The 72,089-nt window shown below is 32.8% G+C and overlaps 6 protein-coding genes across 8 annotated transcripts in view; 2 read left to right on the plus strand and 4 right to left on the minus strand.

Annotated features, from left to right (window-relative positions):
• Positions 1 to 707: 707 nt before the first annotated feature.
• Positions 708 to 3,931, minus strand: LOC137813297 (rust resistance kinase Lr10-like). 2 transcript variants are annotated; one of them, XM_068615423.1, is made up of 3 exons: positions 3,070 to 3,931; positions 2,795 to 2,827; positions 708 to 1,971 (listed from the first exon to the last, which is right to left on the minus strand). In XM_068615423.1, exons 1-3 carry the CDS (start codon positions 3,812 to 3,814, stop codon positions 884 to 886), a joined length of 1,866 nt encoding a protein of 621 aa, XP_068471524.1. In that variant the 5' UTR covers positions 3,815 to 3,931; the 3' UTR covers positions 708 to 883. The 2 variants fall into 2 exon arrangements, with proteins under 2 accessions (XP_068471524.1, XP_068471525.1); XM_068615424.1 differs by having other exon boundaries at positions 708 to 1,788; positions 3,070 to 3,927.
• Positions 3,932 to 5,890: 1,959 nt separating this feature from the next.
• LOC137815362 (uncharacterized) lies at positions 5,891 to 6,301 on the plus strand. Its single transcript, XM_068618506.1, has one exon. It carries the CDS (start codon positions 5,891 to 5,893, stop codon positions 6,299 to 6,301), a length of 411 nt encoding a protein of 136 aa, XP_068474607.1.
• A 7,448-nt stretch (positions 6,302 to 13,749) lies between these two features.
• On the minus strand, positions 13,750 to 14,484 carry LOC137815363 (uncharacterized). The gene has a single exon (XM_068618507.1). It carries the CDS (start codon positions 14,482 to 14,484, stop codon positions 13,750 to 13,752), a length of 735 nt encoding a protein of 244 aa, XP_068474608.1.
• A 34,019-nt stretch (positions 14,485 to 48,503) lies between these two features.
• LOC137813298 (LEAF RUST 10 DISEASE-RESISTANCE LOCUS RECEPTOR-LIKE PROTEIN KINASE-like 2.1) lies at positions 48,504 to 57,364 on the plus strand. 2 transcript variants are annotated; one of them, XM_068615426.1, is made up of 3 exons: positions 48,504 to 49,343; positions 51,869 to 51,872; positions 54,174 to 55,336. In XM_068615426.1, the coding sequence occupies exons 1-3, from the start codon at positions 48,611 to 48,613 to the stop codon at positions 55,273 to 55,275; spliced, it is 1,839 nt and encodes a 612-aa protein (XP_068471527.1). In that variant the 5' UTR covers positions 48,504 to 48,610; the 3' UTR covers positions 55,276 to 55,336. The 2 variants fall into 2 exon arrangements, with proteins under 2 accessions (XP_068471527.1, XP_068471526.1); XM_068615425.1 differs by lacking the exons at positions 51,869 to 51,872; positions 54,174 to 55,336 and adding exons at positions 49,820 to 49,867; positions 57,142 to 57,364 and having other exon boundaries at positions 48,520 to 49,346.
• Positions 57,365 to 58,723: 1,359 nt separating this feature from the next.
• On the minus strand, positions 58,724 to 62,078 carry LOC137815364 (uncharacterized mitochondrial protein AtMg00810-like). The gene is made up of 3 exons (XM_068618508.1): positions 61,827 to 62,078; positions 59,437 to 59,512; positions 58,724 to 59,361 (listed from the first exon to the last, which is right to left on the minus strand). The coding sequence occupies exons 1-3, from the start codon at positions 62,076 to 62,078 to the stop codon at positions 58,724 to 58,726; spliced, it is 966 nt and encodes a 321-aa protein (XP_068474609.1).
• Positions 62,079 to 71,686: 9,608 nt separating this feature from the next.
• The window catches only part of LOC137815365 (uncharacterized), a 1,134-nt gene continuing 731 nt past the window's right edge, over positions 71,687 to 72,089 (minus strand). The window contains exon 3 of the mRNA XM_068618509.1: positions 71,687 to 72,089. This exon is cut by the window's right edge and continues 90 nt beyond it. Coding sequence (XP_068474610.1) covers positions 71,687 to 72,089 — 403 coding nt within the window.

A 72,089-nucleotide genomic window follows, 5' to 3' on the forward strand; every position in this document is an offset into this window, starting at 1 on the left:
TTTTGTATTTAATCAATTGTTAATCATATAAATTATCAACTATTAATGAAATATTTAGAAGTGATAAATAATAATTTTGTAAACATATTTATATATTTGTTTAAAATATAAATTGTTTGAGTGTGAATGATGATGTTTGCAAGTATTATATATATTTTAAGAAATATTTAGAAATGTGACAATATAAAATTAAAAATTAATAACAAAATATATTAAAAATTACAATGTAAAAAATTTAAGTTAAAACTTAATATCCGCGAAAAGAGTTTTTTTTAAAAAAAAAAATTAAATATAATCATCGCGTGTTTTATCGACAACGCGTGTAATCATTACTTTTGTTTAATTACATGCACGGAGGTTTTCTTTTTGCTGCAGCAGTATTGTGGATCTGTAAATGAAGAAACAATCGTATTTTTTATGATGAAGTATGGAAGATCCGTGAAGTTTTGTGAAAAAAATCCATTTACTACAAGATGATTTTGTTATGGCACTAAAGGATATAAAGGACTTTGCATGGATACCTAGATGGAAACCACCAGTTCTGGGAAAATGAAAATAAAGGTAGATGGAAGCTGAGTAACTAAATATTGTGACAAGGAAGTCTATAGGGATCAAATATCTACGTAGGTCTTTGGCTTTTCTTCTTATAATACATCGAAAGCAAATTTTTTGGCCATTTTGCATACAATTTATGCAACTATTTTAGAATATAATAACATGTCCTTATATCCATAGTTCATTACAAAATACAAAATAATATAAACAAGTGAAACATCATGGACAACCAAGTCTTTAGAATAAGAAGATGGATGGCAAATAACTAGGCTTGTGCATCGTGGAATAATATATATTTACAAGTAAATAATTTCAACATTAAATATATCTAGTAAGAGTTGATTGTTTGATACTCTGACACTATTTCATCTTCTGGAAATAAAATAGGTTTTGGAGGTATTTCCAACTCTTCAATATCTCCTTCAAGCATTTTCACTACTTTATTCATTGAGGGTCGATCATTTGGTTTTAGTTGTATACACCAGAGTGCAACTATGATCATCTTCTTTGCTATTTTATTTTCTTCTTCTGTCACATTTTCGACATCTACATCTTCCCCTTCCCTAATATGATCATAGATCCAAAGGGGAAAGTAAATTTGACTTGAGTGGTCTGCATGAGGATTTAGATTCTTCCTCTTACTTGCCATTTCCATCAACAACATTCCAAAGCTATAAACATCAGCCTTATGGGATATTCCTCCAATATTTTTATAAAACAATTCTGGAGCCATATATCCAATAGTTCCTCTTGTTGCAGTCATTGTGACGATGTTATTATCTATTGGATATAACTTCGCCAATCCAAAGTCAGAAACCTTAGGGATGAAGTTTTCATCTAGTAAGATGTTATGGGGTTTGATGTCAAAATGCAAAATCTGCATCTCACACCCATGGTGGAGATAAGCAATCCCACAAGCCACTCCAATTGATATATTATATATCCTTTCATAGCTTAAATGTATATTTATTTCTTTTGAGAAAATAAATTTATCAAGAGAACCATTGGGCATGAATTCATAGACAAGAGCACGTTTTGAGCCACTAACACAAAATCCAATTAATCGTACCACGTTTTGATGATGTATTCTTCCAATGGTTGCAACTTCACTGATAAAATCTTGTCCATTTCCTTTGAATTTGCCTAACATTTTGATAGCCACTGAAGGCCCACTGCGCAACTTTGCTTTAAAGACTGAGCCAAATCCTCCTTCACCTAACTTCTCTTTGAAACCTGCAGCCATGTTCTTGATTTCCTTGTATGAATATCTAATAGGTGCCAAACTATTTTGTTGAAGATAATTTTCAATATTTTCATATATTGACATATGTCTTTTTCTCCATTTACATATAAAAATAACAATTAAGAATGGTAATCCAAACACAACTTTGTAAATCCATATATATGCGACATCTCCTGCAATAAAATTTTACTTTAATGATAACCCTTATAGTATAAAATGCAAAAAGGTATTTGTTAAAGTAAATTCCCGTTCATAAAATCCTAAGTTTACATATCCATTTACTTAGTAACATTACAAAAAAAGTAAATTTAATATTTAGCAATAAACGATTATCAATAAACTTCATTTTTTATGTTACTCTCTATAAATAAATTTTTCTGTAACATTAATGTGTCCTAAGACCTAATTCAGTAAAGATTGTAAAAAATAAAAAAAAAACAGATTTTTAAATAATTTATTAGTTTCTATAAACTTTTAAAATTCAATCCGTGTCCCTCTTAACATTTTTAACGTATTGAAAATCACAATATTTTATCTTTAATGTAATTAACATTTATTATCGGTTATTAACCTTTATTTATACCACTTTAATTAAAATTTTGATTTTTTAAATTAGATGAAGAAAATATAAGAAAATTTTTAGATAAATTAAAACTGAATTTTAAAAGAAGTGGAGTACATAATTAGAGTAGAGATAAATTAAGATAATAAAATATCAATTTCAGAGTGTGTTGACAAAAAAGACTGTGAGATAATAAAGGTTGTGTTGGATTAGTATAAATGACGTGGAAGATGATAATGTGACTGTAAGAAGAAATGGACTAATGGTTGTCCAAATTAAAAACTAAATTTATTATAATTTTGTTTCATGTGGATTGTCTAGTTTATGGTTGCGTTCTCTAATGATGAAATAGAGACAACAAAACATCTGTTTTGTAGAATGTAAAATTATTACTTTATTAATGCAAAAGTAAATTAAGAGGCAAAAGTTCTTACTTGTTACAACCACTATTAGTTGAGCCAGTATTCCTGTATCACCCAAACACGAAGGAAAATATAAATTTCAGAACTGTTAATCTCAACAACTATACCAACAAGGCTATTATATGCATGACGTTTTTTTACAAGCAGCTTATATGCATCAGTTATAACTAATACAGGTAAAATATACAAAGAAATGAATTATTACTCATCTAAATATTGATTGAATATAGAAGGGTGAATCATAAATATAAAAATATTTGTTTGACATTTGGATTAGGATTACTCACCATTTCCGCATTTAAGCTTCTGATTATAAGAGTCGAAATAGCAAACAGTATAGAGAAATGAACAATGTTTCCAACAGACTAGTTGTATCCATGAAATCTCAAATCCATAGGCGAGTGCGGTGTGAATGGAAGAGTAGGAATGGTAATCGAAAGTGGAGAGAGAAGTGGGAGCAACAAGCTTTACCTCACACCCAACTTCTAAGTCCTCTGCTTTTAGGTCTCCACCAATTGCATATGCATACCCCTTCCCCTCCCACTTCACCCACTCTCCACTCTCCACATACTTCCCTTTCTCTCTCACCCAATCCTTACAATTCACAAACACTATATGCGAGAAACTCAGAGATTCAAAATTCTCAAAGGCTTTTAGACCGGCTTGGTATGGATCCGACTGGTAAAAGTATTTGTGAGTGTAAGTGTCAGAGAAATTGGAGCGAGAGAGGAAACGGAGAGGAAGGGAGGAGAGATTATGGTGTTGAAGAGCAGGATCAACCACTCTCACTGTGTACTTCTTGTAGTTTATTGACTGCACATGATATTGTGCAGAGTACAGATACAACACCGTAACATTATTCTCACAACCAAGCTCATACCTTTTCTCACCACACTTTTCTGGGTCGCCTTTTAATCGAAAAGGGTGATTGATGTTGGTGATTTTACCACAGGAAGAAGGGGGGCAGCCACCATGGATTTTGTGGACTAGAAGTAGCAGTACCACCATGAATGCTCTCTCTCTCCACATCATGTCCAAACTGTTTCTCAATAAATTCAAGTGAAAACAAATCCAAGTTAGATATTTATATTTAACACAACACACACTGAACTATATTTATAATATGAAGGACCACGTTACTTAAAACGTGGTCTTTGACTCGGAAATCACGTTTCTACATGGTTATAAATATTCGTGAAATGCATGAATTCTGATTTAGATATTCTTGTAGTAGTTTTGTTAACGAGGTTCTTTGAATTTCTAAGACCACCCTAAATTGTTCTTTTTGGAAGCTTATATAATATGCTTTCGAAAAATAATTTTAATGATATTCATTGTTTATTTATATGTTTATCTGTTGTAATCTTGAGTGTGTGCATCTCATATTCTGTTTTCCAGAAATTCTTGTTTTCTTCTTTTGTTTTTTGCTCTTACAAGTTGTGCTTTTGTTTCATTAATCCGTGTGACTATGCGTGTGTCATGAATTACCATTTTTAATATGCTAGCAGAGTAGGTTGAATGACCTGCTTTGCCTCCAGTGTTGTTTCTGTTCTTTTTCTTTCTTGCTGAATAATTGTTTTCTCTTGTGGGCTATTTTCTTCTTGTTGTCTTTTTCATGTATTTTTCTGAAACATAATACAGAAAGCAAGGTTTTGTTACGAATCTTTGCAATAATCCCGCAAGCTCATAACACTTGCATCTTGGAGAAAATTCTAGAACTGCGTTTATCTCTCCTCAACTCAATAGAGAAAATTCCTTCGCATAAAGGGAAATTTGTGGTATTAAGGTTACACCTCTCCTAGTTAAGTTAGATCTTGTTGGTAGTTATCCCACCAAAACCCTCCAAGAAAAGGTTTGAGCATTCTGGAGTGCTCTGACATGCTAAAAAAAATTGAATAAAGTATTGTTAGCACTCCCATAGGTATTTTTTTAACATAGCACATGACTTGAAATAGAGAATAACCTAGGGAATGTTTGTTTAAGAGTCCCCTCTCTTAACCATCCGTTCAATAAGTGATTGATAGATGTTATTTATTGACTTATTTTTCTAAATATCCTTTGTGGTGTTACAGGTAAGTTCCGATATTAAGCCTTTAAGGCTCGGTCTGAGGATTAGTGAATTGTGTGGCGTTATAGGTAAGTTTCGATATTAAGCCTCTAAGACTCGGTCTGAGACTAGTGGGATGTATGGCATTATAGGTAGGTTATGACCTATATAACGATAATTTGGATTGGATGAGAGTGAATCCTAGAAAAATTCATACGATGATATATTTAATAGAAGAATCCCATTAATGTCTCCTAAACGTTTAAGACAGTTTAAGGCAAGAATAAAGTGTTATAAAGGTAATTTTGTCATTTAATAGTGAATAAAAACTTAAAGTAGGAACAAATACGAGGATCAATATAGCATAAAAAATGATATACAAGGTGAGAAAAAGGCGGAACAAAAATTAGGGTGAATTGTTTTCACAATATTTTCGCAATAGTGGAGTCAACTTGAAATTTGAATAAAATCAACTAATTGATTTATCTGTTTAACTAATTATAAAAAGCACAACAAGTATATATTAAAAAATTAAACTACTTGTTATGAGAATTCAACCAATTGATTTAAATGCAAAAAGTAGAAAGTTATTGATAAAATAGATATCAGAGTAAGAGAGAGATTGCACTTGAGATTTACATTGGTTCACTCTTGTTTATTAATTCAGATTTTATTATCGTTAAATTATTTACTGTTATTATTGCATTAATTATTCCTATTTTATAGTTTCTAGTATTTGTAATTTTATTATATATATTATTGAAGTAAATCAAAATACAGATATCAATTACAACAACAGTTTTGCAATTTCTAACATTTTATTTTCTATTATTTCCTTTAATTACTTTCTACAACTGGTATCAGAGCCATTTTGTTACCATGAACTCTACCCAATTATATGTCCCTATCCTTGATGGAAAAAATTTCAATCGGTGGTGTGTGCAGATGAGAGTTTTGTTTGATTATCATGAGATGAGTTATGAGATTCAACTGAGGCACAACGAGTAGCGCATCGTGACCAGAAGAAGGATAAGAAGGTTTTGTATCTCATCCATCAAGGGATGAATGACGAGACGTTTGAGCATATAGAAGGAGCAACAACTGCAAGTGGAGTTTGGATCATTTTGTCAACCAATTATAAAAGTGATGACAAAAACAATAGGGTGCGTCTTCAAACCTTAAGACGACGCCAATATGAACTGCTGCAGATGGAAACCACAAAGACTATTGATGTCTATATAAATAAAGTTCTTGCATTGACAAATAAGATGAAGACCAATGGTGAAACACATTCGGAGCAGGCAAAGGTGAAGAAGATTTTGAGGTTTTTAACTCCCAGATTTGAACATGTTGTTGCCGCAATTGAAGAGGCCAATGACATTTCAACAATGACAGTAAAGTTATTGTCTAGTTCCCTACGAGTGCATGAGCAGCGGATGAATGACAATAAGATTGAAAAACCAATTGAATAAGCAATTGGTAGCTCCTATCATAAACACAGTAGTTCACGAGGCAGAGAACAGAGACGTGGTGGTAGGTATTCCAGCAAAGGTCGTGGTGGCCAGAATCATGAAGGCGCTGAGCAAAACAACACCAGTTCCAATCACAATCCAAGTTCAAATAACTCTTGGCGCGGAGGACGTGGTCGTGGAGGACGAGGAGGCATGTATAATAGATCAAATGTGGAGTGTTATAACTGCCATAAACGTGTCCATTATGCAAATGAGTGCAGATCAAAAGGTGATAATCATGCTGCCAATTGTGCTCAAGAAAATAGTAATCATGAACAAGATGAAGAGGATCATGCAGTACTAATGAAATCTCAAATCCATAGGCGAGTGCAGTGTGCAAGGAAGTGTAGGAATGGTAATCGAAAGTGGAGAGAGAAGTGAGAGCAACAAGCTTTACCTCACACCCAACTTCCAAGTCCTCAACTTTAAGGTCTCCACTAATTGCATATGCATAACCCTTCCCCTCCCACTTCACCTATCTCCACTCTCCACTATCCACACACTTCTCTTTCTCTCCCACTGATTGGTTATAGTTCACAAACGCTATATGCTCAACATTAAACTCAAAAATAACATCAATTTTATTTAGAAATTTGAATGTTCAATAATTATTAGCTTTAATCATAGTTTTAAATATAATTAATTTTGTGACTTTAAATGTAATTTATAGTATAGCTTTGATGAGAGAGAATCTAGAATTTGAAAAGTCTATTGCAAGACTATTTACAGAGACGGTATTCTTATCTGAAAAGTAGCATTGAAATAAAAGTTTTATTCTTGGTTAACAAATTGGTATGAGAGTTATGGCCAGTATAACCAATAATATGTCCCTTCCTCAATTAACAAAGATGGTCAATTATGACAATTGGAGCATCCAAATGAAAGCCCTTATGGGATCTCAAGATTTTTTGGAGGTAGTTCAACAAGGTTTTGAAGAACCAGAAAATACCACTGGTTACTCGGCGACCCAAAACAAAGTATTGAAAGAGACATAATCGGAAGATAAGGCAGCTTTGTACATGTTGTATAGAGTCGTTGATGAGGCAATCTTTGAGAAGATTGTTGGTGCATCCACTTCAAATGAAACATGGAACATCTTGGAAAAGGTGTTCAAGGGTGCAATCTGAGTTAAACAAATGCGTTTTCAAACTTTACGAGGTGAGTTGGAGGCCATAAAGATGAAGGATTCGGAAGATGTATCTAGTTACATCACTTGTGTGCAAATAGTAGCCAATCAACTAAAACACAATGGAGAGACTCTCTCGGATACAAGAGTTGTGGAGAAAATTCTTCGGTCATTGACCAATGACTTTGAAATCGTTGTATGTGCAATTGAAGGAGTCAAGAAATTTGGAAGAGATGACCATTGATGATCTCACGGGTTCTCTTGAGGCACATGAACAACGAAAGAAGAAAAATAAGCAAGAAGTCTTGGAGGAAGCCTTACAAACAAAGATGACCATAAAAGAAAACAAGACGATGTACGCACAACATAACCGAGGAAGAGGACATGGACGCGGACGTCGTGGTCATGGAAACAACAATGAAGAAAGGGGACAAATGAACCAACAAAATTGGCGTGGACGAGGTCGTGATCGTGGTGGTCATTCATATCGTTCAAATGTTGAATGTTACATGCAAGAAATATGGACACTATGCAAATGAGTGTTATGCCAAGAAAAAAGTGGAAGAAAGTGCAAATTTAGTGGAGGAAGATGAGACAAAAGAGGAAGGAATTCTCATGATGGCCAATGAAGGCGTCATTCTGGATAGTGACATGGTATGGTATCTACACATTGGTGTTAGTAATCATATGTGTGGGCACAAATATCTCTTTCTTGATATACAATAGATAGAAGATGGACATGTGTCTTTTGGAGACTCAACAAAAGTTTCAATCAAAGATCGGGGGAAAATATGTTCTTCCTTAAAGGATGGAAAAGAATGCACTATGGAGGATGTTCATTATGTACTTGATTTGAAGAACAATATTCTTAGTATGGGACAATAGTTGGAGAAAGGTTATTCGGTTTCCATGAAATACCGGATTTTGCACTTGAAGGACAAAAATGGATGATTGCTTGCAAATGTGGAGATGGCGAAGAATCGAATGTTCAAACTCAACTTAAAGAATACATTGTCAGAGAAGTCCTTTTGTGATGAAAAAATTGAGATTGAAGATTTAAGGGAAAAATCAAGTAGTTTGGAAGAATTTTGCAATTTACTGAATAATGAAAAAACAAAACCTTCTAAATGAAAGGAGTGTCCTACTATCTCAATTGGAGAGTGTTGAAGCAAAATTTGGTAACCTGAAAAGAAGGTTTAGAAAATTGGAAGAAAAATATATTGATATGGAGAAAGACAAAGAAAGTAGATTCAATCAAGTTGAAGAACTCCATTTGTTACTTTTGGCACAAAAAGAAAAGGTGAATGAATTACAATCCAAATTAGAAACCCATTATAATTTTACAAATTCCCTTGAAGCTATCAAGAAGCTAAGGGTAGAATCAAAGGTGAATGACAAGTATCTTCCATCTTTTGTTATTGTTGATGAGAGTGTAAGAAATAATACTTCAGATAGTATGACTGCAGGGTGTAGTAAAGTTCTTTGTGACAATAATGGTTTTGATTTGGGAAAAGACAATAAATGGAATGTTGTCAAGGCATCATTTGAAAGGGATATATGGTTTAATCATTATGTTCCAAGCTCATTGAAGCCACAGTCTTTCTTCAATCCTTTTAATTCAGAGGGTGAAAGTGCAAAAGATTTTATTTGGGAGACTAAAAGTATTTCAATCCAGAACTCTGCATGGGTTGGTGCGTGAAGAAGACTGAAGTTGCTTTTAATTCATAACAGTGTGTTGATTGTTGGGAAAATATTGGAAATGTGGGTGATGACGTTCAGAAAAAAACAATCTGAATGAAAAATATGAAAGGTATAAGAGAGGAATTAGTTAGCATTAAACTCAAAGTCGTCATTAGTTTTATTTAGAAATTTAAATGGTAAATAATTATTAGCTTTAATCATAGTTTTGAATGTTATTTATATTATGATTTTAAATGTAATTTATAGTATAACTTTGATGAAAGAAAATGTAGAATTTCAAAAGTATATTGTAAGACTATTTTCAGAAATTGTATTTTCTTATCTGAAAAGTAGTACCGAAATAAAAGTTTTATTCTCAGTTGAGACTCGAAACTCAGGTTATGGTGCTGAAGAGCAGGATCAACTACTCTCACTCTATAGTTGTTGTAGTTGATTGACTGCACATGATATTTTGCAAAGTACAGATACAACACCGTAACATTATTCTCACAACCAAGCTCATACCTTTTCTCACCACACTTTTCTGGGTCGCCTTTGAATCGAAAAGGGTAATTTTTTTTTTTTGATCAGCAACGAATTAATAAAAATTAAAAGAGACACTTTAGGGGTGTCCCAACCCGTATACATCAGACCTTAAAGTCTAGACTGTACGCATAAGCTAAACCGATTCTGCTAGACATAAAAGAGCCAACCTCAAATATGGTTTACCCATTTATCCCAACAGACAAAAACACCACAAAGACCCTCACTCACCACCTAAGACAGAACCAAACTTAACCCTTATAGTAGACCACGAAAACCTCCACAGCACACCATATCAGCACTCTATAAAACCACCAGCTCCCTCCACGCCAGAAAAGATACGCTAAGTTAACGGTGTTGAGTAACACCCGTTCTCCACCGCAGGCTCAATACTCAACAGTCCCCTGTAACTACCGCACACCAACCACACAGCTGCTCATCCAGGAACAGTGGATACGTATAGGGAACCTGCTTAACTTCTTGTGCTTTGAATAAGACACAGCTCGAGACGCCCTCAACCGATGCCCTCTACATTCACCTCGCCACGCAACGGGTTACCCATTCACATTGCCTTCGGCAACCACCGACTACGTCCATAAAGAGCACGCCACTTCCTCGACCAGCGATTATCTTTGGATAACTTCGACCACCACCGACCGGCGATCATATGGAGCACGCCGTTTCAAGTAGCTACGACGACTACCGACTACTCACATATGAGGAACGCCGCTTCCTCGATCGGTGATCACATTGACCATCGCCGTTTTTTATAACGGGCGATCATGTTGAGCGCTGCCATCTACGATCGCCGTCTGCACAGAAGTGGAAAGCGCTGCTTCATCAACCGGCGATCATGTTGAAATCGCCATTTCAATTACCGGCGATCATGTTGAGCTTTGCACAATCGGCGATCACCGACTACATACAAATGGGTCATGCCGCTTCACCGATCGGCAATCAAGGTAACCTATGTAAAGCACCACTTCACCGACCGGCGATCATGTTGACTTGCATACCTTCGACGATCACCGACTGTAGTATCATCCTTCCACATAACAGTCCTTCAGATGCTCCAGAGCCAGAACCCTTGCCTTCCGCTACTTACACCAACAATTGACCTCACCCTTCCAAGGAGAACCCTAAGGTACTCCTTTGCTCAGGTTCGCCCACTGTAGCCAGCTGCATTGCAACCTTCCATAGGTGAATTAAAAGCACCATCCCGCAAGTATGGCTTTAGTCAGCAGCCTCTAAACCCTGCAACCAGCACACTGCCAATGCCTTATTCCCACGCTAGCAACATCTCCTCCTTCCCTCCACTGAGCATGTCACCAAGCTCTGGTTATCTGTAGCTTTTTATGCAGCACATTGGATTCAGGACCCAATCCACTAAGGAGTAGTTAAAGGAACTTGTCTTATGTTTCAGCCATTGCCAAGATTTAATTTGTGCTTGCTGAAAAATTTCTTCTGCATCTACAACGCCTTGTTTGAACACTACCAAGTTCCTCTGATCCCAAATACACCTGACTACCACTGCCCAAACCCCTTTCCAAACCAGGTTTTGATTATGACTAACCTGAAACAGGTTAAAGCTCTCGAAGTGCGTCATTATATCATTGTGTTGAACAAACAACATTCCAATCCACTTGAAGCACATGGACCACACTTGATTAGCATATTTACAATCCAAAAATAGATGTTGAAACGATTCATCCTTCGTCTGGCAAAAAGCACATAAGGTTGTTTCCATCAACACCCCTCTCCTTCTCAAACATATTCTAGTAGGAAGTCTATCCATCATAATTCTCCACGCTACAGTCACCGCACTTGGGAACGCCTTAGCTTCCCACAGCGACTTAAAGACATCATGTTGAGGCCCTCTTCCTTGTTTTGATAGACACACGTAAGCATTATTGACTGAGAAGCACCCTTTCTCCTCATTCCCCCATACCTGGACGTCCTTCTCTTCTTTAAGAATGGTTGTCGTTGTTATGAGCACTTCAAGTTCTTGTACTAGAGCGGATTCCCACACAAATCTTTCCCGTCTCCATCTTAACCGCCAGCACCAACCCGACTCTTCCCACACACCTACCTCTCCCACCTTGTGCCCCTGGTTTAAAGACAACGAGTATAATCTGGGGAACAAAGTTTTGAGATTACAGTTACCAATCCACACATCCTCCCAGAACCTAATTTTATCTCCACATCCTAATTTTCATCCAATTTCTTTATAAAACCACCCTTCACCTTCACCCTCCCTACATACTTTGTGTAAGTCTCTCCACCACCATGATTGAAGTTTGACCGGAATCTGCACTTCCGAGCCATACTTCGAATCTAGCAGTTCCTTCCATCTCCCTTTCTCCTCCGAAATGTATCTCCACCTCCATTTAGCCAGAAGAGCTGCATTGAACTTCTGGATCTCTCTCACACCCAGACTACCCTCCTCTCTATTTTTGCACACAACTTCCCAGCTTACCCAAGAGATAGACGTCTTCTCCTTCCCCCAACCCCAAAGAAACCTCCTTTGGATTCTGGTGATACTCTTGCAGATCGACGCCGGTGCTTTATACATAGATAGGTAGTAAAGTGGGACAGAGGTGAGAACCGATTTGATTAAGCACACCCTCCCTGCCATGGATAGGAATCTACCCTTCCACACATTGAGTCGGTCTTTTAACTTGTTTAGCACAGGCTCCCAAAACTTGCTTGTCCTAGGATTCCCTCCTACTTCAAGGCCCAAATATTTGAAAGGTATCCCCATTTGAGCATAGTTGAGGGTCTTGGCATAGCAATCTAAGTTGTTTCTTTGGACATTGATGCCTGCTAGTTTTGACTAGTGAAAGTTTATCTTCAGACCTGAAGCTAACTCAAACCCCCTGAGTATTGCCTTCAACGTCACCACATTGGTGTAGGAATCCTCACAGAAGAACATGGTGTCATCTGCGAACTACAGGATACTCAACTCAACCTTCTTCCTCCCAATCTTAAGGCCAGAGAGTAGATTCGCCTTAGTAGCTTGTCTTACTAGACCTGCCAAGCCTTCTACTACCAATATGAACAGGAAGGGGGCAAGAGGATCGCCCTGCCTCAGCCCTCTGGAAGGTTTAAATTCCTCCGTCAGGCTCCCGTTTACAAGCACTGAAACGGGGGAACTTTCCATGCATCCTCTGATCCAGCTAATCCACTTATTTTGAAACCCCAACCTTTGGAGCATGTCATAGAGAAATTCCCATCTTACCGAATCATAAGCTTTCTCAAAATCCACCTTCAGACACAAGCTACTCCCCCCACCCCTCCTTATATCCTTTACTACTTCATTGGCCATTAGCACACTGTCAAGTATCCCTCTGTTCTTTACAAAAGCTGATTGGCTATCATCAACTATTGAGGAGATGACGTTCCTGATTCTGCCAGCCAACACCTTAGAGATGATTTTGTACATAGCCCCTACTAACGAAATAGGTCGATATTGCTCCAATTTGATAGGGTCCCTAATCTTCGGGACCAAAGCAATGAAGGATGCGTTGCATCCCTTCGGTAAAGCACCTGTAGCATGGAAGAGATTCATAATTGCCATAACCTCCTCTTTTACAAAGTCCCAGCTTTTCTTAATGAAATTGAAGTTAAAACCGTCAGGTCCTGGGCTCTTAGAACCTTCACATTGCCACACGGCATCCCTTACTTCTTCCTCAGAGAACACTTTTAGAAGGCTCATGTTGTCTTCCCAGGTTAGGGATTCAAACTCAACCGCATCTAGTCTTACACCAAAGTCTTTCGTTGCTGTAAATCTAGATTCAAAGAGCTTCTTCGCTTCCAACCGAACTGTACAGGGTTCTTCACACCATTGACCTCCCACCTCCACACCTTTAACTTCATTTCTAAGGCGTCTCCACCTTAGAGAGGAATGATAGAAACTAGTGCAAGAGTCCCCATACTTAAGCCAATTGGTTCTAGCTTTTTGGCTCAATAAGGATTCTATCCTCCTATCGGTTTCCTTTAGACGACTCAACAAGCCCAACCTCTGCACATTCTCGCTAACATCTAAAACTCCACTACATGGCTAGCAATCAAGAGCCTCAAGCTCCTCCAAAATCTTCTTCTTAGAAGACTCCATGTTACCGAAACTATCCCTATTCCAAACCTTCAAGTCTCTCTTTAAACATTTCAGTTTCTCCTTAAACACTACAAAAGCATTCCCCTGAACGGGGTAAGAGGTCCACCAATCCTTCACCATCGTTAAGAATCCCTTCTCCATAAACCACGCATCAATGGTCCGAAAGGGTTTAGGTCCCCAATCCTTAACCAAAGACTTCACCACTATCGCACAGTGATAAAAAACCTCTCTACGTTGCACATACTGCTTACCCATTGGCCATTCCTGCAACCATTCTTCAGAGACTAACACTCTGTCTAACCTGCTCATTGCCTTCCCATTTGAACTAAACCAAGTGTATTTTTTGCCTACAATTGGTAGTTCAATCAACATATTAGATTCAATGAAGTTATTAAAACTTCCCATCTCGCTTGTATGGTTGTCCCGTACACTTGTTCCTTTCCTTTCTCCTCGTTTTCTAATAGCGTTAAAATCACCACAGAAGCACCAAATTGGGTCCAAAGAAGCCCCTTTAATAGCAGATAAATTCCCCCATAGATCAATCTTCTCTCTCAACAAGCATGCGGAATAAACATTTACAACCACACACCTACAGTTAGATTTAGTGTGCTGTCCAACCACCGCAATGAACCTCTTCCCCATTTCATGACTTTCATAGGTGAAAGCATCCTTATGCCACATAGTCAGCAAGCTTCCACTCCCATTTTCTCCACCATAGTGAACCCAGCCCACGTTGTTGTCCCCCCAAAGGGAGAAACATTTTACGTCTGTACAAGTTCTCAATTTCGTTTCTTGAATACACGCGAATTCTGCACCTTCCTTTGCTATAATATGCCTCAAGTATCCAGTCTTTGTGCTTCCCCCCACCCCTCTTATATTCAAGTTTACAATTAACATGATTGATCCTTCTTCTTACCCTCCTCATAACTCTGCAAAAACTCCAAGTCTCTCTCCTCTAGGCACATATATTCCTTAACCACCTCATCCTCATCCTTTGTACAGTACAACCCCGCTTTTTTACCGATCTCCCAAAGCTTTGGTGGGTCCACCATATTACCGGGATCACAATTTCGAGTATTACAACTGACGAAATCCCCATCAGAGATGGACACTGAAGACATACCATGTCTATGATTAGAGGAAGCCTCAGCCTTAGTAACGCGTGCATTAATTCTCACTGATCTTCTCGGATTTGAAGTAGAGGCCCCCACTTCAGAGAGCCCTTCAATCATGCGCCAACGTGGTGAGAGCATAAGGTTACTTCCTGCAGCCGCGCCTTCCTCTCCAAACGCGATAGGCTTCGACCCTCCAACCATAACACCCTTTAAGGCTTCATCAAATTCTTCCGTGCCATGGCATTCGTCCACCCTTTCCTTCAAAGGAGATTCAATCTCCATCCCTTGATTACCTAGTCCACTAACCTCTCTTTCACCGGTTTGAACCTCCTCACGTTCCTCCTCCTGTTTACCTCCACGGCAGCTCATAGATTTGATATTTTCATTTGCATTTTCTCTTCAAGGAGCCTCCTGCATCGTGCGCGGTCCAACATCTTTTTTCCCAAATTGGGTTTCACAAGGAATATGGCCCACAAGGCGTTGGGCCTCCACCTTCCTTCCTTGGCCCACAGAGAGAGCGGGGGTCCCTTGTGAGTGAAAACTTTCAAGTTCTACCACTACTTTGGCCAGCTCAGCATGGGTAGAGTAACTACTGCAGATAGGGGAACGGCCTTGGTCAGGGTTGACATCTAGGTCAGCACCTCGACACGCAACCTGGCCTATTCTATCTTCTTTCATGCAAGATGTGCAGTCTATACTCTGGTCAGGGCTGTCTTTGTCAGCAATTAACTTAAAAAACAAATTTGTCTTATGTGCACCTTCGTCACCTTCTTCCACCGCCTTGCCACCGTCCTCCTCCCCTTCTGACCGATGTTCTTCCTTGGACCCAGACCTCACCTCCTCCTCACAGCTTTTAGAAGAGAAAATCGTTTCTTCAATAAAAGTCTCTGATGACGACACACTATCCGACGAGTCACCATACCAGGATTGCGTGTGCCTTCCTTCGTGACAAGCAGGGGGTTCTTCTTCAATGAGGATATTCCAAAACTGTTCATTAATCCGCAATTTCTTCTTCAGCCTGATGTAGCTTTGGTTCTTCACCAGGACTTGCAACCTTGCGTATTCCAGGTTCTCCCATAGCAACGTGGAAGTGTCTATGGATACCAGCGTAGCCATATCTCCTAGAACCTTTGTAAAGCAATCCTCATTCCAGAGAGGTAACGGTAATCCATAGCATCGTACCCAAGCAATTTTATGGTCCGCCATGTGCGACGCCGACCACGGTTTCAGACTCACAAAGAGATTGTTGTTGGGTTTAATAGTGTCAAAGTTCAAGAGGGGGGTGAATTGACCTTTTAAAACTGTCTCGCAGAAACAGTGTTTAACACAGTTTACAGAAAATAAATCGATTTATGTGAAAATGAACAGATTTATTTCAGCACTGTTTTTGTTTGAAAAGCGTTTATACATCAAGGTTAATCACAAGATTATGCAGATGCACACACACTGATATTAGAACGAAAACCAGTGAAACACCAAAACAGCAAACTTCAGTTTCAAGCAAGTGATTAAGGTTCAATTGATAGCATGCCAATTAATTGAGTAACCTTTACAATCAACCTGTTCCAGTGGCCTTTAACAAACTATGAGTGTTCTTCTTGATATCAAACAATTTTCCAGAAATTAAGAACAATGAATCACAGAACAGCAAGCTTCAATTTTAAGCAATTGTTTAAGGTTCAATTAATAGCTTTGACAATTTCTTGAGCAACCTATCACAGTCAATCTGTTGCAGTGGCTTTTAACAAATTTTATATGTTCTTATCAGAATCAAACAACTTTTTCAGAAGTTAAGAACAGTATGAACTGAGCCCAGAAAGAACAGATTTATTTTCACTTGAACATATTTATTTCTTTGCTGTTTTATCAATTATGCAGAAACGAAATTGCAGAGAGTGAAAGAGAATGAACACAAGCAGTTATACTGGTTCACTCAACTGAGCTACATCCAGTCTTCACCAAAACCAGGTGGAAATCACTAAAACACAGTACAACCAAGTACAATTCCCACTGTTCTTGAAACCTACAAGAACTTAGGTACTCTTGCTGAAAAAACCTATTTCAGCTCACACACACACTCTCCAAGAAAACCTATCAAGAAGAGTGTTCAACCAAACTATTACAAGCAATGAGAAGTGAAACGACTACACTTGATTGAGGATACAAAGATCTGCCTTAAACCAGTAGGCAAGATTGCTAGAACAGTAGCAGCACCTCACACCAAGCTTTTGGAACCAAACCAAGAACAAGCACTTTGTGATTTTCGAAATCTTTGAAGAACAAATGCTAATCCTTTGTAAACTTTTGATTCTCTGCTGTAAAACTTGTTTTTGCAAATGTATGAACGATTGTTTAAACTCAGAAACAAGTTTTCATTTTATAGAAAACCAACTTATAACAGATTTTTGAAAAACAGTTAAAGCTGTTATAAAATGAACAGATTTATTTTCAAAAAGCAGTTAGAGAATTTGTTAAGTGAGGAGACTTAGTCAACCATTCTGGTGCAGAGATAAAACTGAAAACGTTTAAGCTTGACATGGCACCAGAGACAAAAAGAATCTATTCATTTACAGATGAACAGATTTATTTTTCAAAACGAAAACAGAGAAAGTTTAACTATTTAAAACTCAGTCGTTTTGAAAAGAAGAAGACTTAGTCAAAATACCTGATGCACAAAATCTAATTTCCACAAGACTTAGCCAAGGCATCAGTTTAAAAATGAATCTGTTTATTTAGAAAAGAACAGATTTATTTTTATGCAGTAAACGTGATTTTTGTAAAACATGTGAAAAACAGTTGAAGAAAACTTATGCTTGTTCTTATCACATGGCCAGTGGTTATGAGGTGAGTTACTCAGCAAAAAGCCCTCTTAAACAACCTCTAAGCACTACCTAAGACACACTTAAAGCAAAGCAAAAATACACATGAAATGTACATAAAAGTCTTCATCAAACACAATCTTGAAGGGGCAGCAACCATCTTCAACCATTGTCAAACCATACTTTATTACAGTTGATAATATCCTCCATTTTCTCTCCTTCCTTTGGGGTCAACATCACTAATCTGTCCCCCATGTATCTTATACTGACTCTGTTCAAACCTACTTTCACAAACTCCTCTCCTAGCTGATCAACATCCCAAGCCTTCTCAAACTGCCCAACAACACTATTCACCATCCAAGGCATAGTGTGGGAAAGCGACTTAAGCGATGGTCCTTTCCACTTCCCTTGGTTTACATCTCCTTTCACAACGTCTACAAAAGATCTATTCGTTTTCTTCTCTACCCATATCTCCTTTTGTTTCCCTACGTCCCTCTGTTTTTCCAGGTGGTTCACCTTCGTCTCCCTCCTCTCCTCCTTAACAGAGTCCTTCTGGTGCCTTCGATATCGTGGAATGTTTACATGGAGTTTCATGTTTCCGACGAAGAGACTGTCCAACTCCCTCTCAAGACGTTCCACATTTCTTACGTCAAAGAACCTAACGAACCCAAATCTTCTACTCCATTTGTTCAACCTCCGTGATATGAAAACTTCTTTTACCCTTGCTCTCCTTTGAAAGACCTTGACCATGTCCAACTCTCCATAACCATGGGGGAAGTTCGAGAAGAAGAAGGTAGTGTAGTCATTTAACCTCCCTTGATCGCCTCCCCTGTTGGTTCGAACTCTGCTTCCCATTAGTCGGCTAATTCTGTTCTATTTTTGTTTTCTCGTGAATATAATATTTCAAATCGAAAAGGGTAATTGATGTTGCTGATTTGACCACAGGAAGAAGAGGGACAACCACCGTGAATTTTCCCGACTAGAAGTAGCAGTAGCACCATGAATGCTCTCTCTCTCCACATAATGTCCAAACTGTTTCTCATTCAATTCAAGTGCAAACAAATCCAAGTTAGATATTTATATCTAAAACAACACACACTGAATTCAAGGACCACATTTTTCCTTTTACAAAATTGTTTGAAGACGTATGATACTTAAAACGTAGACTTTGACTCGGAAACCACGTTTCTATCTGGTTTCCACAACTCATTTTAATCAATACCAAATTTTAAATATTCGTGAAGTGCATGAATTCTAATTTATATATTTAATCATCTAATTTTGTTGATGGTGTTCTTTGAGTTCTAAAACCATCCTAAATTGTTCTTTTTGAAAACTTATATTTCGAAATATAATTTTAATGACTATAGAATTTCTGAGTCCCAAATAATGTTTGTTTGGTTAAGAAACTTTGACATGTGATTGGTACATATTGTTTTGGTGACTTTTTGCCCCAAAAAGGGCCTCATCTGTTTCGTCGTGTTAATTTCATGAACATATTCTTGTTGGACATGGGAGAAGAAAAGAGTGACGGTGGGCACCAAGTGTGGTAGCAGAAAAAAGAACTAACAATGCCTGACGTTTTCTGTATGTGTAAAAGGTCAAGGACAGAGAAAATCATATGGAAGCAATTCCACACACGTAACCCAAAATTCCACCATGTTTTTTAGCTTGTGCCTTGAAAAACTCAATAATTAAAAGTGCGTTTCCAAGAATTTGACGAAGTTACTCACCATTAACTAGTTGGTATTGGTAGATCATACTCTGTAAACTCACCAGATCTCTCATCATCAAGGTTCATTGATAAAGGTGTATCCGAGCCATCACAACGTGCATAGATTTTACAAGTCTAACTAAAACATGTCCAAAAGATTCACACTTATTGTGAATCATTGACAACCTAATAGAGGGTGTATTGGGGTACTAGATGTTGAGTTTCATGGACAACATAATATGCAGCAACATGCAGCTATCTTCTTTCATATGGTTTGTGTGCTGTTATGGGTAGGGGCTCCTGTCATATGTATTTTTTCTGGTTTTCTGTAATCTGCAGCAATCTTTATGTTGGATTTTTTTGGTTTTTAAGTTTTTTTCTTTAGTTCTTTGTATAAGGATTGAAACACCACTTAAATGACCACTTAAATGAAGTAAGAAGACAAAAACACCATTGTGAATTGGGGGTCTAGATGTTGAGTTTCATGCACACCTATTTAATTTAGAACTAAACTAGAATGTATCTGAATATGAAGACAAAACAACATTATGGTAGAAATATTTATTTTTTCCTTATTTTCTTTTCTAAAACATCATTCAAAATTTTCGGTGGTTATTGCATAATTAATTTCAGATGTATATTCTTACGTAAAAATTAAAAATAGAAAGTTAGAATTATATTTTCCAAAAATCAATGACCCATCAAACAACTTTGTTCCGTTCTTGTTTATTATAAAAAAGTACTTTCAAAATTCGATTATATAAAAACCTTGAAAATTTTTGTTTTCTGAAATAAGAAATAAAGGTGAGAATTGGATTTTCTGTGAACCAAATTCTCACGTTAACATAAATGGTGCTATAAAAAAAATTAAATCTCAAATAGTATTTTCTAAGAAATTAAATATGAAATGGTACTTGGGTGATGGAGGAGGTAGAGCCAGATTTCCAACCATTTTCAGAAGATATCGTGAATGAACCAATTCTGGCAGATTATGTTTTCCCCAAAATTGGTTCATTTACAAGAATGCAGGATCTGAATGCTCATATAAAAACGTTCAGGGCACATATGTTAATTCATGGAGGTTCGGATGCTCTTCGATGAAAGGAAGGTATAGCGGATATAAATCTTTGAGCCATGTCTTACATTAAAGTGAAAGAATTTACTAAAAGGAAGAGGAAAAGAGAGGTGAAGATGGGATGCGGTCAAAAGGTGAAAAGGCAGTAGTAAATTTTAGATCAAGCAATAACAATGGAGGTCCGATCAAAGTAAGGAGAGAGGATCAGTTGGATGGAGGACCATATGGAGGAAGGAGACATACGAATGAAAGAAGGGAGGAGATGCATGCATGGTACCCGCCAAAGTTGGCAACATCTCATAAGGATGTTGTTAAGGATGTCAATACAACAAGGTTGTTGCAGTTTCCTGAAAAGATGGATAAGAATATGGGAAGAAATGCCAATGCTTGGTATCATTTCCATAAGACATATGGTTATGATACTGAACTATGTTACACGTTAATGAAGCAAATCGAGGAGCTTGTGAAGAGAGGTTTATTACAGATTGTGAAAGGTAGGGTTTAGGAGAGGAAGGAAGCATCAGAGGTGTCAAAAGAATATCATGCTGAGGAGGAGGATAGCCGAAATGAAGGGGAACACGAAAAGACGGTGATGGGAGATTTAAATATGATTGCAGGAGGATTTTCGGGAGGTGGAGTTTCAAGTGCGAGGAGGAAGCGGTACGGTTATGCATTTGGATAAATGATTTTTATTATAATTTAATTTATATACATGTGTGGATACATTTAGGGCACCATTATAAACTCTTTAATATAAAAACAAAGTTGTTGTCACAAAAAGAATTTAGAATATCTATTTTCTTGAAAAAACCATTTAATGTAAAATATTTGGATTAAAGCTTACTAAATATTACTCTAATAATGAAAAAGTTATGCAATGCAACACATGAAAAATAGAAAAGACAAGTATTGTCTATGCAAACAAAAACTGTAGAATGTCACCATGCATATTCAAGTAGAATGAGTTCATGATTGCGCATTTGGAAACTTGAAAAAAAAAATAGTAACCCAATTGTTTTAACTTTATAGATGTAAAGTATTTAATAGAGAAAAACAAGAGAAAAATATTGTAGATGTACTTCTACTTAAAAGAAGAAGGTGAATGATAAACAAAACTTTATTATGCATCGTTAAATAGTATGCTTCACTAAAGGATCAATTACATATATTCTTATACTTTACATGAAATAATATTATAAAATAGAATAGAGATAAACAAAAGAGAACAGAGGTGAACAAAAGAAGAGTAAAAGAAAGACAAAGGATATGAGAATGAATATCTCTTCAATTATTCATATAATCAAAACAAATATATACAAGCAGTACACTCATTCTAGGTCTAGCTAAAAAGAGAAAAAATCAATCAATAAATAATAAAATCATAACAGAGAAAGACATAATAAAGATTATTCACCTCTATAAAGAGAAACAACTAAGAATTAGAAAATACACTCAAATATTGATGAGACCCAGCTTGGAACAAATACTCTTGAAAGATTGATAACTTAAAGCTTTGGTATAAATGTCAACCAGTTGCTTTGTGGTGAAAATGGGAAGCAAATGGATGAGACCCTTCTTTAATTTTTCTCTAAAAACGTGACAATTTATTTCTATATGTTTCGTACGCTCGTGAAACACTGGATTTGTTGCAATGTATCTTGTTTAGTCATTGTCACAGTATAAAAGAGATGGTTGCTCAAAAGGAACTTTGAAATCTTGAAGAAGATAAGTTAGCCATTGAATTTCACATGTAATAGTGGTCATTGCCCTGTATTCAGCTTCACAGGAACTCTTTGATATTTTTCCTTGCTTCTTTGCTTTTCAGGATATGAGAGAATTTCCAAGTTACACACTAAAACTAGTCACTGATTGACTTGAATCACTGTTGATACCCCAATCACTATCACAAAAGGCTTTGTGATGAGCAGAAGTGTTGAAAGAGAAAAATAAACCAAGACTTGGAGCTCCTTTAAGATACATGATAATTCTAATCGCTACAGTATAATGAGAAGCTGTAGGCTTAACAAGAGACTGAGAAAGTTGTTGCACAAAAATGTTATGTCAGGTCGGGTATTAGTGTGATATATAAGTCTTCCAATCAATCTTCTGTAGGCTTGAATATCTATGAAAGGAACACTTCCAGTAGAAGAGAATTTTTCATGATTATCAATAGTGAATGCAGGTTTGTAGGCTAAAAGACTTGCATCTGTTAACAATTCCATGCATATTTCCTTTGATTCACCATTATTCCTTTCTTACTTCTTGCTACTTCTAGACCAAAAAAATATCTTAAAGATCCTTATTCTTGAATGTCTGATTCAAGGCTTGTTTAATTCGAGCAATCTCTTCTTTATCATTTCCTGCCAATATTATATCATCCACATACACCAATAATGCTGTAAAAGATCCTTCGGAAGAATTAATGAACAAGGAATGATCATTTATAGATTGAGTATATCCCATAGAAAGCAAAAAGGATGACAGTTTGGAAAACCACTCTCTGCTAACTTGCTTAAGGCTATATAAAGCCTTTTTTAGTTTACAAACTTTTCCTGGTGGAATAGAAGTCAATCTAGGAGGAGCAACCATGTATACATCTTCTTTCAAATCTCAATGTAAAAAGGCATTGTTTATGTCTAATTGTTTCAATTCCCAATTATAGATAAAAGTTAGAGAAAGAAGCAACCTTATGGTGGTCATCTTTGCTACTGGAGAGAAAGTATCAAGGTAGTCAATGCCTTCTGTTTGTGTGTATCCCTTTTCCATTAACCTTGCTTTATACCTTTCAATTGTCCCATCAACCTTATATTTTATTTTGAATACCCACTTGATACCTATGGCAACTTTGTCCTTAGGCAGAAGAGCAGTCTCCCAAGTTTGATTTGACTCTAAAGCAGATATCTCACATTGTATAGCTTTTCTCCAATAGTCATGTTTCACAGCTTCAGAATAAGTGTTTGGCTCAACATGCTAAGAAAAAGACATAACAAAATATGTGTAAGAAGGTGATAGATTGTTACAAGACAAAACAAAATTCAAAGGATATTTAACTCTTGAAGATGTAGGGGAAACATTAAGATTACAATGATAATCCTTGAAATACTCAGGTGATCTTTTTATTCTTGTACTAATTCGGACGGATTGATGTGATTTAGAATTTTGTTCTATGTCATGATCTTCTTTGAGGCTTTGGTCTATATGGGAAGAAACTTCTTTTGGAACCTCAATGTGTGACTCATAATTATTATTACTATTATTTTCACCATTATCACAAGGTGCAATAATGGCTTGTGATGACTGACTCAATACAGGTTGAGTTTCAGTAAAAATAATTTGATCATGAATGTTAGGACTGTTAGTTTCATTACTAGTATCTTGAACCCTTTGATATGGAAAAACATGTTCATAAAAGACAACATCCCTAGACACAAAAAATTCTCTTGATTGAATATTCAACAAAATATATCTTTTTGTCCCTCTAAAACCAATAAAAACATATTTTGATGCCCTTGGATCAAATTTTGTTCTATTTGTTGACAAAGTGCTAGCATAACATAAAAAATCAAACACCTTTAATCCATTAAAATCTGCTTCAGTTTTGTAAAGCGTTTCACGAGGAGAAGAATAATTTAAAACAGGTATGCGAAGCATGTTTATAATATGCGCAACTGATAAGTGTCTAATTTCAGTAATATTTCATATTAAAATATAGGCACTTATGAGGATTTATTGCTAATTTACATATAAAATAATCCCTAATTTATGAATTTATACCTTTTTACATTTTTTATGATCTTTATTTGAATAAGAGTATTTTATTCCCAAATTTGGTGTTAATTGCAGATTTCTGAGGAAGATTGGAGATTTGGATTAAAGATGAATGATTTGAGCCAAAAAGATAAAGATAGAAGGTCCCAGAATGAAAGAAAAAAAGAAAGAAAGAAAGATTGGGCCTTTTTATGTTTTATCATTTAGCCCATTAGCGCGACACAATAAACAACCTAACCCTAGAAAACTAGGATAAATAGAGGGCTAGAGGCTCAACCTCGGTGTGCCAGATTGAGAGGAAAACACCATAGAGTGAATTGTAACCCAATTGGGAGAATGGAAGGTGATAGAAGTATGCGTGGCTAATTCTACCCTTTGGGATTGGGAGTAATCTGCTCAAACTCTTATGTATTGAGGTGATATTTTATATATTAATATTCAGTTCTTGATTGATTATTGGTATTGTTGTTTTACTTTTAATTCTCCGTGACAAATTGAGAATCTTAAATCTGACCGGGAGGTATTTTTAGGGTTTGGACCTAAACAACAATACTTAACATATTTGAGTGCTAGGAATAGACTTGAAATGTTAATTGCTATTAAACGTCTGAGCTTCGTTCTAAGTTGTTCTTATAAGTATGCGAGGGATCGATAGTTAGGGAACATTCTTAAGGATTTTATATGCGAGGAATCGATATAAATGATTTTTATACGGGCATCAATTTCAATTAAAGAACTTAATATTAACATGCTAATCAAAATACATGAGAGTGAGAGAGATGAAACTTAATCCCAATTTTTCCAATTGAAGCAACTAATTCTTTGTTTGTTTTCTTATTAATCAGTGCCAACATAATCACTTCAAACTCTTTTTTATTGTTCTGTTGTTATATTTAGCGAATATTTTACTCGATAATTCACTGTTCTTTGTGGGATCGATATCCGTCCTTAGGGACAATTATTACTTCTGACAAACGCGGTGCACTTGCCGTAAAAAGTCATCAGCAACATTTATCACCAAATATGACCAATAAATTTTAGGTAAATGAGGTTGTATCATGAGAGCTCTTGCTACATTTAATAAATGACCATGTTTCTTTTCAACTATATTATTTTGTTGTATTGACACATGATGTTTGATGTACTATTCCTTTATTGACAAGGAAATTAGTCATGAAAAATTCAGTCCCATTATCACTTATTATTTTTATTGCTGTCTCAAATTGTGTTTGAAAAAAAAACAACAAAATTTTCCAAAACCTTGACAACTTCAGATTTTTGTTTTAAAGGAAAAATCCATGTGTACCTCGAATAGTCATAAACTATGATGAATAAATATTTATAACCATGAATTGATAGTATTGAATACGGTCCCCAAATATCTACATGAATCAAATCAAAACATTTATTTATTTATTTAGATGTACTAATAGTAAATGGAACTCTTTTTTGCTTTGCAAAATGACAAACATCACAAACAAAAGATTTGTTATATTTAACAAAGGGAAATTTATTCTTGATAACATCAATACATTTAATTGAAATATGACCTAATCGAAAATGTCAAAGAGTTTCTAGATCACTAGCACTGACATTAACAATATTGATGGTGTGTATAGATTTGATGTGTTTGATTTGAAGTTTCTAGTAAGATGGGATCCTGAGTATATAAAGTCTATCTTGTATCTTAGCAGAGCCAATCATTTTCAAGGAGTTTTTTTCCTGAATGTGACAACCCTTAGAGTCAAAGGTAAGAACAAAAGATAGTTTATCAATCAATTTTGCTACTAAAGAAGATTAAAAGTGAAGCAAGGAATATACAAAACATTGTCTATGACATGATTTTGATTGAGAAAAACACATCCAAAAAAATTAGCAATGACTTTATTTGCATTTGGTAATTTGACAGAAATAGGATTAATTTGATGATATGAAGTGAAATAAGTTAAGGATGAACAAATGTGATCAGTAGCATCACTATCAATAATCTAAGAACTGAAGGAAGAAATAAAGTTATTACCAGTTTGTGTTGTCATGTTGTAAGGAATAACATCGACTTGATTAGAAATATTGTCATTGAATTTGGCCTATTGTAAAAGACTTAACAATGTTTGATACTGCTCATAAGTAAAAAACCAATTTGTTGAGACTCCACTTTTGACTTTGACTTTGAAATTTCATGATTCTGCTCATTATTGTCAAAATTTGTATTATGAAAAACTGCATTAGTATGACTTGATCATGGTTCTGATTTTTAAACTTGAAATGAGGTGGAAAGTCATGCTTTTTATGGCATGTATCAATGATAACAACAATAAAAAAGAATTAAATTAATGAATTAATTGAAGTGATCTAACCCATATACATAACTTTACGTGTAACATTGTATTTGTACTAAAAACTAACTCCAACAAAATGCATATGACTCAAATAAGAACCCAAAAAGAACCTTAGGACAACCCACAACCATTAATGGAGCCCTGCCTATATGGTACATATTCATTCACATACCACAATGGTAAACAAGAGTAGAAAAAATAAGACTAGAAGGTGTTAGTCATAAGGCATAAATGTGACTCTGTAGCAACAACAGAAGCACAGTAACAAAACCATATGCAGAAGTATATCAGTGCATGAACTAATAACATATGTAGGATGCAGAAGTATATCAGTGCATGAACTAATAACATATGTAGGATTACATGCAAACTTTAGTGCTCCAAGTTTCTCCAACTCCCTCCCACAACAATAACACCCCTTGCTCTGTTAGAATAATGCACCTTTTGTACCAAAATTAGCATATTCCTTACTTACAGTGGCCTTAGGCATTTTTATGAGATAAAATTGTAATTGGTTAAGGATTAATGTGATGGCTGGAGTTCGGCTTCTTTCTACACCATTTTCACCATAATGTGGAACTTAAAATGCTTTTCTTTACAATTATATGTTATTGTACGAGAGATCTTATGAAACAAAGCAAATAAGGAATTATTAGCTGATATAAGAGAAGCTGCATTTAAAAAATATGGCTGACTTATTGTACTGATAGGGATTTCTTTAGTTTAAATTATAATTTTGATAATATTCGTCTTTTCCCCCTAAATAATCTCTTACTTCTTTCAACACGACCATCACTTTATTTACCCATCACACACTTCCATTTCATGTTTATATTTCAAAGTTAAACATATTAAAAGAAATGAGTACAACAATTTTTGTTGTTTTTATCTAACGAAATAATATATTGTATAATAAGACCAACAAGCACAAACTAATGAGTTTACGAAGAAACCCTCTCTTTAGACAAGCATGGTCTTAATCTGAAAGTTTATATGCCTTATGATAACTTGTTGGGCCTGTTGCATGAGTTTTGTGAGCGGGTATTGATTTTTTTTAAATGATTAGAACATTCATAAAGTGTCTCAATTAATTTATTTTTTATTTTTTTTTATAAAAAAAACTTAGTAGCCTCGTATTTGTATAAGCCTTTGCGAATTTGAAATTTTTCTTCAATTGGTGATTTGAGATTTGACTTCACGTAAATAATTAAATAAACTAGTAGAATCCAAAATTCACTTTTTAACAAAAATAAAGAACAAAATAAAATATTTGCATCCGTTTAAAAGATGTCACTCTTTTAATCAATAAATTTTTTAATATGCATTTTTTATTTATAAATATAGATTTTACATAAGATTTCAAATAGATTTACAAGCTTTAATTTATTAAAATATATAAATCGTTTTAATCAAATTAAAGTTGACTAAATCTATAACAATAATTTAGGTCGATCTAAATTTTGAAAACTAAATATATGTTTACAATACTTGATATTAGAAAACTATAAATCATGATGCCTTAAAAGCATTTATTTTATATTTAATCAATTTTCTTAACCAATAATAATAAAATAAATTACCAAATATTAATGAAATATATATTTAGGACAGATAAATAAAATTTTTGAATTGTCACCCTAGTTAAGATGTCAAGTTGCATATTGATGCTTAACATACAAACTTTTATATATAAAAAAATTGTAAACATATTTATATAAACAAAATTAACATAACATATATTTAAAATATAAATTGTTTGAATGTACATAACAATGTTTTTAATTATTATATATATTTTGACAAATATTTAGAAATGTGACAAATCATATTTATTTATTTTAAATTAAAAAATAATAACAAATTGATGTTTTATTATATAATTAATTAATTTAAAACTACATACATTTACAGGTATAAAAAAATTATTTATATGCAACATTTTGATGATTTGTCTAACATTTTGATGGCCACAGAAGGTCCACTATGCAACTTTGCCTTAAAAACTAAGTCAAATCCTCCTTCGCCTAACTTCTCTTTAAAATCTGCAGCCATCTTCTTGATTTCCTTGTATGAATATCTAATAGGTGCCAAACTATTTTGTTGAAGGTAATTTTCAATATTTTCATACATTGAGGTATATCTTTTTCTCCATTTACATATAAAATAAAAATAATAATTAAGAACGGCAATCCAAACAAAACTTTGTAAGTCCATAATATAGAGATATACCTGAGTATATACCTGAGAATCTCTGCAATAAATTTTTACTTTAGTTACACACTACAAAATGCAACAAGGTATTTATTAAATTAAATTTTCGTTCATAAAATCTAAATGTTACATATCCATTTACTTAGTAACATTACATAAAAAAAAGTAAATTTAATGTTTAGCATAAACAATTATCAATAAATTTAATTTTTGATATTACTCTAAATAAATTTGCCTGTAACATTAATGTGTCTTAAGACCTAATCCAGTGATGGTTGTAAAATATAAAAAAAAAAAACAGATTTTTTAAATAATTTATTTGTTTTTATAAACTTTTTAAATTTAACTGGTGTTTCTCTAACTTTTTTAATTTATTGAAAATCACAATACTTTATCTTTAATGTAATTAATATTTATTATTGGTTATTAATCTTTATTTATATCACTTTAATTAAAATTTTGATTTTTTATATTAGATGAAGAAAATTGAAGATAATATTTAGACAAACTCAAACTGATTTTTAAAAAAATGTGAAGTACATAAGTTTTTAATTTTTTTTATAAAAGTTTTCATATTAGGCATCTTGGCTCAAGCAACAACAATCATCTGTCATCATATGAAAAAATATTACAAAAAAAAATTAAAAAAATATATGAAAAACTAGACCAAAACTCATATATGTTAACAAAACTTATAAGTAGACTATACCTATTTATAAAAAATGTTAAGATCAGACTAGATGGAAGTCTATCATCCCAATAAAATGATTATTTATGAATAAATTTTAAATTAGTGAACTTATCAACACAATCATTCTCTTCGTAAAAGATATATGAATAATCTTAAATAAGAAGTAAATTAAGATGATAAAATGTCAATTTAAGGATGTGTTGAAAAAAAAAAAAGACGGTGAGATAATAAAGGTTGTGTTCGATTAGTATAAATCACATGAAAGATTATAATGTAATTGTAACAACAAATTGAGTCAATTCGATTGAGTTGAGTTAATCGTGGATTAGATATCAGGTATATGAAAAATTTGTAAAAAGAAACTAGTATGACAACTAATTCTGGTAGGGTGCTGATATATTAATATTTTGAACAGTAAAAACATACATTTTATATCTTAATATATTTTTATTTTATTTTTTAATTTTAATTTAAAAATATTATTATATTATTATATTATTATTAACCATATCAAATATGCATATTAACAGTAAAAACATTACTGTTGACGGTGTTAACAAATTTTGTTGGATCATCTTTAAAATATTTTATGTAACTTTTTATTAATTATTTGCTAATAAAAAAAAGCATAAATAAATTAAGATGCAAAAGTTCTTACCTGTTACTTTCATTCTTAGTCGTACCAGTCTTCCTGTATCACCGAAAAACGAAAGAAAATATAAATTTCAGAACTGTTAATCTCAACAACTATACCAACAAAGCTAGTATATGCATGACGTTTTTTTTACAAGCAGCTTGTGTGCATTAGTTCTAACAAATACATGTAAAATATAAAAATTACAAATTAAGAATGGGAATCCAAACAAAATTTTGTAAGTCCATACCATAAAGATAATAAAAATGACAATTCCTGCAAAAAAAATTTACTTGAGTGATTATACTGATACTGTAAAATGCAACACAGTATTTATTAATGTAAATTTTCGTTCAAGAATGCAAACTTTACACATCCATTTACTTTGTAAAATTTCAATAAATAAATAAATTTAATGTCTAGCATAAAAAATTATTAATAGATTTCATTTTGTACGTTGCTACTATGTAGCACAGACACTGACACAGACATTGATACGACACGGACACAAAGATACGTATAATATCTAAAATGTAGAACACGGGGACACGAATCTATAGATTATATAATTATGAATTATATAAATTAACAATAAAGATTTATGTGCACAAGTATGTTCTAAATTATTTTTTGGAGCAGAAAAATGTTTTTCATGACTGGTTCAAAAGAATTTGTTTCTTATTTTTATAATCATAATAAAAATTTATACAATAAGTTTGAGATTTTAAAAAATTAATGTATTTTTTCTTTTTAAAATTGTGTTAGAACCGTACTAGAACTGTTAGAAATCCAATAAATACTTTTTGAATTAGACACTTCACGGTACGTGTCATATGAGTGTCAATGTCCGATATGAGTATTCGACACCAACACGTCACTTAAGAGAAATGTTTGAGTTTCACAGCGTTTGCTAAAGTAAACTGTGTGGAACATTAATGTGTCCTAAGACCTAATTCAGTGATGCTTGTATAATACAAACATATTTTTAAAATAAATTTCTTTATAAACTTTTAAATTCATTGTGTTCCTCTATAACCTCTTTAATGTATTAAAATCACAAATTTTTAAGTTATTAACATTTTATATCGGTTATAAATTATCTCAATAACCAGACAAAAAAGACTTTGCATTTTGAAGTTTTGATAAAGGTTGTGTTGGAGTAATATAAGTCACAGTGTACTCTCTTTTATCCCTATATTCATTGTTTAATGAGGAAATTGTGATAATATTTACAACAAAGTTTTACTTGAGAGAGTAAACATCACTGTAAATAGTCATTCTATTACACCGTTAATGTAAAATGCAATAAGCTATATACTATTTGGTTAAAGAAAAAATTAGTTTCTGAAATAAATATCATTCGATTTGGTCTTGGAAGATGATATCTATAAGAAAATTTTCTTTTATGAGAACAAATTGACTAATGGTTGTCAAAGTTAAGAACTAAATTTATTAATAATTTTGTTTCATGTGGATTAAAATCAACAATTATGCAAACTTTACAGGGACTACTTTTAATTGTTTTATATTATTTAAATTGGCTATATTATGCTACATATGTTACGAAATCATTTGTTAAAGTTATACACCTAAATATAATTAATCTACATTGATTATTTTACGTAGCGTATTTTCGTTAATAAATTAATATTAACAATCGGACCTATGTAATGATGTTTTATTATATAATTAATTAATTTAAAACTACATACATTTACAGGTATAAAAAAATTATGTACAACCAAGTATGCTACTAAATAAGGACGTCATATAGTATCAAAACTAATTCTTATTACTATTATGCTAAATCAAGTCATTTACTATTATTGAAAAAATGTGCTGACTCTTTTATAAATAAGCGTAACTTTATAACGATGAATGGTTGTATAAAAACTGTAATCAAATATCTAAAACAATGAGAGTTTGTATTAAGACAATTATGTTTTAAATTTAACTTAAATTGATTTATTAATATGAGATTTGTCTTATTTATATATTATAATTTAGTTAATGATATGATATCTCCAACACGTCTCTTTCACGCTCACAACATTGTGCATTCGTATAAAAGACATCAAACACGGGAATTGAAGGTAGTCCAATAACGGTTAGCACGGAAATGAGCTTTGATACCATATTATGATAGTTTGCTCCACTTATATACTATAATTTGATCTTATTTCTAGTTGATGTGAAATCTCCAACAATTTGGTTAAAATTTATTTTATTGTCATCTTCAAAACAATGGTTAAAATATAAACTACAAGAAAATCATTAAATAGAAACTAATTTTAGAGACAAAAAATAATTAGTTATTATATTAAATACAATTTTAGAGACTGGAAAAATTATTGTATCTAAAGTAGTTTCTATTATTGATAAATAGTTTCTAAATGAGTATCTAATTAGTTACCAAGATTTAAGTTAGCAACTTTAGAATCTATAAATAATTGGTAGCTTAAACCTTATTAGATACCAATTTAGAAACTATTTATCAATAATAACAATTACTCACCAATAAACTTTTTATTCTCTAAAATAATATTTAATTTAATTAATATAATAACTAATTATTTTTTGTCTACAAAATTAATTTTTATTTAATAATTTTTTAGTAATGAGAATCATCGTCGAAAATATTAAATAACAATGGTTACAACATATAGTTATCATCATATGTCTATTAATATACTCAAATCATACCAATGCAAATCGTTCCATTTTGCAATGTGCTTCTAATGTTTTCTTCTTTTTCATTGTGTTGCTTTCATCATCGATACTCCTTCGTATTTGTGCTAGTAAAGAAAATTTACTTTTATATCTAGTACATTGACCTTATATATGTTAAGTTTTTCTCATGTAGGAATGATAGACATGAATGACGCCTAGGGAACAAAAGGAAAACGAGACATCTCATATTTCTCCACACATTTTTCAGTAAACTTTAGCAACACTAGCACAAAATGTATAAACAACGACTATTTATTTAATGCGGTTTTAGGGTTAGCGCTGTCATTCAAAACGTGGTGTCATTTTTTAAATTAATTTCATTTACGAATGCGGCTATTTGTAATAGTCGCATTCTTAAATCAAAGCGCATGATTTAAATAGCCACATTCGTAAATCAAATTGCATGATTTAAGAATGCGGCTATTACTAATAGCCGCATTCTTAAATAATTTTTTACCCTAATTTTGAAGCGCGTCACTTACGCTTTCATACTTTCTTCCTTTTTGGCGTTTCGCGTTTTCTCTTTGTTTCTGCTCTGGTGTTCCTCTCTTCTGCGAGTTTCATTGAGTTCTCGTACCAATGTAAGTTCGTTTCGATTCGCTCTCTTTCTTCTTCACCAATGGTTTATAAATTTTCTTCGTTTCATTTATTTGTTTGTTTTCTTGCATTGGCGAATGGTTCTCTGACGCTTCATTTTCTCTTTTGTTTATGCTCTCGTGCTTCCTCTCGTTTTCTACGAGCCTTCATTGTCTTCTTTGTGCCATTGTAAGTTCTTTTCGAGTTCTCTTTCTTCTTCACAATTGATTTATATATATTTTTTCGTTTCTCTCATCTATTTGTTTTCTTGTATTGACGAAGGTCACCAACTTCATTGCCTGCTGCTTGGATTTTTGTTATGTCGTATTTGCTCCGTAGTTGCTGCTGCCACCGCTATTGCTGCCTTAGGGTTTTAATTTTTTTTTTTAAATGAAATAAGAATGCGACTATTTACCATAGCCGCACTTGTAAATCTTCGATTTAAGAATGCGTGTTGATCAAGTGCGACTATATAACCGCCCTTGTACATGTAAAATAGCCGCACTAGTGCAAGTATGATATGTGGAAAATCATCCAAAGTTGGAAAAGAGTTAGTGAAGTGTTCATAGTTAGGAAACTAAATGATAGAGGACAAATATTTGACTTTGTGAGATTTAAAGAGGTTGTGAATGAAGTAGAATTGGAAAAATGACTAGGTGAAGTCTCGATAGGAAATATGGAAAGTCACATAGACCAAAATTTGACCGAGAATTAATTTTAGGGTTTAGACCTAAACATCAATACTTAACATATTTGAGTGCTAGAGATAGACTTGAAATGTTAATTGCCATTAACATCTGAGTGTGATTTCTAAGTTGTTTTTATAAGTATGCGAGAGATCGATATTTAGAAAACATTCTTAAGAAATTTATATGCGAGAGATCGATATAAATGAATTTTCTACGGGCATCAATTTCAATCAAAGAACTTAATATTAACATGTTAATCAAAATACATGAGAGTGAAAGAAATGAAACTTAATCCCTATTTTTCCAATTGAAGCAACTAATTTTTTGTTTGTTTTCTTATTGATCAGTGCGAACATCATCACTTCAAACTCTTTTTATTGTTCTGTTGTTATATTTAGCGAATATTCTACTCGATAATTCACTTTTCCTAGTGGGATCGATATCCGTCCTTAGAGATAATTATTATTTCTGACAAACACGGGGCCCTTGCCGTAAAAAGTCATCAGATATTTGTGTAGTAGTTTTGTTAATGAGGTTCTTTGAATTTCTAAGACCACCCTAAATTGTTCTTTTTGGAAGCTTATATTAATATGCTTTCGAAAAATAATTTTAATGATATTCATTGTTTAGTGGTAATGTAACACCATCTAATGCTTTTGGCCATTTAAGAGGTATTGTAGATCATCTAGGTTCTAGTGAGATTGTCTAGTTAGTCCTGTAACAAGGCTATCTAGCCGTTTTGCTATATTTTTTTTATTTTTTTTATATGTTTATCTGTTGTAATCTTAAGAATGTGTGCATCTCATACTTTGTTTTCCAAAATATTTTGTTTTCTTCTTTTGTTTTTTTCTCTTACTTGTGCTTTTGTTTTATTAATCCGTGTGACCACTATAAGAAAATCATCAAATAGAAACCAATTTTTAGAAACCAAAATAATTAGTTGCAATAGTAACTAAATTAGAGACCATTTTAGAAACTAAAACAAAAATTGGTTTCTAAATTAGTTTCTATTATTGTTAAATAGTTTCTAAATTGGTATCTAATTAGCAACCAATGTTTTATCTACCAATTATTTAGTTTCTAAATTTAGTCTCTAAAACCTTGGTTGCTAATTAGAGACCAATTTAGAAACTATTTAACAATAATAGAAAATAATAGAAACTAATTTAGAAACCAATTTTTGTTTTAGTTTCCAAAATGGTCTCTAATTTAGTTACTATTGCAACTAATTATTTTGGTCTCTAAAAATTGGTTTCTATTTCATGATTTTCTTGTAGTGGACTATGCGTGTGTCATGAATTACGATTTTTAATATGCTAGCAGAGTAGGTTGAATAATTATTTTCTATTCTTTTTCTTTTTTGTTGAATAATTATTTTCTCTTGTGGGCTATTTTCTTCTTGTTGCCTTTCTTGTTGTCTTCTTCATGTATTTTTAACATAATACAGAAAACAAGGTTTTGTGATACAACACTAAGAACTGCAGCTACCTATTCTATCATTAATTATGGTTATGGCTACTAAATACTAAGATTACTAAACTAGGATTAATTATAAACTTTTTTTTTCTATTTTCAGAATAGGTCACTTATATATGTGATATTTAGGTTAACATAGTTTGTTGGACAGTATGTTATTGGACCTATCCTAACATTGTGTTACGAATCTTTGCAATAATCTCGCAAGCTCATATTACTTGCATCTTGGAAAAATTTTTGGAACTGCATTTATCTCTTCTCAACTCAATGGAAAAAATCCCTTCGCATAAAGGGCAAATTGTGGTAATAAAGTTGACACTTCTCCTAGTTAAGTTTGATCTTGTTGTACTTATCCCACCAGAACCCTCTAAGAGAAGGTATGAGCATTCTGGAGTGCTCTAACATTCTAAAAAAATTGAATAAAGTATTGTCAACACTCACATAGGTATTCTTTTAATATAGCATATGATGACTTGAAATAGAGAATAACCTAAGGGATTTTTGTTTAAGGGTCACCTCTCCTAACCATCCTTTAAATAAGTGATTGATAGATGTTATTTATTGACTTATTTTTCTAAATGCCTTTTGTGATGTTATAGGTAAGTTCAGATATTAAGCCTTTAAGGCTCGATCCGAGGCTTAGTGGGTTGTGTGGCGTTATGGTAAGTTTCGATATTAAGCCTTTAAGGGTCGACCTAAGGCTAGTGGGATATATGGCATTATAGGTAGATTTTGATATATATAACGATAATTTGTTTTGAATGAAGCAAATCCTAGAAAAAGTCCTACGATTATATATTTAATAGATGAATATCATTAATGTCTCCTAAACATTTAAGACAGTTTAAGTCAAGAATAAAGTGTTATAAAGGTACTTTTGACATTTAATAGTGAATAAAAAGACTTAAAGTAGGACAAAATACAAGGAATTTGGAGGATCAATATAGCATAAAAAGGATATATAAGGTCAGAAAAAGGCAGAAAAAAAACTGAGGGTGAATTATTTTCGCAATACTGAGTCATATTGAAATTTGAATAAAATCAACTAATTGATTTATCTGTTTAACTAATTATAAAAAGCACAATAAGTATATATTCAAAAATTAAACTTGTTGTTACGAGAACTCAACCAATTGATTTAAACGCAAAAAGTAGAAAGTTATTGATAAAACAGATACTAGAGAGTAAGAGAGAGAGAGCGATTGCACATGAGATTTATATCACTACAAAAAAAAATATTATCTATGAAGTTTTACCCACGGATCTGAATCCATAGGTAATTTCAACATTACCTATGGATATTACCATGGATAATATTACTTACGGACATTACCCACAGATTTTGAATCCGTAGATAAATTCAGAGTTACCTACCAACTATTATTCATGGATCTTATTACCTATCAACTTTTATCTACGGATCTCTATTACCTACCAACTATTATCCACAAATCTCTATTACCTACTAACTATCACTCACAAATCTCTATTACCTACCAACTATTATCATAATAATTATATAAATAATATTAAAAATATTATTATAATATGAATAATTATAAAATCATAATTAATATTCATAAATAATAATAATCATAACTAATAAGTACACATATTATTAATATTATAAAATTAATAATATTTATATAAATAATATAATTAGTATTATATTAATAATACGAATAATATTATTAATAATAATAATATTAGTAATATTAATAGTATTCATAATATAACAAAATTAATAATATTAGTAATAATAACATTAATAATATAACTACTATTAATAAAATTGATATTATTTATAATATTAATAATATTTAATAATATTAATAATATTTAATAATATTAATAATATTTAATAATATTTAATAATACTTGTAATATTTAATAATATTAATAATATTAAATATATGAATAATTTTATTAATTTTTATTTTATTAATTATATTAATATTGATAATCATACTAATAAGTATAATAATAATCATAATATGACAACAAAATTTGATTGGTGTAATGGTTAAAGTTTTTTTGGACATTCCGATATAATAATTGGCAAACAATAATATTTGTAAATAATAATTGAAAAAAAAAAGAAAAAAGATTTAAATAATAATTAAAAATTTAAAAATAAAGATATTGAATTACCTATGGACACATTACCTACGGACTGGAGTTGTTGGATAAGTGCAAGAATGATCCAAGAAGCAAACTCGTTGTTTCTTGGACACATTATGGACACATTATGAAAATCGTTGTTTGAAATAACCAGATTACATCTTTATATTAGGTAATAATGATTGTAAAATTGTAAAAGCAGTTTGATCATTTAATGAAAATATTTGTTTCAATTAAAAATGGATTGGTTAATATAACAGAATTTTGTTTAAAACATTTAATTTTTTTTTTTTGAAATATCTCATTATTTTCTTTAAGTTCAACTGATTAATACATGAATCAACTCATTAAAATAGAGAGATTTAGAAAATAAAACTTTGCAAAGAGATTACTATTGAAGTAAATTGGATCATAATGTAATGCGAAGTTATACATAAAAAGCCATGTTTACTGAACTTCAACCTCTAGAAAGCAATAACACATGGTAGATGGTTTCTCTTTTACCGGAGCACAAACCAATCGACTGTCGCTGGATACATAAAATCAAGTATAATTTTGATAGGACCATTGAACGATATAAAACTCGTTTGGTCGCCAAGGGCTTCACCGAGGTTGAAGTTGTAGACTATAAGGAAACTTTTTCTCCTACTGCCAAGCTCACCACTCTTCGTTGTTTATTAACTGTTGCTTCCCGCAACTGGTATACTCATCAACTTGATGTGCAAAATGCATTCCTTCATGGGAAATTACAAGAAGAGGTGTATATGACTCCACCTCCTGGTCTTCGCCGACAGGGGTAGAATCTGGTATGTCAGCTTCACAAATATATTTATGGTTTAAAACAAGCATCACAAAATTGGTTTTCAACTTTTGCAACTATGGTTAAATCTACTGGTTACATATAATCAAAGGCAGATTATTCCCTTTTTACTAAATCTCAAGGTAAAAAGTTTATTGTTATTCTCATTTATGTTGATGACATCTTGTTGACGGGTAATGATTTACATACATGAAATCAAGCTGCTCAAAAAGTCATATGCACAAACGTTTTCTTATTAAAGACCTCGGTGAATTGAAATATTTTTTGGGGATATAATTCTCTTGTAACAAAAGATGGATTTTTATGTCTCAAAGAAAATATGCATTGGATATTTTACAAGACACAGGATTATGAGGTGTGAAGCCGGAAAAATTTCCAAGTAAAACTTGAAATTGAAAAATGAAGATGGCAAAATACTTGATGATTTGAGCAAGTATCAGAGACCGGTTGGAAGATTAATATACTTTACAATTACTAGACCTGACATAGTATATTCAATACACACCCTTAGTTAATTCATGAACACACCCCGAAAGCCTCATTGGGAAGCAACATTGTGGGGGGAAGCAGCATTGCGGGTTCTTAGATATATTAAAGGGACATCAGGTCAGGGTCTTTTTTTACCATTTGAAAATAATTTAACTCTTAATGCATACTGTGATTCAGATTGGGGAGGATGTCGTACTACAAGGTGTTCTATTTCTGGTTACTGTATTTTTCTCGGATCACCACTTATCTCTTGGAAATCAAATAAACAAACAAATGTATCACATTCATCGGCAGAAGCAAAATACATATCAAAGGCAAATACTTGTCTGGGAATTGGCTTGGTTGAGATATATACTTCGTGATTTGACGGTTGAATTGCACAAATCGACTTCGTTATTTTGTCATAATCAAGTAGCTTTACATATTGCAGCTAATCTAGTTTCTCACGAACGTACAAAACACATTGGGATTGATTTCCAGAGAAAACTTCAAGCAGGTGAGATTCATTCATGTTATGTTTCTATAAAGATGCAATTGGCAAACATTTTTTCAAAAGGGCTTGGTAGAGAGCAATTTGAATTTTTATGCGGCAAGTTGAGAGTTCTTGATTTGCACTCTCTCCAATTTGAGAGAGAGTATTAAGAAATATATCAATTATCATATGATATTATTAGTCATTATATGATTTAATCAGTTATAAAGAAAAAAATATATCAGTTATCATATGATATAATTAGGTATTATGTGACATACTTAGTTGATTGAATAAACATAATTAGATTTTATATTACACTCTTTCAATTCATTCAATTGAAATCTATATGTACTGGTATGGGCGAGACCGAGATTCGGTCACCCTGACCGAGACTCTGGCTCGCTGATCGAGACCGAGGAAACTTGACCGAGACCACAGAAACTTGGCCAAGACTAGGGAAATCATCATGGTCAGCCTGGTCGACCGACCCATACACCCATTAACACTCAAACCAAGGTCAGTGAAGCTAATCCGTCATTAAGGATTAGGTAATGCAACCCTAAGTGAGATCCACTCCACTAATCAGACTCAATAAAGTAAGTCCATTAAAATAATATAAATAGCACACATCCCAAGAACAAAGGTACGTCATTTATTACTGTTCACCTACCTGAATACTGATCACTCGCTTTACTAACTTGAGCATCGGAGTGTCTTCGCAGGTACCACATTCGGTGTTCGTCCGAGACCGAGTGCCGAAGGAGAAGCACGAGGACGAGAAGAACCCCAACTCATCACCGAGTGACCTGCCTGATCGAAGGAAGGAGAGGAAGACTTCAATAGTTCTTTAGGTCTCATCTCCCTAGCAGGAACACTATCCTTCTTGGCTAGAACACGTCCATCATTTTTTTTTTGTTATTCTAATTTTTTGAACGCGTTCTACTTAAATAAATGGAGAAGAAAAGTGTGGTGGTGGACACCAATATGCAGTGGTGGAAAAGGTCCATGAACGACCACAAGAGTTTCCCCACCAGATTATCTCTCACTTTTGTCAAGTGAATGGATAATTGCAATAAAATATTTAGATATATAACTTTAAAATATTCCATGAAGTGTGCTCATTATACTATAATAAGACTACAATTGACAAGTTTTAGAGTGCAGACCTTAACACTTCAATCACTAAAAAAAAGGTTTTTAATATTTCAACAAACTTATAATGACAGCTTGAGAATTATATTGGTTTAATTTTGTTAGAAAACACACATAATAACATCAATTACAATCATTGTTGTTTTTTTTTACATACAATACAATGACAATTACTTTTATAACTATCGTAGTTTAGTTAATATTCGATAAAAGTTATTTTTAAAATTGTCACAATTATCTCTTAATAAGTATTTTTCTAATATTTTTTACAATGGTTCTAGGTAGTAGAGATGCGATGAAAAATCGTATACTAATCACCATCACCATTGTTTTGTCTTAAATATTTTGTTTTCTTACTTTTTATTATGATGGAAGTGACATGATTTTTACCATAATTATATTATGTTAATTGTACATACTTTGCAGATTTTAAACATTCGTATTAAAAAAAATATCAGACATACAATCCCATTCATATTTCACAATTCTTATCACTTTTCACTTCAAAAACAATTATAAATAAACAGTCTTAACAGTTACACGAGTTGATTTACAAATCAATTACAAGAAATCTCACCTTATTATAGAGACAGATAAATAAACGAGTTGATTTACAAATCAATTAGAACAAATCTCAGTTTATTATAGAGACAAATAGAGACAATCTAATAACAATGTTAGATCATCCAGGTAAAAAAAATCATGACATAAAAACCAATTTTAGAGACACAAAATAATTAGTTCTTATAGTGACTAAATTAGAGACCATTTTATAAACTAAAAAAAAATTGATTTCTAAATTAATTTCTATTACGGTTAAATAGTTTCTAAATTTGTATTTAATTAGCTACCAAGGTTTTTGCTACCAAATTTAGAATCTAAATTGGTAGTTAAAACCTTGGTAGCTAATTAGATACTAATTTAGAAACTCTTTAATAATAATAGAAACTAATTTAGAAACCAAACATTTTTTTAGTCTCTAAAATTGTCTCTAATTTAATCACTATAACAACTAATTATTTTTTATTCTAAAATTGATTTCTATTTCATGATTTTTTTTTATAGTGTAGGTTCTCTTCTAGATTGCTCAACTTGATGTTACATCCAAATAAACCTTTCCCAACTTTGAAGAAAGGATTAGCAATATTACAAAGATTCAAACTAAAACACCTTATATCATATTGAAAAATAGCTCAAAACAGTAATAGCAGACAAACACAAGTAGCTAGTATAGATAAAAAAAATATTATGTAGAACACCATGGTACAAACGGTAAAAAAATTCTCTTGCTATTTGATTGTTTTAAGGTATTGATTAGGGAACAATAGCCTGACTGAAAAGGAGAAAATAACAGCAGGTAGTTTATATTTCATCCATAACTAAGCCTTTAGCTGAACCATAAGTACCAATTCTTCTTCATCAACGTTTCCATCTCTAGACACCATTATGTTCTTATAATTTCATATACTCAAAATCAATGTTATCCACATAAGTTTTTAACCTGGTTTTGCTTTTTTCTTTTTTTCAAGTGTAGCAGTTGAAACTGCTCAAAGTGAACAAAAATATTGTTACGTTGGAGTGACTGAATTCTCACCTAATGTGTTCCAAGCTAAAAAAACTACCTTACATTCTAGAAATAAAGGAGAGTTTGAACAAATAACTCTCAATTCCAAAGGATAGAATTAGTCACTCATGTTAAGTATTACAAGCATGGAGAGCAAGAAAAGAAAATCTAAGATGTTTCTCCTTGACGGATGTCTCCTCTAGGGTTTCTAACACCTTCTATTCTCCCAATGAATTTCCAATTCACTCAATGTTGTCTAGGGTTGTGCTTCAAGCCTCATATTTAACCTAGTTGAGTTTGGGCTAAGTGACTTCTCTCTTGGGCATTATTGGGCTCACCTGGGCTAGTTGCATGAAAACAGGTCCAACGTCACTGAAGTGATCTCGCTTGGGCGACATTGAGCTCCCTTGGGCGAGATCCTTTAGGAGCTTCTGGCTTGGGCGAGCTTGGGTGAGTACTAGTGCGTTCCAACTTTCCCATTTTATCTTTGTATATTCTCTTTTTGCCCTTTCATCTCCATTCTTCTCTAGAATCATAGAATTAACACAAATTTGAGAATCAATTGTTCTCATCCAAATTAAAATCACAAAATATGTAAAAAGATTTAAATTAATAAATTAGGAGTTATTCTATCAATTAATATCCATAAGTGTCTGTATTTTAATATGAAATATTACTGAAATCTGACACTTATTAATAGAGATAAAAACTTTTACATAGTATATAGTGGGTGTAAATCTCACCTTATAAGTTAGTTTTATAAGGTTCAATTTGAGCTTAAAGTACACTTCTTAATATGGTATCAGAGTCATTTAAAGTCTATCATAGTGAAATTTTGTTGGGCCTATGAGGTCATTCGCTATTGGGTCACCCATAAATATATAGTTTAACGCACAAGTTAGGAAGTCCCGACGTGAAAGAATGTTGGAGCTCTTACGTTGACTAGAGATAAGGAATTTTCATAATATATAAGTGGATGCAAACCTCACATTATAAATTGATTTTATAAGATTGAGTTAAACTTAAAATTCACTTCTTAATATAAAAAGTGAAAAAACTAAAGTCGTGATCCAACACAACTTCAAAAATCAAAAGCAAAAATAGTATAGAACATAATGATTTCAATAAAAAAAATTTAAAAATATAATGAGAAAATCGTACTTTGAGTGATGACTTACTTATTTTTATAAAAAAAAAGTAAAAATTTCAAATACTTTAAAGAATGGTACCACTACAAGAAAATCATGAAACAGAAACCAATTCTTAGAGACCAAAATAATTAGTTGCAATAGTAACTAAATTAAAGACCATTTTATAAACTAGAAGAAAAATTAAAAATTGGTTTCTAAATTAGTTTCTATTATTGTTAAATAGTTTCTAAATTGGTATCTAATTAGCAACCAAGATTTTAACTACCAATTATTTAGTTTCTAAATTTGGTCTCTAAAACTTTGGTTGCTAAATGGATATAATTGAAACTAATTTAGAAATCATTTTTTTTTAGTTTATAAAATGGTCTCTAATTTAGTTACTATTGCAACTAATTATTTTGGTCTCTAAAAATTAGTTTCTATTTCATGATTTTCTTGTAGTATACCATTAATTTCAGTAAAAAAAAATCTTGGATTGTATACATTTTATATTTTGAAAGGTAAATTGATTTCTTCATTTTATATTAACTAAAAAATTTCTTATTAACTAAAAAAATATATATTTATATTACAAATAAGTAAGATAACAGTTATATCATTGTGAATGTAAAAATAATTAAAACTTATGGAATTGAAAGATATAAACATATTTTAATACCATTAAAACATAATTTTTTTAATAGAGATTCAATTTGAAAATACCTAAATTAATGAGGAGTTTAAAACTTAACTAAATCTAGATTTTAATTTCACAAGTATTTATTTATAATTTTAAAATATATACACGTAAGTTTAATTTTCATTTATTTTATAAATAATTATTTTCCTGATAAATGATTTTTTTATCATTAATTTAATTGATATAAATGTGTGGATACATTTAACGTACCATTATAAACTCTTCAATATTAAAACAAAGTTGTTGTGAAAAAAAAATTTAGAGTATCTATTTTCTTGAAAAAATCATTTAATGTAAAATATTTGGATTAAAACTTACTAAATATTACTCATTTGGTCATTGGAAAAGTTATGCAATCCAACACATGGAAAATAGAAAAGACAAGTATTTTCTACAACAAAATTGTAGAATGTCACCATGCATATTCAGGTAGAATGATAGTTCATGATTTCGCATTTGCAAACTTTGGAACAAAATAATAAATTTAGTAACTCATTTGTTCTAATTGTTGGAGATCTCACATCGACTAGAGATAAGGACATTTCATAATATATAAATGGGTGCAAACCTCATCTCATTGAGCCGGTTTTATGGGGTTGAGTTAGGCTTAAAGTCCACTTTCGTAATATGGTATCAGAGCTGGCTGCATAACGTTCATCTGATAAAAATAAATCAATAATTATTATTCAATATATGAATTATTTCTACATATATTGTTATTTGACTGCGTCAAATATATACTTGCAGATCAAGTGTTTATATAAGACAAACATGTGAAACTCATTAGAATTTGTGGTTCAATAAAACTTATTAATACGGATATTAATGGAAAAATGTTCTTTTCGCCACAGGTCTACATGTGGTGGAACTTTGACTGAGTAATAATACAGAGAGGTTAGGAAAAAGAAGAAAATAAAAGAAATTATAAGTTAATGATGATGAGGAAGAAGCTTCGCAACATGGGTTGTCGTTGTCTGATGAAAAGAACATATGAATTGATGTCGAATTAGATATATGATTTATTCAAATTCATTTAGGTCTACCAAGTCAAGGTTGAGTGTGGGTTATGTTTTCTACACACAGTAATGAGTGAACTTCTTCCAAATTTAAACCTGCATTAAGCTTCCTGTCACAATCTTAGGTCCACACTCTCCTTTATCACACTAATCAAAAAAATCAAAACATCTTTCAGACTTTTAATAATACTTTTACGGTATATTTGTTTTCAGGCAAAAATAAAACTAGAAATCACAAAAATTAATGTATTTTTATTTCTTCAAACTTTCTTAATTTTGTTTAAAGGGATTTGCTATATACTGATTATATATAAAAATTATATTTTAATATATATATATATATAATACTTAATATATATTTTTATATTATAATAAATAAAAAATAAAAAATAATTTTAATTATTAAGATGTATCATTATTATTATTTTTTATTTTTTAATCTATTTTAATTCTAATTTATCTTTCTAAATTTTTTATATTAAATTTTTTATAATCATTTTAAATTTATTATATCTATCAAGTCATTCACAAATTTTTCTTTCACTTTTTATTCTCTTTCCCTCAATCCAAACTATCTCACTTTTCACTTTTTTTTTTTCACTCCTTCAAATTCATTCTTTGATGAAAACAAAGCATTAGTGTACATGTACGTTCAACTGATAAAAAAAAAATCAATGATTATTAATTTCAATAGGAAGGTTAGAAGTTGAAATATGTCTATTACATTTTTCATATGAATGTCCTTTTCTTCAATCATCTCCCAAATGATAACAGTTTTTAATCACGAACCTTTGTCTAACGACGTCTTCGACGGTATATTTGAGAATAAGAGAATCCCAAATATATTTTGCTTCCTTGTAAAAGCAATAAACATCGAACATATTGTTAGAAAACACCGAGAAAGGTGTGACAACATACCTTATTTGCATGAGCCCAATCGTCAATATTTTTGAAAGTGTGCTTGAGTTGGGTTTAGAAGTTGTAAGTGCAAAAACGACTCTATACATGTCCAACAGGGTAGACAGAAATTCTTGCCAGGGTAGAAACAGTTTTGCAAAGATGCTCTGTGTTGCGGAAACATTGTTTGACGTCTCCAGTGTAGACTTGTTGTTTTTGTTCGTATTCTCAACCATTAATTCCTTACAAATTGTAGTAAATAAGGTTGAAAAAACACAAACAAAGTTGACTTCTTGAGGCGTGATGATCATTGTTTGTAAGTACTTATCCACTGTGTATTACGCAAGTCCTCCAAGATACAACAGGAACTTCTCGGATATTACCGATAATATCAAAACTAACAAACAACTCTTAAAAGAGTAAGAACCCAAGAAAATATTAGAAAGGAAAAGAGAAAAAGTGGAAAAAGTCGTGAGCGATGATTTTGGAAAGGTGTATGAAACCCCTGTTTATAGAGTGAAAAAAGGCAACAACCCAAAATTGCCACAACTCCAAAACCAACTTTGACGACATTGTTTTCCATCCCAACAGCACAACGTCCTGAGGAGAAAGAAGGAGATATGGAAGTTCAAGTCTTGCGCGTGAAAAATCAACTCTGGCATACATTCTGTGTACTAATTATCTTTTTTTTTTTTTATCAGCAAAGAATATAATATAATAAAAAGGGGTACTTCAGGGGTACCCCAACCCATATACAAAAAAACCAAGTAGCACAAAGCAAAGGAAAATATTCATTTTAATGGAACAAACAGAACAACCATATCCTAGCCTAACAAGACTTTTCCATTTGCCCCACACGACCTCTCATCCACCTATTTAACCACATCTTCAAAGAAAACAGATCTTGACCACCTGGCCTCTTATGTTACGTGTCTTCATATGCTACCCCCAACACAACTTTCTTTTAAGCCCCTTGATGTGTACAAATCAGAAACACCAACAAACTGATATACCTCCACACGACTTCTAGCACTGACTACGACACCAAATTTTCGTGGAAGCCACCTCGCACACCCAAACATCCTTGGAGCAGCACCTTGAACCAGCTCCTTCTCTGAACCAGGAGCACCTTATTTCCTAACCTCACATCCATTGAAAAATTGTAGGAAAAAAAACCTCCAACAAGGATTATATTTTCCTTTACTGAATCAACACAAGAACAACACATATTTCACCCTGCAGCACCCTACTTCTCCTTAAACCTGAGCCCTGTAACTTTTTACAACATTTCCACCACACCTACCAACCATCCAGCTAACATAGATACCTTATGCTTGACGTGGAGATACAAGAACATCTCATCGACCACCTTCATATCAGCAACCCTGCAGACACATGTTTGGATTAAGGATCCGATCCGAATAGGAAAAACTATTGTTATAATAACACTACAAGAGAATCATTAAATAAAAACTAATTTTAGAGACAAAAAATAATTAATTGCTATATTGACTAAACTAGAAACCATTTCAGAGACTAAAAAAATTATTGGTTTCTAAATTAATATTGGTATCTAATTAGCTACCAATTGTCTTGTTTATAAATTTGGTAGCAAAAATCTTGGTAGCTAATTAGATACCAATTTAGAAATTATTTAACAATAATAGATTAATTTAGAAATCAAAATGTTTTTTAGTCCCTAAAATGATATCTAATTTAGTTAATATAGTAATTAATTATTTTTTGTTTTAAAAATTAATTTTTATTTAATGTATAAAATTCTCATCTATCTGTTTGTGGTGTGGGACGGATGGTGGTGAGGATGGGTTTTATTTGGACGATTATTATGATAGGATCTTATGCTTATTCATGATTACTTGAGTTATGTATATACATAATTTATGTTTTTTTAATAGGGTTGAAATATTTTTCAAATATCTTAAATATATAATATATTTTTTTTTTATAAAAAAAATCTACCTATTGTCATTTGACTGCGTCAATTAAGTACTTCCATATCAAGTGTTTATATAAGACAAACCTGTGAAACTCATTAGAATTTGTGGCTCAATAAAGCTTATCAATACGGATATTAATGAAAAAATATTCTTTTAGCCACAAGTCTACTTGTGTTGGAACTTTTAGCCCTTGAATAATTTGCAAATATTTAAAGTAGAAAAAAAAATCAAATGCATTATACAAATATTGTTTTTCAATCAGGATATAAAAATTTATTTCGATCATTTTTCCATGATTTACTATAATATATATTTATGTTTTGTCTCTATTTAAAAGTAAGTCCTGAACTATTTCTTTAATTGGGTTCTCAAAGTAATTCCTTAAAATTGTTTTTGAACAGCATATTAATAAAACCTTCCAAAAGAGAACGATTTAGGATGGCTTTAGAAACTCAAAGAACTCCATTAAAAAATTTACATTATTAAATACCTAAATAAGAATTCACGGTACGTATCATACATAAGTCTTCAAACAATCTTCTAAAAGGGAAAAATGTGGTCCTTCATAGTTATATATACAGTTCAGTCTCTCTTGTTATCAGTATCTAACTTTGATTTGTTTGCACTTGAATTCAATGAGAAACAGAGATGATGTGGAAAGAGAGAGCATTCATGGTGGTACTGCTACTTCTAGTCCACAAAATTCATGGTGGCTGCCCCTCCTCTTCCTGTGGTCAAATCACCAACATCAATTACCCTTTTCGATTCAAAGGCGACCCAGAAGAGTGTGGTGAGGAAGGTTATGAGCTTGGCTGTGAGAATAATGTTACGGTGTTGTATCTGTACTCTGCACAATATCATGTGCAGTCAATAAACTACAAGAACTACACAGTGAGAGTGGTTGATCCTGCTCTTCAACACCATAATCTCTCCTCCCTTCCTCTCCGTTTCCTCTCTCGTTCCAATTTCTCTGACACTTACACTTACACTTCCTTTTACGACTCGGATCCATACCAAGCCGGTCTAAGATCCTATGAAAATTGGGAATTGAGTTTCTCGCATATAGTGTTTGTGAATTGTAACCATTCGGTGGGAGAGAAAGGGAAGTATGTGGAGAGTGGAGAGTGGGTGAAGTGGGAGGGGAAGGGGTATGCATATGCAATTGGTGGAGACCTAAAAGCAGAGGACTTAGAAGTTGGGTGTGAGGTAAAGCTTGTTGCTCCCACTTCTCTCTCCACTTTCGATTACCATTCCTACTCTTCCATTCACACCGCACTCGCCTATGGATTCCAGATTTCATGGATAAAACTCACCTGTCAGAATCTTTGTCCAGATGATGATAGCTATTGCTATTTCGACTCTTCTAACCAGAAGCTTCAATGCCGTGAGTCTAAACCAAAATATATTAACCAATTTTTTAGATTTTTTCATAACAGTTTCAAACATATATACTGTATATTTCACTTTACATATATTATTATTCACAAAGCATCATTGTAATAATTCAACCAACATTTAGAAGAAAAATAATAATTTGTTATCATCCTTTACAATTCTCCCACTCATAGTCACATAAGCACGTTATTATGCTCCTTACTCATGTAGTTTAAATCTTCTAAATATACATTTAAATTAACTGAAAAGCTGGTAAACAATTAGTAAACCAATTTTTTTATCTTTTATATTTTACATGTATTTATAAGAACGTATGCATTAAATTAAACATTTATTTTCTTTAAAATAAATAACTGTTAAACTTATTGACCGCTATAACCTTTATCAAAATATGAAAATAGCCTTTTTTGAATAACTGGTGAGATCACACTATTCTAAACTTCATATGTTCCTTCATTCCAGGCCGATCTGGTCTAACACCGCTGGGAGTGCTAATCCTGTATCTAGCAGGTAAGACTTTATATTAATTTCTAAATTCTTTAATTACACAAAAAAACAGACTTCTATTAGTAGTTCTCAAATTTCCATTAACAGAAATGTTGTTAAAAAATAGAAGATTTGGCTTACAATCATCTGTGATTTTTTTTTAAATTTTATTTTGCTTTTAAAAACTTTCGACTACTTTCGACAGCAATTTATGATTAAATCGTAGTATTTTTAAAGTATTATTTTAGTTTTAAATTTTTCAACTCTTTCAATGACTGGTTATAATATGAACTTGGTGAAAGTAATTAATATATGATAATGATTATACTAAAAATTATTGTAACATCCAACTATTATTCTCTATTCACTACAAGAAAATCATGCAATAGAAACGAATTTTTAGAGACCAAAATAATTAGTTGCAATAGTAACTAAATTAGAGACCATTTTAGAAACTAAAACAAAAATTGGTTTGTAAATTAGTTTCTATTATTGTTAAATAGTTTCTAAATTGGTATCTAATTAGCAACCAATGTTTTAGAGACCAAATTTAGAAACTAAATAATTCGTAGTTAAAACCTAGTTGCTAATTAGATATCAATTTAGAAACTATTTAACAATAATAGAAACTAATTTAGAAACCAATTTTTGTTTTGGTTTCTAAAATGGTCTCTAATTTAGTTACTATTGCAACTAATTATTTTGGTCTCTAAAAAATGGTTTCTATTTCATGATTTTCTTGTAGTGATTACAATATAATTCTACACACAAAGTCTTGTATAAATGGAGTGTTTTTTAAAATATTTCTTATATAATTAAAATTTATAAAAGCACAAATATTTACAATTTATATTTCAAAACAAACCTGTCATGATGGAGGTAAAAACTTCTCAAGTTAAAACAAGATAATAATAATTTTTTCTTCAAGTTCATCTAACTTTTGAGGGTCAATAACTTTACTACATATCGAATTGAAAAATGAACATAGTCGAGTTATTGTATGTCTAACTTTTTTTGGTAAGATTTCACGAATAGTCACTAGTAGTAATTGTTGCATTAGAACGTGACAATCATGAAACTTTAAGTCATTTAGTTTCAAATCATGCATAGATACAAGAGTCTTAACATTTGAAAACTAGCCTTGTGGTACCTTAACACCTTTAAGAAATTCACATAAACTTATTTTCTCCTTCTTCTACAAAGTGTAACACGCTGCAGGAAAATATGTATGTTTGCCAACTTCTTACGGTGCCAATTCCTCTCGTATATTCATCTCAATCAAATTCGGACATGCATTCACATCATCCTTCAATTTACCTTTAATGTTCAAAAGTATTTTGATTAAGTTGTTACACACATTCTTTTCTATACATGCATTACATCTATACAATGTTTCACATCTAACTTACTCCAATACATAAGATAAAAAAAGATTGACCTCTTCTGATGTGAGTTGATTTTAGATTTCCATTTTAGAGGTGACACTTTACTTAGGATTGAGATTTTTAACAATTAGATGGTGAGACATAGGGAAGATTCCCACTGGACACGAACTTAACCAAGTGGTTAAGTAAGTGTGAAGGTTCACTTCCAAAGGCAAAAGGAAAAACACATTATATGGTGATGGTGATGTATGGTGTGGAATTGAAAGAGCATGGAAGGAAACATAATAAGATGACAAAGACCGAATGAAAAATGGAGGAAAATAAAAACATAAACACAAAGAGAAAATGGTGGAATGGAAGATGAAAAGAAAAGATGAAGGGAAGCTTATGGATGATGGGAGAGAGGTGGACACGCCACTTGGAGGTTGGTTTCCTCCAAGATAAGTGTAGAGGGTCGCCACTTGAGAGCTCTCAAATCACTCAAGATAAGACCTAATGCTAAGAGGACACAAGCCTCACAAACACCTCACACAAGTTGTGCAGAGTAACTTTACTATTCAAATTCAACATGAAAATACATGAAGTATGACACCCTATTTATAGGAATGGGTGCCTTGGTGGGCAAGAAGAGCAAGGGTAGGGTGGTAAATGTGTAAGGGGCTACCTTTAGGGTTTTACTAAGTAAAAATTGCACCCTAGGCTTGTTCTTCTATAAACTAGGTCAAATTTCCTTCCTAAAGGGCTAGAAACAAGATAAAATGATAACTACACCCCCTATTATGCTAAAGGCACCTTATTCTAGCTTATCTTGCTATTTGGATCTCCAATATGAGCCCAAATTATTTACAACTTGTTTTATTCTTAAGAAGACTATAAGGAAGAATAATTGATGTTCTGGTCTTTGCCCATTTCTCCTTCTGGTAAGGTCTGCTAGATCCTTGGTGGATTCTTTACTTGAAAATTGAGATGACTTCTCATAGTGTGGATGGTAATGTGAGTCCTTGGTCATCTCTTTGTGGTCTTGGATTGTATCATGCCCCCCAAGTTTGAGAGAATTCAACCTCCAATTTAGAAATCCTGCATATAACATAGTTAGTTTGTTCACATATAAAAGAGTGCAGGGTGTGGGAAGTGAAACAAACTTATGTACTTTAAGCTTGAGGAATTTAAAAGGGGAAGCTCTATATACAAGCCATGTTGGGAAATAATATTTGAGGATGAAAGTACTTGGTGAAAAAAATCCTCTTAAAAGGTGAGAACCCGTAGGAGGTGTTTGATTTTCATCCCAAAGCTTCTTTGTCCAAGATGTTAAGTATTTAGATGTATTTGTTAATGAAAAAGATAAGGAAGAAGGACACCTTCGAGGTGTAGTTTGTAGCATGGCACGAGTCAACATGATTGATTTAGTTGTGTAAGATGATAGTTTGTGACCCGATTATCTTTTCTTTCTCTCTCTTTTTTCATTTTCTCTTTTGTTTTTCATTTTTAGTTGGTCCTCATGAACTTCTTTGGGAGAGAGGGGTTTTAAGATAACCTTGTGCACTTGGAAGTTGAAAGACATTTTGTTTGTTTGGCCATCATGTAGAACTTGTCTATCATATTTCCAAGGCCTCCCCAAAAGAACATGTGTTGTTTCCATAGGCACAACATTAGATAAAACCTCATCTTTATACTTTCCTATAGCAAAAGTTATGAGGACTTGTTTAGTAACCATGATTTCACCCTCTTTATTAAGCCATTGGAGCTTGTAGGGCTTTGTATGAGAGATGGTGGGTAGTCCAAGCTTGTCCACCACTCTTGTACTTGCCACATTAGTACAACCACACCCATCTATTATTATGAAACATAACTTGTTGTTGATAAGGCCGCGTGTGTGGAAAATATTTTCTCTTTGGGTGTCATCCAAAGGTTTTGGAATTGTTCTCAACATGCGCCTTATCACCAATAAGTCACCTTCACACGGTATTACATTTTCGTAATTTTGAAGGCCACTTAATGGATTGGGACAAGTGTCATTCTCATAGTACCCATTGAAAGCTTTTTTCAATCTACGATACAAGTAATCTTTTGTTAGAAATCTAAGACGTCGAAGAAGTAAACTTTAAGCCAAACTCAACCTTATATAGATGACTCGTAGTAAGGTTTACACACTTATATACTATAAAATGTCCTTATATCTAGTCATCGATGTAGGATATCCAACATAACCTCTTACTTCGAGACTATCAACTCGTGCATGTGACTATATATTTATGGGTGATCTGATTAGTCCAACAAACACTTATTATGATACACTCTAATTGACTATGATACTATATTAAGAAGTAAACTTTAAGTCTAACTCAATCTTATAAAACAGTAAGGTGATGCTTGCACCCACTTATATATTACAAAATATTTTTATCTATAGTTGACGTTGGATCTCCAACATACTTCCCATTTTTTAAAATTAAATTTTAATTTATCAAAAAAATTCTCATATTTTCTTCATCTAATTTTAAAAAATCAAAATTTTGATCCTCAAAGTGATATAAATAAAGGTTTTTAACCCATATTAAATGTTAATTACCTTAAAGATTAAAAAAATTGTGATTTTCAATAGGTTAAAAGGGGTTAGAGGAACACAAATTGAATTTAAAAAATTTATAGAAACTATTTAAAAAAATACGTATGTATTTTTTACAACCATCACTCCATTAGGTGTTAGGACACATTAGTGTTACATAAAAATATATTTATAGATAGCAACGTGAAAAAAAAAATTGTTAATATTTCTTTATGCTAGACATTAAATTTACACTCTTTTTTTTCTAATGTTACTAAGTAAATGGATGTGCAAACTTTGGATTTTATGAACGATAATTACTTTACAAAATACTTTAGTGCATTACATTACTAGCGTAATCACTCAAGTAAAAATTTATTGCAGGTATTCTCATAGGAAGGGCTTACAAAGTTGTGTTTGGATTGCCATTCATAATTGTTATTTTTACATATAAATGGAGAAAAAGACATATGTCAATGTATGGAAATATTGAAAATTACCTTGAACAAAATAGTTTGACACCAATTAGATACTCATACAAGGAAATCAAGAAGATGGCTGTAGGTTTCAAAGAGAAGTTAGGTGAAGGAGGATTTGGCTCTGTCTTTAAGGCAAAGTTGTGCAGTGGGCCTTTTGTGGCCATCAAAATGTTAGGCAAATCGAAAGCAAATGGACAAGATTTTATCAATGAAGTTGCGACCATTGGAAGAATACATCATCAAAATGTGGTACAGTTAATTGGATTTTGTGTTAGTGGCTCAAAGCGTGCTCTTGTTTATGAATTTATGTCCAATGGATCTCTTGATAAATTTATTTTCTCAAAAGAGAGAAATATACATTTAAGCTATGAAAAGATATATAATATGTCAATTGGAGTGGCTCGTGGGATTACTTATCTCCACCATGGGTGTGAGATGCAGATTTTGCATTTTGACATCAAACCTCATAACATCTTACTAGATGAAAACTTCATCCCTAAGGTTTCTGACTTTGGATTGGCAAAGTTATATCCAATAGATAATAGTATCGTCACAATGATTGCAGCAAGAGGAACCATTGGATATATGGCTCCAGAACTATTTTACAAAAATATTGGAGGAATATCCCATAAAGCTGATGTTTATAGCTTTGGAATGCTTTTGATGGAAATGGCGAGCAAGAGGAAGAATCTAAATCCCCATGTAGACCACTCAAGTCAACTTTACTTTCCACTCTGGATCTATGATCATATCGAAGAAGAGGAAGATATAGATATGGAAGATTTGACTGAAGAGAAAAAGATAATAGCAAAGAAAATGATTATAGTGTCTCTTTGGTGCATACAATTAAAACCAATTGATCGACCCTCAATGAATAGAGTAGTGGAAATGCTTGAAGGGGACATTGAAGACTTGGAAATACCTCCAAAGCCTACTTTATTTCCAAATGAAATGAGTAGAGATGGTGAAACAATAAACTCGACATCGAATGAATTGAACTCGTTCTCTTATACATGCAATTGATCCTTTAGTGAAGCATACTATTTAAGGATGTATAATAAAATTTTGTTTTACATTCACCTTGTTTGTTTTTAAGTAGAAGTACATCTATAATATTTTACATCTATAAAGTTAGTGTTGGAGATCTCACATCGACTAGAGATAAGGACATTTCATAATATATAAATGGGTGCAAACCTCACCCCATTGAGCCTGTTTTATGGGGTTGAGTTAGGCTTAAAGTCCACTTCGTAATATGGTATCAGAGCCATTTCGAGCCTATCCTAGCGAGTATTTGTTGGGCTTATCAGGCCACCCGCTATCGGGCCGCTATCGGACCACCCATAATATATAGTCCCACGCACGAGCTTCTATCTATCACTCTCAGCGTGAGGGGGGTGTGTTGGAGATCTCACATCGACTAGAGATAAGGACATTTCATAATATATAAATGGGTGCAAACCTCACCCCATTGAGCCTGTTTTATGGGGTTGAGTTAGGCTTAAAGTCCACTTCGTAATATGGTATCAGAGCCATTTCGAGCCTATCCTAGCGAGTATTTGTTGGGCTTATCAGGCCACCCGCTATCGGGCCGCTATCGGACCACCCATAATATATAGTCCCACGCACGAGCTTCTATCTATCACTCTCAGCGTGAGGGGGGTGTGTTGGAGATCTCACATCGACTAGAGATAAGGACATTTCATAATATATAAATGGGTGCAAACCTCACCCCATTGAGCCGGTTTTATGAGGTTGAGTTAGGCTTAAAGTCCACTTCGTAATATATATATTGAAATTAATAAAATATTGTTGTATCCATGAGCCTATATCATCTTTGCTTAAGACTCCGGTTGTGTACTCATAGGTTAAGATTTGAATTCAACCACAGATTTATGAAAAAAAAGGAAAAGTACATAAAGTTCAATATAATTTATATTATTATTATTAATAATATAATTTATATTGTTATTATTATTAATAATATAATTTATATTATTATTATTATTAATAATATAATTTATATTATTATTATTAATATAATTTATATTATTATTATTTTTAATATAATTATTATTATTAATAATAAGTATAATAAAAATCATAATATGATAAATAATAATCCGAAATAATTAAAAAACATAAAAATTTTAAAAAAATTAATTTTTTTTATTGCATTACGATTTTGGCAGTATGGAATTCTAAGTTTTCTTGTAATAAGTCTTACATTATAAATTGATTTTATAAGATTGAGTTATACTTAAAATTCACTTTTTAATATAAAAACTCAAAAAAACTAAAGTGAACCAACACAACTTCAAAAACCAAAAGCAAAAATCGTATTAACATAATGATTTCAATAAAAAAAATTTAAAACATATAATGAGAAAATCGTACTTTGAGGGATGACTTACTTATTTTTATAAAAAAAGTAAAAAATTCAAATACTTTAAACAATGGTACCATTTCAGTAAAAAAAATCTTGGATTGTATACATCTGATAATTTTTTTATATTTTGAAAGATAAATTATTTCTTCATTTTATATTAACTACAAAATTTCTTATTAACTAAAATATTTATATTTATATTACAAATAAGTAGGATAACAGTTATATCAATGTGAATGTAAAAATAATTAAAACCTATGGAATTGAAAGATATAAACATTTTTTAATACCATTAAAACATAAATTTTGACTAGAGATTCAATTTGAAAATACCTAAATTAATGAGGAGTTTAAAACTTAATTAAATCTAGATTTTAATTTCACAAGTATTTTTTTTTATAAATTTAAAATATATACATGTAAGTTTAATTTTCATTTATTTTATAAATAATTATTTTCTTGATAAATGACTTTTTATCATTAATTTATGTTCCTACTAGGGAGATGGGACCTAGAGAACTATTGAAGTCTTCTTCTCCTTCCTTCGGTCGGGCAGATAACTGGATGATGAGCTGGGATTCTTCTCGTCCTCCTGCTTCTCCTTCGACACTTGGTCTCGGGTGAACACCGGATGGTGGGGGTACCTGCGAAGACACTCCGACGCTCAAGTCAGTAAAGCGGGTGGTCAGCTCTCAGGTAGGTGAACAATGATAAATGACGTACCTTATTTCTTGGGATGCATGCTATTTATATTATTCTAATGGACCTACATTGTTGGGCCCGTTTATCGAGGTGGATACCGCTTAGGGTTGCATTACCTAATTCTTAATGATGGATTAACTTTGCTGACCTTGGTTTGAGCGTTAATGGTAATCAGGATTGGCCGTCGGCCTCATCCTCAGGTATGAGTCGGCCATCGGCCAGATTTCCCCGGTCTTGGTCGTCTCGATCAAGTCTTCTAAGGTCTCGGCCAGGTCTCCCAGGGCCTCGGCCAGGTGGGTCGTCGGCCAAGTCTCTCAGGCCTCGGCCAGGGTCTCGATCAAGTTGACCCGATCTCGGGCAATGAGACCAAGGGTCGGCCTCGCCCATTCCGGTACAATTTAATTGATATAAATGTGTGGATACATTTAACGTACCATTATAAACTCTTCAATATAAAAACAAAGTTGTTGTGACAAAAAGAATTTAGAGTATCTATTTTCTTGAAAAAATCATTTAATGTTTATTTGGATTAAAACTTACTAAATATTACTCTTTTGGTCATGGAAAAGTTATGCAATCCAACACATGAAAAATAGAAAAGACAAGTATTGTCTACACAAAAAATGTAGAATGTCACCATGCATATTCAGGTAGAATGAGTTCATGATTCTGCATTTGCAAACTTTGGAACAAAATAATAAATTTAGTAACCCATTTGTTTTAACTTTATAAATGTAAAATATTATAGATGTACTTCTACTTAAAATGACAAACAAGTTGAATGTAAAACAAAATTTTATTATACATCACTCACTAGAAAGTAGGCTTCCGTTAAGGATCAATTGTGTAGGAACTAATTGAAAGAAATAAGAGAAGACAAAAGGTTGTAGAAACTAATTGAACGTAATTGCACAAAATTGCAAAACTCATCTTCTTCATTTTGATTTACTCAATCATATATATAATAAAATTACAATTACTGGAAGCTATAAAATAGGAATACTAACATACTTGTATACTGACCATTAATGCAATATAAAGGTAAAATAGTTTAAGGGTAATAAAATCAGAATTAATAATAATAAAATCAAAATTAATAATCAACATCCTCCCTTAATTCTGATTTGGAACAACCTTCATGCCCAACATATCTCTTAACTTGATGAAAGCATCAATCTTGAATGGATTAGTGAAAATATCTGCAATCTGATATTCTGATCTGCAGTATTCCAATTTGATCATGTTTTTCCCAACTTGGTCTCGCAGGAAGTGATATCGAATATCAATGTGTTTTGCAAGATTAATTGCAGAGACATTATCAACATAAATCTTAATTGGAACATCTATATTAAAACCAATTTGAGTCATGATATTGCTAAGTCAAACTGATTGACAAGCACTTGCTGCTGTTGCTACATACTCAGCTTCACAAGTAGATAATGCAACAATTGACTGTTTCTTTGATGACCACAAGCAAACAGTCTTTCCGATCAAAAAACAATTACCACTAGTGTTCTTCCTCTCGTCTGAATCTCCACCCCAATCACTGTCTGAGTATCCGACGATTTCAATCTTCTTAGATGAAGAGTAAAATAGACCAAAAGTTGTAGTACCTTTGATGTAGCGCATAATTCTCTTTACAGCTTGTAAATGAACTTGTCGAGGTAACTCCATGTATCGACTGACCAATCCCACAACATAACATATGTCGGGTCTAGTACACGTGAGATATCTAAGGCTCCCAACAATCTGCTTAAAGTATGTTGCATCTACAGTTTGCCCATCACCTTTCTTCGTGAGCTTAATTCCAGTTTCAATTGGAGTTTTAACTGGGTTTGAATCCTTCATCTTAAACTTCTTTAAAAACTCATCAGCATATTTCCTCTGATGAATGAAGATTCCATCATCTCCTTGGATGACTTCAATGTCCAAAAAGTAGGACATAAGACTGAGATCAGTCATCTCAAATTCCTTCATCATGATATGCTTGAAATCACCAGTCATTTTGAGATTACTTCCTGTAAAAAACACATGATCAACATAAAGACATAAAATTAGCAAATCTCCATGATCATTAGTCTTTACATAAAGACCATGATCTGATGCACATTTTTTGAATCCAGTGGCATGAAGAAATGAATCAATCCTTTTGATCCAAGCTCTTGGTGCCTGTTTAAGACCATATAAAGCCTTAGTTAGTCTGTACACAACAGTTGTAGGAACTAATTGAAGGAAATAAGAGAAGGCAAAAGGTTGTAGAGACTGATTGAACGTAATTGCACAAAATTGCAAAAGTCATCTTCTTCATTTTGATTTACTCAATCATATATATAATAAAATTACAATTACTGGAAGCTATAAAAAAAGGAATACTAACAGACCTGTATACTGACCAAGAATGCAATATAACGGTAAAATAGTTTAAGGGTAATAAAATCAGAATTAATAATAAAATCAGAATTAATAATCAACAAATTGCATATATACTTATACTTTATATTAAATAATTAGGAGAACGAGTTCAATTCATTCGATGTCGAGTTTATTATTTCACCATCTCTACTCATTTCATATGGAAATAAAGCAGGCTTTAGAGGTATTTCCAAGTCTTCAATGTCTCCTTCAAGCATTTCCACTACTCTATTCATTGAGGGTCGATGGTGAACATATATTTATTCACACTCACTAGCCTTATTCATAGATTATTGGACTATAATAATAAATAAATCCATTGTTTTAATTAATATTCTTATAATTGGGTTTATTTGGGCTTTAACTATTATTATTGTTAATTTTGTGTTTTTAGAGTAAATTATCCAGAGGAAGCATCTACCTTTGTGAATGGGCCAAATATGCAAAAGTCCAAGTTGCTTCTTGAACCAAAACAGAAAACAAATTCTGAGGAGAAGAAAGAGAAAATAAAAGCTACAATATCTCAGAAACAGAATTGGAAGCAAATCTTCTGTTAAATAAAAAGAATTATGGAAAGTGGAAACTGTTTACAAAATCTAAACTGCAATATTTTCCCAAGATCCTTGGAGCAGGAAAGCCTATAAAAGGACACAAGCATCAAGGAGAAGAGAGAGAGCTTCATAGGGTTTTCTTAGTTTATTTTCTTCTCAGTAATTCTTTTGTTTTGCCTCCGCATGGAAGGCTAAAACTTTTTGGTTGATTCTTTTGTAATTTCCCATTGAGTTCTGAGGTTCTGTTCAATAAAAGTTTCATTTTTCAATTCTTTATAGCAGTTGTTTTTATTGTCTAATCTTCTGGAAAACTAGTTTTCTGGAAAACTAGTTTTTGTGAGAGGTTGTACTTGAACGCATGATTGAGAGTCTTCCTTGTCTTAAACTTTGGTTTCTTAGTTAGTTCGCATCGTTCTAATTAATTTCTTGGGCGCATGATTCAAGAGAGAGGAGGTAAGCATTCCCATGGAGTATACGCATGGAAAAAAGTGGGTATTGATTAAACTAGTAGACGCATGTTTTACTGGTGAGTTTCAGTTGAATTAGATTGATGCATGTTCAATCTGGTTTAGCTCTGTTGGAGGATTGAGAAAAGATTAATCTTTAGAGAACCTATGAAGAATTCAATGGTGGAAGAACTTAGGATCAACCGCTTTTTTATTTTCTATTTTAATCTCTTTTATATTTTTTGCACAACTATCTCAAACTCCCTTTTTATCTTTATTGTTATTGCTAACTTTTATTGCTTGCAGATAGATTTTAAACCCTGATCAACTAATTTTACTATTGGATTCGTTGGGAGACGACTTGGGGACATTTGTCCATAATTATACTATCATCTCTCTAGTGTTAGACAAGTCTACGCTAGAATCATATTAATTTGACAGCAAAACGACAGTTATCAGTCAATCACTTGGTTTCAATTGTATACACCAAAGAGACACTATAATCATTTTCTTTGCTATTATCTTTTCCTCTTCAGTCAAATCTTCCATATCTATATCTTCCTCTTCTCCGATATGATCATAGATCCAGAGTGGAAAGTAAAGTTGACTTGAGTGGTCTACATGGGGATTTAGATTCTTCCTCTTGCTCGCCATCTCCATAAAAAACATTCCAAAGCTATAAACATAAGCTTTATGGGATATTCCTCCAATATTTTTGTAAAATAGCTATGGAGCCATATATCCAATGGTTCCTCTTGCTGTAGTCATTGTGACGATACTATTATCTATTGGATATAACTTTTCCAATCCAAAGTTTGAAACCTTAGGGATGAAGTTTTCATCTAGTAAGATGTTATGAGGTTTGATGTCAAAATGAAAAATCTGCATCTCACACCCATGATGCAGATAAGCAATCCCACGAGCCACTCCAATTGATATATTATATATCTTTTCATAACTTAAATGTATATTTCTCTCTTTTGAGAAAATAAATTTATCAAGAGATCCATTGGGCATAAATTTATAAACAAGAGCACGCTTTGAGCCACTAACACAAAATCCAATTAATCATACCACATTTTGATGATGTATTCTTCCAATGGTCGCAACTTCATTGATAAAATCTTGTCCATTTGCTTTGGATTTGCCTAACATTTTGATGGCCACAGAAGGCCCACTGCACAACTTTGCCTTAAAAACAGAGCCAAATCCTCCTTCACCTAACTTCTCTTTGAAACCTGCAACCATCTTCTTGATTTCCTTGTACGAGTATCTAATAGGTGCCAAACTATTTTGTTTAAAGTAATTTTCAATATTTTCATACATTGACATATGTCTTTTTCTCCATTTATATATAAAAATAACAATTATGAATGACAATCCAATCAAAACTTTGTAAGCCCATCCTATCAGAATACCTGCAATAAATTTTTTACTTTGAGTGATTACGCTGGTAATGTAATGCACTAAAGTATTTTGTAAAATATTTATCGTTCATAAAATCCAAACTTTGCACATCCATACTTAGTAACATAAAAAAAAAGTGTAAATTTAATGTCTAGCACAAAGAAATATTAACAATTTTTTTTCACGTTGCTATCTATAAATATATTTTTATGTAACAGTAATGTGTCCTAAGACCTAATGGAGTGATGGTTGTAAAAAATGCATACGTATTTTTTTAAATAGTTTCTATAAATTTTTTAACTTCAATTTGTGTTCCTCTAACCTCTTTTAACCTATTGAAAATCACAATTCTTTTAATCTTTAAGGTAATTAACATTTAATATGGGTTAAAAACCTTTATTTATTTCACTTTGAGGATTAAAATTTTGATTTTTTTTAAATTAGATGAAGAAAATATGAGAATTTTTTTTGATAAATTAAAATTTAATTTTAAAAATGGGAAGTATGTCTGAGATCCAACGTCAACTATAGATAAAAATATTTTATAATATATAAGTGAATGCAAACATCATCTTACTGTTTTATAAGATTGAGTTAGACTTAAAGTTTACTTCTTAATATAGTATCATAGTCAATTAGAGTGTATCATAATAAGAGTTTGTTGGACTTATCAGACCACTCATAAATATATAGTCACATGCACGAGTTGATAGTCTCGACGTAAGGGGTTATGTTGGATATTCTACATCGATGACTAGATATAAGGATATTTTATAGTATATAAGTGGGTGCAAACCTTACTATGAGTCAGTTATATAAGGTTGAGTTAGGCTTAAAGTTTACTTATTCGATGTCGTAGATTTCTAACGAAATATTACTCGTATCGTAGATTGAAAAAAGCTTTCAACGGGTACTATGAAAATGACACTTGTCCCAATCCATTAAGTGGCCTTCAAAATTACGAAAATGTAGTACCGTGTGAAGGTGACTTATTGGTGATAAGGCGCATGTTGAGAACAATTCCAAAACCTTTGGATGACAGCCAAAGAGAAAATATTTTCCTCACACGCGACCTTACCAACAACAAGTTATGTTCCATGATAATAGATGGGTGTGGTTGTACTAATGTGGCAAGTACAAGAGTGGTGGAAAAGCTTGGACTACCCACTATCTCTCATACAAAGCCCTACAAGAATGACTTAATAAAGAGGGTGAAATCATGGTTACTAAACAAGTCCTCATAACTTTTGTTATAGGAAAGTATAAAGATGAGGTTTTATGTAATGTTGTGTCTATGGAAGCAACACATGTTCTTTTGGGGAGGCCTTGGCAATATGATAGACAAGTTCTACATGATGACCAAACAAACAAAATGTCTTTCAACTTCCAAGTGCATAAGGTTATATTAAAACCCCTATCTCCCAAAGAAGTTCATGGGTACCAACTAAAAATAAAAAACAAAAGAGAAAATGAAAAAGAGAGAGAAAGAAAAGATAATCGGGTCATAAACTATCATCTTACACAACTAAATCAATCATGTTGACTCGTGCCATGCTACAAACTGCACCTCCAAGGTGTCCTCTTCCTTATCTTTTTCATTAGCAAATACATCTAAATACTTAACATCTTGGACAAAGAAGTTTTGGGATGAAAATCAAACACCTTCTATGGATTCTCACCTTTTAAGAGGATTTTTTTCACCAAGTACTTTCATCCTCAAATATTATTTCCCAACATGGCTTGTATATAGAGCTTCCACTTTTAAACTCCTCAAGCTTAAACTAACTATGTTGTTTGCATGAGTTCTAAATTCGAGGTTGGATTCTCTCAAACTTGGGGGGCATGATACAATCCAAGCCCATAAAGAGATGACCAAGGACTCACATTACCATCCACACTATAAGAAGTCATCTCAACTTTCAAGTAAAGACCCCACCAAGGATCTAGCAGACCTTACCAGAAGGAGAATGGGCAAAAACTAGAACATCAATTATTCTTCCTTCTAGTCTTCTTAAGAATAAAACAAGTTGTAAATAATTTGGGCTCACATTGGAGATCCAAATAGCAAGATGGGCTAGAATAAGGTGCCTTTAGCATAATAGCGGGTGTAGTTATCATTTTGTCTTGTTTCTAGCCCTTTAAGAAGGAAATTTGACCTAGTTTCTAGAAGAACAAACATAGGGTGCGTTTTTGACTTAGTCAAACCCTAAAGGCAGCCTCTCAAACATTTACCACCCTACCCCTGCCCTTCTTGCCCACCAAGGCACCCATTCCTACAAATAGGGTGTCATACTCCATGTATTTTCATGTTGAATTTGAATAGTAAAGTTACTCTGCACAACTTGTGTGAGGTGTTTGTGAGGCTTGTGTCCTCTTAGCATTAGGTCTTATCTTGAGTGATTTGAGAGCTCTCAAGTGGCGACCCTTTACACTTATCTTGGAGGAAACCACCCTCCAAGTGGCGTGTCCACCTCTCTCCCATCATTCATAAGCTTCCTTTTCCTTCATCTTTTCTTTTCATCTTCCATTCCACCATTTTCTCTTTGTGTTTATGTTTTTATTTTCCTCCATTTTTCATTCGGTCTCTGTCATCTTATTATGTTTCCTTCCATGCTCTTTCAATTTCACACCATACATCATCGTCATTATATAATGTGTTTTTCCTTTTGCCTTTGGAAGTGAACCTTCACATTTACTTAACCACTTGGTTAAGTTCGTGTCCAATGAGAATCTTCCCTAGGTCTTACTATCTAATTGTTAAAAATATCAATCCTAAGTAAAATGTCACCTCTAAAATGGAACAATCTAAAATCAACTCACATCAAAAGAGGTCAATCTTTTTTTATCTTATGTATTGGAGTAAGTTAGTGTTGATTTCTCTCGGCAAGTGTACCGAATCAACTGTAATATATTACTCTTTAAAGTACGCATGTCGAACCCACAGGGAACAATTCTAATTAAGATGTTCTGTTATAAAACTCATTAAGTATAGAAAATAATTTTGAGACTTTGTCCATAACCAAATTAAAGAATTCACGAATAACTCGGAGAGTTAGGGTTTGATTCAGGACGTAACAAAACCAACTTATCAAATATAGAGAAAGATACTTGGGATTGAATTGCGTCTATCTCAATCATCTGTATTTTGAATAATACAATATATAATACTCAAAATTACTTATTCTTTATGCTTAATTTAAAGTCATTCACTTTGATTCCTCACAAATGAAATTCATAAGATAATTTATCAAATACTGATTCCTCAAATATCTAACAAATCATCCAGCTTTATGAACAGATCTATGATGCAATTAATAACCTGGAATCTATTCCTAGCATTACAAGTTATCATGTATTTTCGTCTATTTCAGATCCTTAAAGGTACTTTCCAGTTGAATTTAAGGATCAAAATCAAGACTCTATTGATCAGACAGAATCAAGCAATAAGCATAAAACGAAAATACCAAGAACAAGTAGAAAAGATAATATTATATATATATATATATATATATATATATATCACCAAGAATGCATTTGATCAAGGTAAATTACATTCAATCCCAAGTTAGAAAGAATTTAGCCACTCATGACAGCTCCTCCAATCTTCATTCTTGATCTGGATTGCATAAGAAGGGCTGATATGAGCAAGTTCTTCTCCTAAGAACAGAGGTTTTTCCTCCTTCTCTCACTAATCTCTCTCTATAAAAATTGAATCTTTCTCCACTGCTCCTTTTGAGTTGTGTTTCAAAATTTATATAATCAACTTTAGCTCAAGCTAGCCAATTTAGCTTAAGCTAGATCTTTCGGTGCATTTTTAGCTTGAGCTAGCGATTCTAGCCTGAGCTAAATCAGTACTGCACCTTTAATCAACTCTGGACAGTTTTAGCTTGAGCTAGCGATTCTAGCCTAAGCTAGATCAGTACTGCACCTTTAATCAACTCTGGACAGTTTTAGCTTGAGCTAGCAATTCTAGCCTGGGCTAGATTAGTACTGCACCTTTAATCAACTCTGGACAGTTTTAGTTTGAGCTAAATCCTCTAGCTTGAGCTAAATCTTCTTGTGATCCAATTAAGTTTTTACTTTCTTTCGGTCAATGGCATCTTGAATAATTCTTTCAATGCTTCATATTCATCTGCAATTTACACAAAAATTGAGATTAAATTTCTTCATTTGTTTCTTGGTTCAAAATATATAATCAGATTCAATAATTCTCAGATTAGGGTAATTTTCTTACATTAAGCAACAATTAAGTTCCAAAGTGTTCAATTTTCTCAATCATAAAAACTACACATTGGCACTTATTAGTTAGATGTAAACATTATATAGATGTAATGCATGTATATAAAAGAATGTGTGTAACAGCTTAATCAGAATACTTCTGAACATTAAAGGTAAATTGAAGGATGATGTGAATGCATGTCTGGATTTGATTGAGATGAATATACGAGAGGAATTGGCACCGTGAGAAGTTGGTAAACATACATATTTGCCTGCAGCGTGTTACACTTTGTCGAAGAATGAGAAAATAAGTTTTTGTGAATTTCTTAAAGGTGTTAAGGTACCACAAGGCTAGTCTTCAAATGTTAAGACTCTTGTATCTATGCATGATTTGAAAAACCAAAAACCCCATCCCTTATACAAAAACCAAAAACAAGTTTCCTTGCACCAGCAAGGATCCACCAGACCTTACATGACAATACTAAAAAACACGTATAAAATACAAGATACTGAGACCCCACAACCCTCAACCCAACATTGAAACACACTCTCAAAACAGACACAAAATCCAACAGTTAAAGAATATCTTTACTAGCATTATGACCTACATCGAACTCAATGCCAAATACAATAGTCGATAGCATGCAAAAAGATTTTAACAACATTTCTGTTAATGGAAATTTGAGAACTACTAATAGAAGTCTATTATTTTGTGTAATTAAAGAATTTAGAAATTAATATGATAAGTCTTACGTGCTAGATACAGGATTAGCACTCCCAGCGGTGATAGACCAGATGAGCCTGAAATGAAGGAACATATGAAGTTTAGAATAGTGGTGATCTCAACAGTTATTAAAAAAATACTATAAAGGACCACATATAGCTATAAAGTACCACATTTTTCCTTTTACAAAATTGTTCGAAGACGTATATATGATACTTAAAACGTAGACTTTGACTCAGAAACCGCGTTTCTATCTTGTTTCCGTAACTCATTTTAATCCATACAAAATTTTAAATATTCGTGAAGTGCATGAATTTTTATTTCGGTATTTAATCATGTAATTTTGTTGATGGTGTTCTTTGAGTTTCTAAAACCATCCTAAATTCTTCGTTTTAAAAGCTTATATTTTGAAAAATAATTTTAATGACCTTACAATTTCTGTGAGTCCCAAAATAATGTTTGTTTAGTTAAGAAACTTCTACATGTGATTGGTACATAAATTGTTTTGGTGAATGTTCCCCCGAAAATGGCCTCATATGTTTCTTTGAGTTAATTTCTTGAACATATTCTTCTTGGACATGGGAGCAAGAAAGAGTGTGTGGTGGCAGAACGAAGCACTAACAATTTTCTGTATGTGTAAAAGGTAACGGACAAAGAAAAAACATATGGAAGCAATTCCAAACACGTAACCCAAAATTCCAGCATACTTTTCAACTTGTAGCCTAAAAAACTCAATAATTAAAAGTGCGTTTCGAAGAATTTGACGTAGATCTCCAAAATTATAATATGCCCAAAAATGTGTATGGTTAGACCTTGTGGACTTTGACCTTCATAAAGTTAATAAAAGTGAACAACTCAGAGATAATTCTTGATAGAATTAAACACTTGAGTTACATAGGATGAGCCGGGAGATCCTCATTCAGCTAATTATTAATTGGAAGAATAAAAAATCATTAAGCAATTTTTGTGTGGAAAAGCTAGCAGGAAATTTCTAAACCAATATTTCTGCATGCAGGTATCAAAATCCTCAAGTGCATGTAGTTTATTCCATGAAACATTACATTTTAGTCTAGTCTTAAGCTTGTTTCACACTATTATGTCCATTGTAGCAAATTAACCAAAACCCTATTCGTAAGCATTCACGTTCTCTGTACCCCAATTGCCACAAGAAGAATACTCACCACTAACTAGTTGGTATTAGTTGATCACACTCTCGAAACTCACTACAAGTAGTTGTCACTCATCATCAATGTTCATTGATAAAGGTTTATCCAAGCCCATCAGAGTTTTGATAAACTTTCACTATAAGAAAATCATGAAATAAAAACTAAAATAATTAGTTGTAATAATAACTAAATTAGAGACTATTTTAGAAACTAAAAAAAGATTGGTTTCTAAATTTTTTTTATCAGCAATGACAAATATATAAATGCGAACCACATTAGGAGTGGAACAACCCATTAACAAAAGAAAAAACATAGACCTCTCTAGATCCCTAAAAAGGCATCACAGAATCAAATGCATACATAACAGGGGTTCCAAACACCAACTGGAAAAAGAGACCGGAGCAGCATGAGATTTTGTAGAAATCCAAGACCAAACTTTTTTTTGCATCAAAGAACAAACTTCCGACGCGTCAGCCACTCCCCTATTGAAAATAACCGAGTTTCTGCGAATTTAGATCTCCCCCACGACCCCTACCCAAATAGTATTCCAAACCACATTAATCGAAGTAGAGGACGTGTTCATCCTAAACTGCGCAAAGTTTGACATAGGGTCATTGTGAGATACAAATGACACTCCCAGCCACTTAAAGCAGTAACACCATACCCGCCAAGCAAAGTTGCATTCGAAAAATAAGTGACGGTATGACTCTTCCTCCTTTCCGCACAGACAACACAAGGAACTTTCCACCAGCACCCTTCATCTTTCCAAATTGACCCTAGTAGCAATCTTGTTTTGCAACACCCTCTAGGCCGTAAGCAAAGCTGAAGGAAACGCTTTACAATTCTAGAGCTTACTAAAAACCGAAGATGGGTCCGCCACACTAACCCTCCTCACTAAAGAGTAAGCAGAGTTGACAGAGAACATCTAACCTTCACCTTATCTCTGTCAACTACCACATTGTCTATCAGTCCCTTTTCTTTAGTCATCCTTGATGCCCCAACCAACCCTTCTGCCACAATAAGAAAAAGGAACGGGGCTAGCGGATCATCTTGACAAAGACCTTTCTTAGGGAAGAATTCCTTGGTTGGACTACTGTTCACTAGAACAGAAACCGACGCCGATTTTAAACATCCTTTTATCCATTGAATCCACAACTCACTAAAGCCCAACCTCCTCAACATATAGTAAATGAACTCCCAACTAACTGAGTCGTATGCTTTCTCATAATCAACTTTGAAGAAAACGCAACTTTTTCTCTTCCTTTTATACTCTTCCAGGACCTCGTTGGCGACCAACACACTGTCCAACAAACTCCTCCCTTCAAGAAAAGTCGACTGTCTGACATCAATACCTTTGTTGATCACTTTCTTGAAGCGTAGTAATAACACTTTAGAGATGATTTTATACAGGCACCCAACTAAAGAGATAGGGCGAAATTTACCGAGTTGCTGGGGATTCTCGACTTTTGGTATAAGACAAAGGAACGAAGCGTTAGTGCCTCTGGGCCAGTGACCGTTGACTGCAAAGTCTTTTACTGCCGCTACCACACCATTTTTAACAATATCCCATCAGAATTTTAGAAAACCAAAATTGAAACCATCAGGGCCAGGACTCTTGCAACTATCACATCTCCAAATCGCAGCCCTAATCTCTGTTGGGTTTAATAGTGCCAAAGTTCAAGAGGGGGGGTGAATTGACCTTTTAAAACTTTCTCGCAGAAACAGTGTTTAACTCAGTTTTACAGAAAATAAATCGATTTATGTGAAAATGAACAGATTTATTTCAGCACTGTTTTTGTTTGAAACGCTTTTAATACAGCAAGGTTAATCACAAGACTATGTAGATAGATTTTCCAGATGCACACACACAAATATCAGAATGAAAAACAGTGAAACACAAAACAGCAAACTTCAATTTCAAGCAAGTGATTAAGGTTCAATTGATAACATGCTAATTAATTGAGTGACCTTTGCAAACAACCTGTTCCAGTGACTTTTGACAGACTATGAGTGTTCTTCTTGATGTCAAGCAATTTTCCAGAAATTAAGAACAATGAATCACAGAACAGCAAGCTTCAACTTTCAGCAATTGTTTAAGGTTCAATTAATAGCTTTGACAGTTTCTTGAGCAGTCTATCACAGTCAATGTGTTCCAATGGCTTTTAGCAGATTATATATGTTCTTATCAGATTCAAACAACTTTTTCAGAAATCAAGAACAGTATGCACAGTGCCCAGAAAGAACAGATTTATTTTCAATTGAACAGATTTATTTCTTTGCTGTTTTACCAATTATGCAGAAACGAAATTGCAGAGAGTGAGAGAGAATGAACACAAGCAGTTATACTGGTTCACTCAACCTGAGCTACATCCAGTCTTCACCAACAACAGGTGGAAATCACTAAAACACAGTACAACCAAGTACAATTCCCACTGTTCTTGAAACCTACAAGAACTTAGGTACTCTTGCTGAAAAAACCTATTTCAGCTCACACACACACACTCTCCAAGAACACCTATGAAGAAGAGTGTTCAACCAAACTATTACAAGGAATAAGAAGTGAAACGACTACACCTGATTGAGGATACAAAGATCAGCCTTAAACCAGTAGGCAAGATTGCTAGAACAGTAGCTGCACCTCACACCAAGCTTTTGGAACCAAACCAAGAACAAGCACTTTGTGATTTTCGAAATCTTTGAAGAATAAATGCTAATCCTTTGTAAACTTTTGATTCTCTGCTGTAAAAACTTGTTTTTGCAAATGTATGAACTGTTGAATTGATTATTAACTCAGAAAACAAGTTTGCCTTTTATAGAGAACCAACTTATAATAGATATTTGAAAAACAGTTAAAGCTATTATAAAATGAACAGATTGAAAACAAAATGAACAGATTTATTTTCAAAAAGCAGTTATAGAATCTGTTAAGTGAGGAGACTTAGTCAACCATTCTGGTGCAGAGATAAAACTGAAAAACGTTTAAGCTTGTCATGGCACCAGAGACAAAAAAGAATCTATTCATTTACAGATGAACAGATTTATTTTTCAAAACGAAAACAGAGAAAGTTTAACTATTTGAAACTCAGTCGTTTTGAAAAGAAAAAGACTTAGTCAAAATGCTTGATGCACAAAATCTAATTTTCACAGGACAAAGCCAAGGCATCAGTGTAAAAAATGAATCTGTTTATTTAGAAAAGAACAGATTTATTTTTATGCAGTAAACGTGTTTTTTGTAAAACATGTGAAAAACAGTTTAAGAAAACTTATGCTTGTTCTTATCACATGGCCAGTAGTTATGAGGTGAGTTACTCAGCAAAAAGCCCACTCTTAGACAACCTCTAAGCACTACCTAAGACATACTTAAAGCAAAGCAAAATACAAATGAAATGTACATATAAGTCTTCATCAAACACTACATATCAGTCTTCATCAAACACAATCTTGAAGGGGCAGCAACCATCTTCAACAATCTCTTCTTCAGAAAAGTCATCTATCAGCATATCGTTATCAGAGTCCGATATAGAGCAAAACTTAACATTATCCAAACGAACCTGACAAGCATCGTTCCTAGCAAACCTATCTTTGAAAAAAGTCTGAACCTTTTCCTTGATCACCTCCTTATCCTCGCACCATTTACCATTCACATGAAAACCATGCAACTGATTTCTCACCCTTCTCCACTTAACAAACGAGTGGAAAAACATTCTATTTAGATCCCCTTGTTTTATCCAGCTTTGTCGTTCTTTCTGAAACATGACTGCCTCCTGCTTAAACTTAGCTTTATTAAGTTCAGCAAGGAGAACCATTCTTTCTTCCCTTTCA

This window comes from Phaseolus vulgaris, chromosome 1, assembly GCF_000499845.2.
Source record: "Phaseolus vulgaris cultivar G19833 chromosome 1, P. vulgaris v2.0, whole genome shotgun sequence".
In the NCBI taxonomy this organism is placed as follows: Eukaryota; Viridiplantae; Streptophyta; class Magnoliopsida; order Fabales; family Fabaceae; genus Phaseolus; species Phaseolus vulgaris.

Coding starts and splice junctions, on each gene's coding strand:
- LOC137815364 (XM_068618508.1), bottom strand. CDS start 62,078: ATGTATGAAAATATTGAAAATTACTTTAAACAAAATAGTTTGGCACCT. Junction 59,513..61,826: donor GAATACATCATCAAAATGTG/GTATGATTAATT, acceptor GGTCTTAAACAG/GCACCAAGAGCTTGGATCAA. Junction 59,362..59,436: donor AAAATGTGCATCAGATCATG/GTCTTTATGTAA, acceptor TGTTTTTTACAG/GAAGTAATCTCAAAATGACT.
- LOC137813297 (XM_068615423.1), bottom strand. CDS start 3,814: ATGATGTGGAGAGAGAGAGCATTCATGGTGGTACTGCTACTTCTAGTC. Junction 2,828..3,069: donor GAAGCTTAAATGCGGAAATG/GTGAGTAATCCT, acceptor TGGGTGATACAG/GAATACTGGCTCAACTAATA. Junction 1,972..2,794: donor ACTAATAGTGGTTGTAACAA/GTAAGAACTTTT, acceptor ATTTTATTGCAG/GAGATGTCGCATATATATGG.
- LOC137815363 (XM_068618507.1), bottom strand. CDS start 14,484: ATGTGGCATAAGGATGCTTTCACCTATGAAAGTCATGAAATGGGGAAG.
- LOC137815362 (XM_068618506.1), top strand. CDS start 5,891: ATGAATGACGAGACGTTTGAGCATATAGAAGGAGCAACAACTGCAAGT.
- LOC137813298 (XM_068615426.1), top strand. CDS start 48,611: ATGATGTGGAAAGAGAGAGCATTCATGGTGGTACTGCTACTTCTAGTC.